Consider the following 72089-nt stretch of genomic DNA (forward strand, 5'->3'; position numbering starts at 1 on the left):
CTGGGCCCGTGAGCCATGGCCGCTGGGCCTGCGCGTCTGGAGCCTGTGCTCCGCAATGGGAGAGACCACAGCAGTGAGAGGCCCGCGTACCGCAAAAAATAAAAAAATAATAATAATAAATAAATAAATAAATAATGTGGGAATTAGGATGCACTTTGTGTGTCTCCATATAATAATATGCATATATAATTTCCTAAATTGAAGCCATCAAGTGTCTTTAAAAAAATTAATGAGAAATATTTACCTATCACCTTTGGGCCACATACATAACAGCAACAGATAAGGGGAATTCAGTTCTACACACTGTTATATTCCCAGCTATAGTATTCAGAGCTGGTTTTATTGCTGCACTTTCTCCCAAACTCTTAGTCAGTTCTGAGCTGTTTAAAGCAGGGCATGTCACTTAGCCAATCTGAATCCCAATTTTTTCCATAAAACATGGATAATCATGTATAACTCGTGTTATTGCTAAATTTGATAAAGTAACATAGAGCTCTGGCATATAAGCACATGTACACATACATACATAGTCATCTCCAAACCCTAAAGAATTCAGGAAGAATGTTTGTAATAGGAGGGGGGTTTATATAAGCTTTGTAGTGGATGTCAGCTCTATTAGAGACTTGCATCAAATGTGCTGTGGAGCAAAAAGGAGAAATGGTCTTTTCCACGGACCGTTGTTTAGGGTTAAGCCCTCATTCTTTTGCCCTTACACCTTGGGAGCGAGAAAGGCAGTAGCACTCGCTATTCTAGGACTCTGGAGGGTGACACGCCTGAGTTGGAATCATAGCTCAGTCACTTCTAATTCCTTAAAGTGAGGCCAATATGTATCATACTTCTGCTCTAGGGTGGCTGTTAGGAGAATAAAAGAAGTTAATGAAATGTAAAATGCTGACACGAATATACCAAACATAGACAGTGTCTGACACACTGTAAATTCTCTATTAATGATAGTCACTTGTGTTTGAAATGCAACTAGGAATGACATTGGACAAAGTGCATTAATGCGGGAAAACGGAAATGAAACTTTAACGGCGTCTAAGAGGATGGAGGTAATTGATTACATATTGTTCCAGGGCTATGATTTATCATTTGGAAGATGTGATCTTACAGGACAACTCTTGGTGGCATGACAGATTTACGTGGCTCTAGAAGTGCTTAGAAAATGTAATTTGGTGAACCTGTTGTTGAACTGCCGTCCCTATGTTAAGTGTAGACTTAAGCTCGTAGCCACCACAAGATACCGCTACTGCCTGTCTCCTTGAGAGATGCAAAAAGGAAAAGATTTCTTTTAATTGTAAGAAAATACCAAAGCCTTCTTTGCTATGCTTTCAGCATAGTTTCTCAGGAAGCAGGTGCCTATCAGTAAGTAAAAGAGGTGTCTGTGTTGGGCTTCCCTGGTAGCGCAGTGGTTGAGAGTCCGCCTGCCAATGTAGGGGACACAGGTTTGTGCCCCAGTCCAGGAAGATCCCATATGCTGCGGAGCGGCTGGGCCCGTGAGCCATGGCCGCTGAGCCTGTGCGTCCGGAGCCTGTGTGCTCCGCAATGGACGAGGCCACAAAAAATAAAAAGAGGTTGTGTGTGTGTGTGTGTGTGTGTGTGTGTGTGTGTGTGTACATGAACACAAGCCCACATTTACTGTTGCAGGAGTGGCTTGAAAAGGCCAGGGATCACTGAGTGCATTGACTTCACAACATAAAAACAAAAATAGTGGAGACTGATTTTGGAAAGGAGGAAGAGTATCTCAAATGTCTAGTGAAGATTCAAATTCCATAGTTCATTGAGTTTTGAGAATTTGGCATTAGAATGTTGTGTTTTTATTGTTCCTCCCTGCCAAGATCACTTCATTTTTGTCTGTAATCACATACACTTCCCCCCACCTCAAATTTCGGAAGAGGTTTCTCCTCTTCTTTGCAAAGTTGTGCATTCCAAGTCAGTTCTCCCAACCCCCATCAAGGGGGGGACCCTGGTCCTGTACAGTTTCCTCTGTCATCTATATTTGTAACTTCTTTAGATGTTCTGACTCTGACATTGCAACTCGTATAATGCTCAAGCATCTCATATTTTTAAAAAACTTCTCGTGTCTTTCTTTACCTACCTACCTGTCTCTTACCTTTTCTTCCCCACCAAATTCATCCAAAACTCATGTGTGCTTATCTCAACATCCTCAACTCCCATTCACTTTTTTTAAAATTTAGTTTACATTTTTACCAAAATGTAAAATTTGATTAAAATTTCAGCTTAAGAGGTCAAATAGTTTTCCAAAACTTGTAACAAAACCCCTAGCTTTGCCTCTCTGGCAGCCCATAGGCAATACACTTTTATTTCCTTTATGTTTTACTCTTTATATCTCTGCGTAACTTACTACTCCTTGATTTTTCCATTGTAGGCAATATCTATTGACCACTTCTATTCTATGAAAGATGAGGATTCTTCTATTGCCAACACCATCCTTCACACATACGTTTCCCAGAACTCCCTTTCCTATATAGTTAAATACTAATTTTGTTGTCACGTGACTATGACTTTTAAATGTTATTCATAGGTGAATCACATGATTATGTTTCCTTTCCTGCACACCTCTTTGTATTTCCTAGAGTTAACAATTCTTCTTTCCCTCATTTGCTTAGTTTTTTCTGTGAACTGATTTAATCCCTCGATTGTCTAAATTTGCTCTCATGTTCAAACACACCAGGGATTCTATCAAATTCACCTTTTGCAGACTTCTCTTTTTTTTTTTTTTTTTTTGGTTTGTGGGCTTATTCCTTTATTAGGTTTTTTAATTAAACTTTTTCTTTTGAGATAATTATAGATTCACATGTAGTTGTTAGAAATAATACAGAGATCCCATATACACTTCACACAGTTTCTCCAATGGTAACATATTACAGAAGTATAGTACAATATCACAACCAGGATATTGACATTGATACAGTCAAGATACAGAATTGTTCCACCACAAGAAGGATCCCTCATTACAGACTTCTTTGCTGGACCTTCTGATCTGCTTCAGTTTGGGCTGGTTGTTACCAATGCCTGTCCTTTTGTAATCTTTCTTCATCACTCAGGATTTCCTCTGCCTCACCCTTGAGGTGGATTCCGTTTCCATACCCTCATTTTGGTAGGGTATTCGTGATAACTTCTGCAGAAAGGGTACATAGGGGAAGTGTGTAAATATTTTGGTTTCCTGAATGTCTAAAAATGTGTGTAGTCTTATCACAATTAGTAGTGTGTTTCTATGTAGAATTCAGAGCCAGAAATCACTTTCCATCAGAATTTTGAAAACATTCTGCCATTGTTCCTGTGTTGCTAAGAAATCCAAAGCCATTCTAATTCCTGATCTCTTGTATGTGACTTAATTTTGCTTATTTATTTAGTTTTACTAAAGAATAGTTGATTTACAATACTAGTTTCAGGTATACAGCACAGCGTTTCAATATTTTTATAGATTATACTCCATTTAAAGTTATTATAAAATATTGGCTATACTCCCTGTGCTGTACATTATATCCTGTATCTTATTTATTTTATATATAGTAGTTTGTACCTCTTAATCCCCTAACCCTATATTGCCCCTCTCCACTTCCCTCTCCCCACTGGTAGCCACTAGTTTTTCTCTATATCTGTGAGTCTGTTTCTGTTTTGTTATATTCATTTGTTTGTTTTATTTTTTAGATTCTACATATAAGTGAAAACATATAGTATTTGTCTTTCTCTGTCTGTTATTTTACTAAGCATAATACCCTCCAGGTCCATCCATGTTGTTGTAAATGGCAAAATTTTGTTCTTTTTTATGGCTGAGTAATATTTCATTATATACATTTTATATACATATGTATTTTTAGTATATATATATATATATATATATATATGTATATCTCACATCTTCTTTATCTGTTCATCTGTTGATGGACACTTAGGTTGCTACCATATCTTGGATGTTGCAAATAATGCTGCTATGAACATTGGGGTGCATATATCTTTTCAAATTAGTGTTTTTGTTTTCTTTAGATATACTAAGGAGTGGAATTGCTGGATCATGGTTCTATTTCTAGTTTTTTGAGTGTGACAGGACTCAAGTGCTGGACTCCAGGGCTGGGGTGCCTAATATGTGGCTTGAACTTCTCACTCCCCAGGGAGGATACCTGAGCCCATTATATTTCTTTCTTTTTCTGTGTCCCCTGTTAGGAGTGTGGGTCCTGACCAGATTGCTTCTCCATGCTTCCCACCAGACTCTGTGTGGATCTTTCCTTATAGCCTTTGTTGTAGAAGAGTCTTTCTGCCAGTCTCCAGGTTGTTTTCAGGAGAGTTGCTCCACATGTGGTCATATTTTTGATGTGTTCTCAGGGAGAGATGAGCTCAGTGTCCTACTCTGCCATCTTCATCTTCCCTGCCTATATTTTCATTTTATTTTTTCTCCATGGTTACTTTTTAGGACCACCTATTTGTGCAGAGTGTCCTGAAATTTCTCAGGTTGTGCCTTGATATGGATATATTTTATCTGTTGTATTTTGGGGGAATGCTCTGTGGATGCTTTCAATGTAGGAAGTGTTCTTGAATTTGTTACTTTATGATTTCCTTTCCTCCATTTTCTCTAATCATTCTTTCTGAAGCTTCTACTATTTGAATGTTGGACTTCTTTGGTTGATTTTCCAATTTATTTTCTCGTTATGTTTTGCTCTACTTTTTAGATTTCCTCACTATCTTCTAACCCCCTTTTTAGTTTTTCATTTCTGCAAACATATTTTTATTTTTCCAAGCATTCTTTCTTATTCTTTGATTGTTCCCTTATCAATAACATTCTGTTCATGTTTCAAGGGTAACACTCTTATTTCTCTGGCTATGTAAATGTCAGTGTTTTGAGGTTTTCACCTCCCTGCACAGGTGATTATTTGCTGCTTGTTTTGTTTTCTGTCTTTCTTTTTAGAGGTTTCCTTTAGTTGTTTGGGGATCCTTGACTTTATGTTCATGTTTAAGATTGAAGAAGTAAAAAGCTGATGGAAATTTCTGACGGGGTAGTGTGCATTCTGCATTGTGGACTGTGAGCTTGATGGTGGAGAAGAAGTTGGCTGTTTCCTCAGAGAACCCCTGATGTCAGTATTTTAGGTCTTTTCCCTCATGCTGGTTAGAGTCTGTGAAGAAGACTCTTTTAGTCTTCTGCCTGGAAGGTATAATTCCAGCTGCCAGTTTTATGGGGGCAGAGTTAGGGAGGAGGGCTGAAGATTTCAATATTTGGTATTAAAGTGTCCTTTAAATTTCAACCTCCACTGTCCCGGAATTCAATATGGCACACTTCAATGACTTGGTGTCTTCTCGTGCAAGAACTTTTTCACTCTCTGCAGACTATTCATTTCTAGTCTTCCATAAGAGGTGAAGTCTACCTGCCAGAGAGGGCTGCCATCTTGGAGTCTGTTCTGTACAAATTCTCAAATGATTCTTCTCTTTTTAACCCCACTTTCTTTCAAACTTCCAGCAGCATCACAATCTGGTGCCACTACTTCCAGAATATTTGGATAAGGGATTTGTGGTACGAATTGGTTGGCTTCTTAACTTTCCTCACTATTGATTTAGGATTCTGCTTTCCTGATGTCATGAAATCATCTACCACTCATCTGTCAGTTTTCCAGATTCCAAAATTTTTTTGTTGCCTCCTTGCTTGTTGGCTTTCTCTTCACAGGTTAATGGATTTCAAAAGCTCTTTACTCTTATCTTGGTGGATTCCAAAAAGAACAAGAGTACATGAATATTTTCAATCTGCTACCTTTAACCAGGTATTCCTACACACCTTTCAAGTAACTTTTCCAACCACACTTTTCACTACTGAAACCTCTCCGGCAAGGAAACTGATGACCCAGGCCTCAGCAGGACTTGTCTTATAAGTAGCGTTTTATCATCTTTGAAACCATTCCTTTCCCTAGGATTTGCAACTGTCTCACTCTTGAATCCCCTACTTCTCCTCATTACTAGTCCCTTCACGGGGTCCTCCTTCTTAGTCCACACTTTTAATGTTAGAGTGTCCCAACATTCTTATCTCTGTCTCTTCTTTTTTGACTTTTCTGCCTACCTGGGGTCATTTACTTCCCTCTCATGGTTTCACCTACCTCCTTACGATGAGAGATTCATGAATCTCTATCACTGCTTAGACTTTTCTCCTGAGCTCTAGTCCTTGGTATACAACTTTCTTCTGGATGTTTTTAACCTCAACTTCAAAATATTCATAACTAAGCTCATCTTTCCTCCAAACCTGTCTTCTCTTACCTTCCTTCTACCTCAGTGGATGATTTAACATCTCCCCAGTAACTTAAAATAGAAACTTTGTTATAAGTTACCTTAAAATCATTGGTCTCTAATAGCCCTATATCTAAGTTATATCAACTCTATTTCCTTTACATTGTGTGTGTGTGTGTGTGTGCACATTCCTCCTTTACTTCTCCAATATTACTGCCTTAGTTTAGGTCTTTATCATCTTTTGCTTGCTCTATTCCCATAGTTTCTTAATGATTATCCCAGTCTCGAATCCATTTTCCATATTGCCATCAAAAGAATAAAGAGCATAGTTCTTTCTAAAAAGCATAACGGATCATGACTTCCCCAGCTTTAAACTCTTTGTCAGTTCTCCATTCACCATAGGTAAAGTTAAACAGGTTTAGTTTGGCCTAAGAGGCTCTTCATGATCTGATCTCTTCCTAGCAATACATATCTCGGTATGTTGGTTCATGTGGCTCTTTTTCTGTCTGGAAAGGCCCTGTCCAAATCTATAGATGCACCCCGTCATCTTTCAAAATTCAGCTCAGCTGTCTCTCCAGTGTTCTACCTGTATCCCTTACCCAAGGTAGAATTAAGTGCTCTGATCTTTGTGGATTGTGTAGAATAGAGATTGGAGTGTGGGCTCTGGAACCCTGCTTAGGTCTATATTCTGATTCTACCACTTGTGATCTGTCACATTTTGGATACATGTCTTTTATTCCTCTGTGCCTCAGTTTCTTCATCTGTAAAATGGGGATAGTAATTGTATCTACCACATGACACTTGAAAGGAAACACTAATGTAAAAGCACTTAGAACAATTCCAGGCACTTACTGAAGTTTACTCATTATTTCTGTCCCCATAGTGTTCTGTATAAACCTTTATTATAAACCCTGTGGTACTTTTTTGCCCTCAGTTGTTTACACATATGTCTCTCCCTGTGATATTTGAAGGTATTTGAGGACAAGGACTATGTATAATTCACCTCTGGGTCCACAGAGATTAGCACTCTGTCTGGCATATAGGAATATTTCCATATACATTTGGGGTTGAATGAATATAGGAATGACAGACAGTGGAAAGCATATGTACCATTTACACTGTAGGGAAAATTTTGTGCTTCAGTGGAAACTCTGCTTTGTTTAGAACATTTCTTTCTGGGTTATCCAATTCTGATTTTATGAAAGCACTGGGCCTTTTATTGCCTTTGAGTTATTTTACAATTCTGTAAATTATAAATAATTGATAGCAATGAATAATAGTTCTTGTTTTAGGCATGCAAATAAATTCAGCACAGTAGGGACTCAGTTGATTCCTGTCCCTCACTATGAAAGCAGCTAACTTTTCCTCCATTTGCACATTCATTTCAATATTCTTGACCTACATATTGTCTTTGGAGTCTTCTTTAAGCTGATTGTAACCTCTTATCAACTACTTCATTAATGACTAATTAAATACAATCTTCAACACATGCTTATTTGATATCTACATGCGCATCATGACTTTATCTTTTTTTAAAAAAATGCTTTAACAGTACCCAAAAGTTGTCTTGGATGATTGTCTTCTCTAATGATTATCTTGGATATTTTAAAATGTTTTATGAGATGGTTTGAATAAAACACACTCTAGAGGTGATCTGAAACCATCCTTCCTATAGGACATCAAGATTATCATTCAACACATTAGTCATTTAGGGCCAAGTTTAAAACTTTTTGTCTAATGAGAGACCTGACTTCAGGATCTTGGTGCTAAAACTTGCAAAACTTTTCTAACAATTCATCTCCTCCCATGAGGCTGAGAAAAAAGACAATTTTTTAAGAAGTATGTAGAGTATCATATGGGACCCTTATGAGGCTCTGGACATATGGAATTAGAGATGTGGGAATAGTCTTGAGGATTATAGAAAGGAATATTTGGCAGAATAATAAAGGAAGGAAAATTACATCTTGAACACCCTTTCAATCTTTATCAAATTATAATTATTATAAAAATCATTTAACCATAAAAGAGTACACCTTAATTGGATCCATTAAATTATGGAAAATGACAAAGTATGAATTATAAAAATGTACTAAAGGAAAGCAGGTCAATTTAGGACTGGTCACACAGAGAACTCTAATTTGGACTAACTGAAGAAAAGAATCTGTCTCAGCGGTATACCTTATTTATGGCAAACTTTGACAAGAAATATAAGTTTATGAAGGTCAAGTGTTACAGAGTAAGAACTTAACATGTTTTGCTTTCATGAAAAAAATCCATCATTTGTAATCAACACATTAATTGTACGCAAATGTATGTGGTTAAAAATGTTCGGAAACAACAGGTTTCCTTAATTAAATGAAACATTCTGCCTCCTTCCATTTTGATTACATTATTCATTTGCTTCACAGAACAAATGTAAAATCCCTAATTATCAGCATGTGAATTAGTGAGGTTTTGTCATAATACAGAAAGCCAGAGAATGACTAATCAAGGAAAGAAGAGAGAAAGGATACTGAATTTCTCATGAGATTTTTCTCTGTTTTGTAAAATTTTCTATATATTTCCCTCTTATCTAAATATGTAACTGCTGATGCTTATTATTTGAGTGTCCATTAGGGTTTAGAAGATCACTCAGTGTTCTGTAGGCTTTTATAGACTGGCTACCAAGAATATAAGGTCAACAGTCATAGCAATTACAAGAATGAACACTTGCTGAGAATTTACAAAAAGTAGTCTTGTGCCAAACACTTTATATGTAACCATCTTGTGAAAGAAGTAAAACACCTTTCCTTTTCCTGAATAATTTTTCCCCTGCACTCTTAGTATGACTGGCTCCTTATTTTTCACATCAACTAAAATATTACCTCCCAAGATGAACCTTCAAAGTATCAATAGGTTCTTACTATCATTGACATTCTTGACACCTTGTCCTTTTCCTTCATGGCACTCATCATAATTTTTAAGTTAAAATTGATTTGTTTATTTGCATTGTAACTATGCCCTGCTAGATTGTAAACTCTACCAGGGCTGAGACTATATTTGCTCTACTGACTATCATATACCCAGAATCTAGCACTTTATAGGCACTTAGAGTATTTGTTGAATAGACAAAAGAACAAAGTTCTCTGAGTTGGTAAGAAGCAGATTCTTACTTTCCACACTCAGGACTCCGTGAAGGCAAAGCCCATGCTTTTGCCAACAGCAAGTGGTTTGCACCTCCTTCTCTTCGGATCGCTGTGGTCTCCCTCTTTTTGCCCCTTTACCTCACAGTCTCTCTGATGGAGCCTTCTTATCGTCCCTGCAAGCTGGGCTGCCTTGGACATTCCTGTTTCTGGGAAAAAAAGTTGTGAACTTTTCATTCTTGAAAACATTGTGTTATTCTGATGTCAATGGACACTGTTTTCAACCTGCTGTCTGTTAGCCTAATTGGAACCTGCCTTCCTCTTGGGAGGGCTGTGTTGTGCAAGTTGACTTCATGATGAGCAGTGCCAGCATGAAAGCAAAATGCAGTTTTTGATTTTGCTGTGTAACTCTCACATTAGGTTAAAGTATTGGGTTGGCCAGAAAACCCGAACAAAATTTTTGGCCAACCCAAATATTACAGCAGATTGAATAAAAAGAAGCAGTGGGTTTTGTGACAAAATCACCAGGAAGTCTAAAAAGTATCTCTAATTATGGTGATGGTGAGAAAAAGTTGGTGACTTGGGAAACAGTTGTTTCATTGACAAAAGGTGATAATTTTTCAAAATCATATCCTCTTACAGAAATTACTTAGGGAGAAACAATAATCACAATATTTATTTATTCATTCATACATTCAATATTCACTAGATATGGGTCATAGTATGAGAGACACAAAGTTGAAGAATATAGACCCTGTTGCTTGCACTCTAGTAGAAAGAAAATACAAATAGATGACTAACTTTTTTTTTTGTTGTTGTTGTTGCGGTACGCGGGCCTCTCACTGTTGTGGCCTCTCCCGTTGCGGAGCACAGGCTCCGGGCGCGCAGGCTCAGCGGCCATGGCTCATGGGCCCAGCCGCTCCGCGGCGTGTGGGATCTTCCTGGACTGGGGCACGAACCCGTGGCCCCTGCATCGGCAGGCGGACTCTCAACCACTGCACCACCAGGGAAGCCCAAATAGATGACTAACTTTAATAGAGTTATGGGGAAATGCTGCTGTAAGAGATGAGAAGGAAGAGATCTATTTAAAAAACATGTCGTGATAGGTATCTTTTGAGTTAAGAGTTGAACAGATCTGATTGTATCAGTGATTGTTGTTATGGGGAGAACATTTGAGACAGAAAGAATGGAAAGAATAAAAGGGTAGATAGAGCTGGTAAAAGCAAAAAAGTCAATATTGCTTGGCATGGATGGTACACATTGCCAAGTTTTAGGAACTAATATTAAAAGGGGAGATTGGGAGACTGGTGTTGAAGGGCCTTGAATGCTCTGCTAAGGAATTTATATTTTGTTTCGGAAATGGAGAACTATTAAAGGTATTTTTGTTACACATAAGGAGTTTTTAATTGAATCCTTATTCTGACTGTCCACCGTGAACTGGAGAGATGGAAGACTATCCGGGGGAAAATTCTCCATGGGTCACTCACACTTCTGCATATCTTCTGAGCAGACATTGAAAGCTTTCATTTCAGATAACTTTTCAAGAATATCCTTGGAAGCTACTGTATTTCCCTTGTGGCAGAGGGAAGGTTTTTAAAGGGGAAGGAAGCCCTGTAACAAATCAGAGCTTCCTAACCTCAGAGTTTCTCAGTGTGATACAAACTTACTGTGTGTTCACCATCTACCTGGGCTGCTGGGCATCTCTCCTTTGGCACTTGGGGAACAAGAAGAAACAATACAAATGAGGTTCATAGAGCTTGCTGTGCTGTGGGTTATAAAGATGCTCATCTCTGACCCAGGAGTTTCATGTCTTCCAACAACAGCCATTGAACTGCAGCAGGCTAACTTGTTAGTTTGGAAGTAGGGTAAAATCTCAGAGCTTTCCCAGCTCTTGACAGGCTGAAATCTTGAAGTCCTAGGAGACTGTTAATGTAGTAATGTAATAACGTATGATAAGGTATTGGCAGTGGACATGAGGCTGGAAATTTTCAGAGATGGAATTAACAAAATGTGTCTGTAAACTGGAAAAAGAATTAGTAAAGAATAATGGATTTCGGGTCTCAGTTTCCTGTGGAATGATGCTTGTCTCATTAGAAAACAAACGGGATTAAGAGAATGAAAAGACAAGCCACAGAATGGGAGAAAATATTTGCAAAACACATTATCTGATAAAAGACTGTTTCCAAAAAGTTAGCAATAAGAAAACAAACAACCCAATTAAGAATTGGGCAAAAGATCTGAAAAACACCTCACAGAAGAAGATATACAGATGGTAAATAAGAGTATGAAAAAAGACTCAAATCATATGTTATTAAAGAATTGCACGTTAGGGCTTCCCTGGTGGCGCAGTGGTTGGGAGTCCGCCTGCCAATGCAGGGGACACGGGTTTGTGCCCCGGTCTGGGAAGATCCCACATGCCGCAGAGCGGCTGGGCCCGTGAGCCATGGCCACTGAGCCTGCGCGTCCGGAGCCTGTGCTCCGCAACGGGAGAGGCCACAACAGTGAGAGGCCAGCGTACTGCAAAAAAAAAAAAAAAAAAAAAAAAAAAAGCACGTTAAAACAGTGAGGTACCACTACACCCTTATTAGAATGGCCAAAATCCAGAATACTGACAACATCAAATGCTGCCAAGGATGTGGAGAATCAGCAACTCTCAGTCATTGCTGGTGAGAACATAAAATGGTAGAGCCACTTTGGAGGACAGTTGGCAGTTTCTTACAAAACTGAACATACTCTTACCATATGATCCAGCAATCGTGCTCCCTGGTATTTAACTAACTGAGTTGAAAACTTCTGTCGATATAAAAACTTGTACATGCACGTTTATAGCAGCTCTATTCATGCTGCCAAAATTTGGAAGCAATCAAAATGTCCTTCAGTAGGTGAATGGGTAGATAAACTGGTACATCCATAAATGGAATATTATTTAGCATTAAAAAGAAATGAGTTATTGAGCCATGAAAAGTCATGGAGGAAATTTAAATGCACATTCATAAGTGAAAGAGGCCATTCTGAAAAGGGTGCTTTGAACTGCTTTTACTCACAACACTTCAGATCCCAAATATGTGTTTTTCCCCCCCATATCCACCAGTTCTCCCACTTTCCAGACACCAACTAGATGTCCTACAATTCAGTTCAGTCCTGACCCTAACTACTCGCAGTTTGCACACACCCCAGGGGTTAAGGGCTCAGTCCCACAATGTTTCCCCCTCCCCACTTCAAATGCTGGTCACTTCTGAGGGACTGGCTCTAAACTCGGGGGTTCCCACACTCCCCCTTCAGGTTCTGTAATTTGTTAGAGTGACTCACAGAACCTAGAAAAGCACTTAACTTAAAATTACTGCTTTGTTATAAAGGATACAACTCAAGAACAGCCAAATGGAAGCGATACATAGGAGAAGGTATGGGGGGTTGCTGTGCACAGAGCTTCCATGCCCGCTCTGGCCGTGCCACCCTCCCAGCACCTCGCTGTGTTCACCAACTCAGAAGCTCTCTGAATATCATCATTTAGGGGTTTTTATGGAGGTCTCATAAGATAGGCATGATCGATTAAACCCTTAGCTATTGATGATTAATTCAACGTCCAGCCTCTCTTCCCTCCCAGAGGTAGAGGGGTGCTGCTGAAAGTTGCAATCATGCCTTGGTCTTCCTGGCAACCAGCTACCATCCTGAAGTTACTTAGGGCTCCCCAGCCGCCAGTCTTTTCATTAGCACACAAAAGACACTGTTATCCTCTGGAAGTTCTAAGGGTTTTAGAAGTCTGCTGGGAACTGGGGACAAAGACTAAATATATATTTCTTATTATGCCACAGATACAAACTGTATAGTTCCAACTCTGCAGCACTTTAAACAAGGCAAAACTGAAGATACTGTAAAAAAAAAAAATCAGTGGTTGTCAGCAGTTAAAGGAGGTGAAGGAAAGGGATGGGTCAGTGGAGCACAGGAGATTTTCGGGCAATGAAACTATTCTGCATGATACTTTAATGGTAGATATATGTCATATACATTGGCCAATACCCATCAAATGTACAACACAAAGAGTGGACCTTAATGTGAACTATGGACTTTAGTTATTAATAATGTATTAATAGTAACACATCAATTGTAATAAATGTACCACACTAAAGCAAGATGCTGTTAATAGGGGAAACTGTCACGGGGTCAGGGGTTTTCTCCATTTTCTCCATCTTGGTGACATCACTATCCACCAAGTTGTTCACATTAAGATCTGAGTGGCATCCATGATCCTCTCTTTCTCTCACTCTCAACATTGATTTCACCTCTAGAGCGTACCTTGAATCCAGTTGCTTCTCTTCCTCTATACTCTCATCCTAGACCAGCCACCATCATCTTCTGCCTGGATCACTGCATCGTGTCACTTTAACTGCTTAAAACCTGCTATATTAATTTGCTAGGGTTACCATACCAAAGTACCACAACTGCGTGACTTAACAGAAATTAATCTTCTTACAATTCTGGAGGTTAGAAGTCTAAGCTCAAGGTGTCGGTGGGGTTGGTTTCTTCTGAGCCCTCTCTTCTTGGCTTGTAGGTGGTATTCTCTTTGTCTTCACATGGTCTTTCCTCTGTGTGTCTGTATCCTAATTTTCTCTTCCTGTTAGGACAGTAATCATATTGGATTAGGGCCACCTTAATGACCTCATTTCACCTTAACTACCTCTTTAAAGAGGTATGACCAAATATAGCCACATTCTTCTTTTTTTCCCTTCTTTCTTTCCCTTCCTTCCTTCCTTCCTCCCTCCCTCCCTCCCTCCCTCTCTCTCTCTCTCTCTCTTTCTTTCTTTCTTTTTCTTTCTTTCAGTTTTATTGTGGTAAGGACACTTAACCTGAGATCTATTCTCTTAATGAAATTTAAGTGTACAATACCTTATTATTGAATGAATGTACAATATTGTAAAGCAGATCTCTATAGCTTATTTATCTTTACTGAAACTTTATGCCTGTTAATATATAACTCCCCCTCCCCTCCTCCCCCCCGCCCCCAGTTCCTGGTTTTGATTTTATGAATGTGACTATTTTAGATACCTCATGTAAGTGGAATCATGCAGTACTTGTCTTCCTTTGTCTAGCTTACTTCACTTAGCAAAATGTCCTCAAAGTTCATCCATGTTGTCCCATATTGCACAATTTCTCTATTTTTTTAAGACTAACTAGTATTTCATTTTATGTTTATACCACATTTTATTTACTCATCTGGTGATCAAAATTTAGGTTGTTTGTACATCCTAGCTATTGTGAATAGTGCTCCAATGAGCATAGGAGTGAAGATATCTCAGTGAAATCCTGATTTCAGTTCATTTGGATATGCACCCAGAAGTGGGGTTGCTGGTTATATGGTAGTTCTATCTTTAATTTTTTGAGGAACCCAATACCATTTTCCATAGTGGCTATACCATTCTCCATACCTATTTACAGTGTGCAAGGGTTCCAATTTCTCCACATCCTCACCAACACCTGTTGTTTTTGTTTTTTTGATAATAGCCATCGGTACAAGTGTAAGATGATATCTCATTGTGGTTTTGATTTGCATTTCCCTATCTTAGTGACCATAAGCATTTTTTTGTATGCTTGTTGGCAATTTGTATGTCTTCTTTGGAAAAATGTCTATTCATACCTTAGCCCATCTTTAAATTAGGTTATTAGTTTTTTTGTTATTAAGTTGTATAACTCCAAGTCAGGCAGGGCAGAGGTCAGTCCCCGGGGGAGCCCCCTCAGAAAAGTAGGGGTGCTGTACACATGGCTCTACTCTTTCCCTCCCTGGTGGAAGCTGAGGGCTGGGCTCTTTCATCCACACACTCTGTGCTGAGCAGGAGGTAGGGCTATGATGTGTCTGTGATCCCGCGCTGCTGTTTCCATTTTCCTTCAGGCTGTTAGGCTATGGTGGACCCATCTAGCCTCCAAGACTGACAGGACTGAGGTCAAGCTTCTGGGGAGGAGCACTGGATAGGCAGACCAACCCCTCCCTCCCCTGGTAGAAGGGGAGAAGTCAGGAGCCAGGAGCTCTCTTTCTGACCATATGACACTGCACCAAGGGAAGGGACTCCAGGAAGAGGATATCCTGAATCCCTTTACTGGTTTCAATAAATCTGTTTTCATGGTCACTCAGTGTTTAGGAGCCTTTCACTTAGTTTCTAGATGCCTCATAAAGGGAATTTGTGAACTAGTGCTTATTTGGTGTGTTTGTGGGCAGAAGGATGGTCCAGGGACCCCTACTCTGACATCTTGCTGATGTCACTAACATAGTCACATTCTGAGGCAATGAGGGTAAGGGTTTTACCATATGCATTTGGGGGGGGGTACAATTCAGCCCATAAAACTTGCCTACACTTCCAATAACATGCAAATACGTGACATTCTTTTTCTCCTGGCTTACAACTCTCTGCAGCGTCTGACCTGAAGAACTGCCTCTGATCTCATCTCAAACCCTGCTCCCCATAACTTTTGATGTTACCTACACACCAGACTTTTTTCTCCAACATGCCAAGTTTGTGCTCACCTTAGGGCCTTTGTACGCTCTGTTACCCTAGCTCCTAGAATGGCTTGTGTCTTCTTATCATTCAGGACTCAGATTATTTGTTTGTTTACTGTATATTAATTTTTAATAGTAATAGATATTGCTTGAGAGCTTACTTTGCATGAGACATTATGCTAATATACTCTATTTTATAGAAGCAACATGGTTGAAGACACCTAGTTGAGAGCTAGACTGCCTGGGTTCACATCCAGGCTTTACCACATATTATGGGACCTTGGGAAAGTTATTTAACTTTTCTGTGCCTCAATTTTTCCCCCCACAGAGGCCGTTTATTTTTATTCTAAATAATTTCAAACCTGCAGAGAAGTTACAAGAACAATATCAAGAATCTCTATATATCCTTGCTCAGAGACCCCATTCACATTCACTAATTTGGTAAGTACCATCTTTTATATAGCAAAGGATCCGATTCAGGGTCATGCATTTCACCAAGTTGCCATGTCTCTCTCTAGCCTCTCTCTCTCTCTTTTTTTTTTTTTTTTGCGGTATGCGGGCCTCTCACCGTTGTGGCCTCTCTCGTTGCGGATCATATGCTCCGGACGTTCAGGCTCAGCGGCCATGGCTCACGGGCCTAGCTGCTCTGCGGCATGTAGGATCTTCCTGGACCCGGGCACGAACCCGCGTCCCCTGCATTGGCAGGTGGACTCTCAACCACTGCGCCACCACCAGGGAAGCCCTAGCCTCTCTTGAATAGGGGTTAATTCCTTAGTCTTTCCCTAACTTTCATGATCTTAACATTTTAATTGATTTAGGCCAGTTATTTTGTAGAATGCCCTTGATTTGGGCTTTTTCAGTGTTTCTTCACGATTTGACCCAGGTGCAGGACCCAGTTTAAGTGTCACCTCCTTAAGCATTCCATCTCATATGACATAAGTAGTTCCCTTGGTCACTCTGTAGCACAGGATCCTGCCATTTTTCTCTCCCTGGTGTTTTCTTGCATGTTTATTTGTGTATTTGTTGGTTTGGTGGAATATAAGGTCCATACAAGCAGCCTCATTTTTCTTTTGCAGTGCTGTATCGCAGCACATATGGAGATTATAATTGGCCAGTCACTGTGTTAGGCAGTGAGAATGTAATGGTGAACACAACAGATGCTCTTTGTTATTATTAAAAAATAAATTAGTGTATTCAGATAACTTGCTGTTTAGTCATTCATTCAATAAATGTTTACTGAACACCTACTATATTCTGAGCCCCAGGGATAAGTAATGAACAATACAGAAATTTTTCCTGATCTCCTGAAGATTACACTCCAAAAGGAAACTGACAGTAAGACAAACAGACAAATGAACATGTAATACAGTGAGCGGAGAGGATGAGCCATCTCCTCTGTGGATGAAGCCATCTGCAGATGAAGAGAATTCCACAGGGGAGAGAGGAGATGGAAAGGCCCCTGAGCTGGGAGTATACTTGGCAAGTCCAAGGACCAGCATGGAGCCCACTGTGGCTGGAGCAGCATGAGTGAGGGAGAAAGTAGTTGGAAATGAGGTCAGTGAGGCAGCCAAGGGCCCATCTTGTGTGGCTTTGGATTTCATTTTAATTGTGATGGGAATCCATTAGAGGGTTCAAAGCCTGGGAAATCTCTTAAATATCTATTAAAGAGATATCTATTAAAGAGAGATTAAAGTGATATCTATTACTATTATTTAAATTTAAAGTAAATCTCTAACTGCATGGAGAATTGCTTTATGAACTATTTCCTTCTCAGAAAGCTCTTCAGGGGATTGGCTGAGACTCACTGATTCTCGAGAAACTCGATATTTCTGGCTGGTACTTCTTATACTTCAGGCCCTGTACTGGTAGCTAGAAATCCTGGAATGTGTTCCCAGATTTGCACATTCCTTTTTGGGGGACTTGGCTAGGCCAATATTTTTGGCTTAACAATACCTCTTCACACTCATGTATTCAAGAGAGCATGAAGAGTGAAGAGGAAACAGAGCAGAGCACTTACAGGAATTCTCCAGCTCAATGGAGCTTCAAGTATGAACTTGTATAAATATATTAGCATGGGGCTTCCCTGGTGGTGCAGTGGTTGAGAATCTGCCTGCCAATGCAGGGGACATGGGTTCGAGCCCTGGTCTGGGAAGATCCCACATGCCGCGGAGCAGCTAGCCCCGTGAGCCACAATTACTGAGCCTGCGCGTCTGGAGCCTGTGCTCCGCAACAAGAGAGGCTGCGATAATGAGAGGCCCGCGCACCGTGATGAAGAGTGGCCCCCACTTGCCGCAACTAGAGGAAGCCCTCGCACAGAAACGAAGACCCAACACAGCCATAAATAAATAAATAAAATTTAAAAAAAACCAAATTGTTAAATATATATATATTAGCATGCAGAAAACGTTTGGGTTCTTTCCACAATTAAAAAAAATCAGTATGTTTTCCCTTGGAATATTTCCTGAAGGTTTAATGATTAGTGTAGGCAAAATTAGAGGTCAATATGACTCCATGTAAAGAAAAACAATCCCTTGGTTTTGTTTTACCCATAGGCACTTGATGACCCCAAGAGTAGCTTACTTAAAAATGTTCTGACCTCCTCACATGGTTGGTCTATGGCTGAAGCATTTTCTGAATCAAGCACATTGTTAATAAACAAGGGAATGACTTGGAAGTTCAGGGAAGGATACATTAATGCCTGAGTATAAATGAAGAAAGGAGCTAGAGGAGATTTCTAGGAGAAATGGTATAGTCCATGCCCGGTTTCTAGAAAAATTTCATTTGGATATTGTATCTTTAAAGATTGCATTTGGAGAGTGTACTTTCATTTCATATGGATTGAAATTAGGGTGATCCATTCATATGGGTTGACAGTGAGGAAAATGCAGCCAGACCCTCTTGTTGCAGGAATGATGGTCTAAGTGTTGATCACCGGCTTCCTGGGATATCTGTTTCTTTTGCCTTCTCACATTAAGAGAGGCCTTCCAAGTGCTTAAAGAAAATCTAAATAGGATTCTCTCTACTTAAAAAAAATTCAAACCAGAGTCTGAGTTCTTTTCTACCTGAGCTTATTTGGGATACATTTTGTCGCTTCTTATAAAGGTATAAAATGGAAGTTTGGGATTTCCTGATAAATGACCTTTTATAGTGACTTCCTGTTATTTTATTTTCTCCTGGGAACCAGAATAGCCATGCAATTCATTCCCACTCTGTGAGGTTGAATAAACCTTTATAATTTGGAATTAATCACTTGTGAGATCCTAATTAGCATTATGAGTAAAACATCTATGTTTTTCCTGACCAGTCATGGGAGAAGCCTGTGTTAAATTCTGTGTCACATTTTCTTGGCTCCTTTAGTATGAGAATCTGGTGTCTGATACAAGCATTAAATATCCCCACCGTATTCTATTTTTTTTTCTTTTTAAATTCTGTGTTGGTGGCCTCCACTTACTTCCCTACCTCTTAATCACTGTTACCCCAGAGCCTAATCACGCTGGCAGCCAATGTGTACCTTGTGAGCTGACCAAACAAAGTCTGATTCAGAAAGAACTCACGGGAAAGCAGGTTGGCATTTAAACTTTACATTTAAAAGCAAACAACCAGGCAAATATTCAGCACAAAAATGGAGAATCCAGTGATTCTGGGCTGGTGATTACAAACCTCTGTTTTGTATCCTTCATTCTCTTGTTGAATATCATTGTCTGTACAAGGGCACACATCCCAATTTGGAGAGAAGGACAATAAGATTGACCTCAGAGAAATCAACTAGTAAAATCTATAGGAATGGATCAAGAAAGCAGTCATGTTTAAGTGAAGTATTTTGGAAATATTTAAAATGCAATGAAAAGGCAATCTTGGAAGCAGGACTGAACTGTAATTACAGTTTGGTAAATGAATACCTAGTGAATTTTGATGTCCTCTTATCTAGGGTTAGATTGTGATCGCAAGAGGGGGCATGGACTGAAGAGAGTACAGGGAAAGCAACCTGGGGGAGAAAGAATAAGGTGGTGTGTCACAGCCATATTGAGAGAGAATAACATCTTTTGGAGGGTTTGGCTTTTGGATTCCTGGGATGGTTCTAGACTCACCAACAGCCTATCAACTCTTGGCAATGTATCTACTACCTCCTTTGCTGAATTTACGATCCACTCCCTCCACCAAGAAACTATCTCTGTATGCTCTGCTTCTGTGCTGTTTTCTTATAGGAAGAGGATTTTCTTTCTTTTTAGTATTATTTTTTAAACTTTTTAAATTGAGGTATAGTTGATGTACAATATAATATGTTTCAGGTGATTCACAATTTTTAAAAACCATATTCCATTTATAGTTATTATAAACTATTGGCTATATTCCCTGTGCTGTACAATATATCCTTGTAGCTTATTTATTTTATGTACAGTAGTTTGTACTTCTTCATCCCTTACCCCTCTACTGCCTCTCCCCCTTCCCTCTACCCACTGATAAGCACTAGTTTGTTCTCTATATCTATGAGTCTGTTTCTTTATGGTAGAGGATTTTCTGATCTGCTTTTATATTATGATGTGTGCATTTCTCATGATAAACTAAGAAATTGACATTCTGGCTCCTGTGAGATACTTGAGGAAAGGCTGGCAAAGCTGAGCTTAGAAGGCTGCCAAGCCAAGGACCAGACCCTGGACCCCACCTAGAAGCTGGCCACTTTTTCATTTTGCTGTAATTGTTGCAAATATAAAAGGAGTATAAACATGGCAGTGAGGCTAATAAGAATTCATGAGCATCTCTAATCCATCATGGTCAGAATACACATTTTTAATTACTGCACCATTTTGCCTCAATCTTTACTTATAAACACTTAATAGATTTTGGTGATCCAGAGTCTATTTTCTTATACATACTTTCATGTTTTTCTTTATATGACCTTTATTGGTTATTAACTTTATGTCCAGGTAAAAATCGTGAATATTTTAGAATAAAAATATCTATAAAAAGAGGAAGAGTATCGGTACCCATTCTTTTTTTTTGTTTTTGTTTTTTGTGGTTACGCGGGCCTCTCACTGTTGTGGCCTCTCCCGTTGCAGAGCACAGCCTCCGGACACGCAGGCTCAGCGGCCATGGCTCACGGGCCCAGCTGCTCCGCGGCATGTGGGATCTTCCTGGACCGGGGCACGAACCCGTGTCCCCTGCACCAGCAGGCGGACTCTCAACCACTGCGCCACCAGGGAAGCCCGGTACCCATTCTTTATAAATACCATATTGCTACTTCACAATGACAATTCCAAGCACATTCTTTTCTGAGCTGGAATTAATACTGCAAGTAGATATGGTGGTTTCAAAATGTCCTGCAAAGCAGGAGATGGATCATTCTCATACCAGATGCTTCCCATCCCCAGTGGGAATATGCAGAAGGTTTTTATGAGCCAGGATCCGTAAGCACACAGGATAAGAAGCATAGAGCATTGTGTTCAAATGAAAGCATAAGAGGAATGTTGGTCTCAGGAATGCTGGAATCAGACTGGAGGACAAACGCCAAGCTTCTGCTCCTATAAAAGGGATCATAAAATCCATAAATGAGCAACCTCAATTTTCCTAAAATAAGAAAAAAGATTTTTGAAAATGAGAAATGCTAAAGAGTACCGTAACTTTCTCTTCACTCTGCTTAGAATGCATGATGTCATGACCTCATGCACCCACACGCTCACACCTAAGCACAGTCATAGGGAAGAGAAACTTCAGCATCATTTTTCTTGCTCCTGCTACCAGCCTTTGAGAAAATGAATTGAATATTCACAATGCCATAAAAAAGCCCCTTTAGTATAGAGTGATGGTGATAATGGGAGAATATATAAGATGAAAGAGAATGTAATCTTTTCTCTAAAACACATTGTTTGGTTTTCCAGTACACACTCCACTGGCAAATATATCGGGTAACTAGATTTTCGAAGCAAAAATACAAGAGGAAGTTATCTTCCTTTCTGGAATGTAAACTTCAAGAGATCAGGAGTATTTCTGTGTTGCTGTTTACTGCCATATCCCCAGGGCTCAGAATATAATAGGTAATCAATAAATATTTGTTGAAGGAATGACTAAATAGCAAGTTATCTGAATATGCTAATTTATTTTTTAATAATAACAAAGAACATCTGTTTTTGTTCACATTATGATGAGAAGATAACTTCCTTTTTATACTTTTGTTTCCAAAATCTAGTTACCTAATATATGTGTGTGTGTGTATATATATATATATATATATATATATATATATATAAATCCTCCGTGAAGGCAGGGGTTTTTATCTTATTTTGTTAACTGCAGTATTACCCATTCCTAGTATCATGCACGGGACATAGAAGGCATTCAAAACAGTTGTTGAATGAATTATTGGGCATATCTTGTAGAGGGAAACATGATATAGTGATAAAAATATGAACCTCCTATCAATGCCTGTTTTCTGGTTCAAGCCCCAAATGTGGGCCTGATTTGCTTGATGACCTAGAGAAAATGCCATAATTTACATAGGGTATCTGATGGTTCTATTCATGCCCTTTCCTCTACTCTGAGCACAGAGAATCTCTGTCTTTTTTCTGTGCCAGCGTCCCCCGTACTGCTCTCAAAGCCTAGTTTGATATGACTGCCTCGTGGAGAGTCTTCATGATTAATCAGATTTGAATCCTCATCCTGCTCTGCCCTGTGCGTTCACTGTGTGTGATAATAATTGACATGATGGCAGCATTAGGAAAACTATCTAAAATTATTGAGACTTACCTTCTGCTCTTTCCTTCAGTTATTGTTTCTTGTGATATCCCACTCTTCATTGCCTCTCCTCCCAGACGTGGCCTTTTTCACTGGGCCTAAGAGTTATTGATTACACTCTCTAGCCCTGCCCTACCCCCTTCCCTTCACTGTTAACTATGTTGTATGACAATTTCTCATGATCTAAGGTGGTAACTGACTCATCTTACAATCACACTACGTAACCCAGGAGATAGTTGATGCAAGTGGACAGGATACTGATCTGATCATCATGAGACCTCATTTTTAGAAAGAGCTCTGCCACTAACCAGCTTTGTGAGCTTGGGCTACTCAGTCTGTCTGGGATACCCTTTTCTCATGTATCAAATGTGTGGGCTTGTCTAGATCAGTGTTTCTATAAGTAAGTGCTATAGCACTGATCCATGTAGATGTCTTTCAAAAATATGTTCTCGGGTCACATGCATTTGGGAATTGCTATGTACTTTGTCACCTTCTTAAACATTTGCAAGTTAAGCTGCTGACAAGTCCCAAAATAAAGGAAATCTTTTTCTTTACCCAATAACTGACTTTTATTGTGAGGAGAGGAAACACGTTGGTAGTTGCTTGGAAATCCATGAGGGAATCTCAGTTGAACTTCCTAGAAATCTTGGCTGTAATCACGCATCCCTTTATCTTCAATGCCAGCCGCTGTGGGTATAGAGATAAGTAAGTCAGGATCTTGGCCTTTCATGTATTAAAAAATCAGAGGGTGGACACAAAAATCAGTGTTGTAAAGGATGGCAATTTTAGACTAAAGCTTTGTTCAAATTGTAATGGGCATAAGGATTGAGAAGCAAGGAGGTCTGCCCAGAGTAGGGGCAGTGGATATAGAAGGGGACGCTTCCACAGATGAGATGCCATTTGAGCTGAGCACCAACGGGTGGTTGCAATAATTCACTAAGTAGAGAAGGTGGGAAAGGATAGTCCAGGAAGAAGGAACAACATGCACAGAGGCATAAAAGACCCAGGTATATTCTAGGCCTGTGAAATAATTTTGTGGTTATGGAATCTAAGAGTGGAAGCTATCTTGGGAGAGAGGAACAGGAGAAAGTTCTGGGAGATGAGTAGAGGCCTGTTTGCCATGTGCTTTAAGTGCCATTCTATGGAGTCTGAATTTATCCTTTAGGTAGTAGGAAACCATCCTTAGATTGGTTTTTAATCAGAGGAATTACATTATCAATAAGTATTTTATAAAGGGAATTATGGAAAGAAAAAGAGAAAATTCTGGAGTTCTAAGACGGATAGGAGGGGGAAAATGTTGGCAAGAAAACTAATTATGATTCTATTGAAATGGCTCAAGTAAGAGATGATAAAAAGCTGAAAAGCAAAAGGATGAGATGGAAGAAACAGGTTTGAAGGAAATGTAGGAGCTCAACACACTCTGGGAAGTGATTGGACATAAGGCAACAAAGAGAGAGGATACAAAATGACTCTGCAGCATTTAGCTTGGGCAAATGTGTGATTATAAAATTTACTGAGATAGGAACTTAGAGGAGTGAACTGTTTCATATAGATTTGAATTGGACTGGGTGTTCTATTACACAGAGTAATTTTGCTGTAAAAGCACAACCATCGATTTTTACGTTTTAGGGTTCAATAATGATTTAGCTAAAGACTATATTCTTCTTAAGGAGATTCAGCATCTACAAAAAATCTATTCCAAACTGGAACTTGGTAGGTACTCAATATATTCTTGTCAACAAAACAGCATTGTAATCTATATATTTCTTTTGATTTTATCTCTAAACTATAAATAATCATTTCTAGGTCTATAAATCCATTTGTTTTTTTCATTTAAGCAAAAACTCTCTTCTTTCAGCCATGGATAATCCTATATACATTAATGTCTCAGTAGAAGTTCGTGAAATTATTTCCATTTTCTAGGAGGAGACAGCATAGAGCACCAACAATTTTAGTGATTATTTAAATATTAAGCCATTATTTTTGAACTAGTCCTAAATTTGGTCTTAACACTAGATATTATTGTCACTATTACATTAAAAATATATTATGTTTAATAGTCAGGTAATGGGATTGTTTCAAAGACACCTTTGTCAGTGAAAATTAGGAAAATATTCTTTTAACTAATCAAATTTTTAAGAAGTCCATGCTTGCTTATTGTATAGAACTTCACAAAGATTTTAAAGAATTTTTTTTCCCAACAATTTTTGAAGTATACGTTTCTTTTATTTGGGGGAAAAGAGCTCCCTTTTAGAGGCAGGATGTGAAAACTAGCATGACCCAAACTGTTTACAGAAAAGCAGTCTACACCTCCCTGATTAGGTCAGGGAATTTTGCCTTTACCTGTGCCAGCTGCCTTCTATTAGCACGAAAAACAAATTGTACAATCTATGGTCACTGAACTATGACCACCTTCTCATTCTGAATTTTTTGTCCAAGACGACCAGGGAATCCAGAAACTGAGTTAGTGGAGAGGAGTGTTGTTAGATACAATTTGTCAGAGGAAGAGTAGAGGGCCCACCTTAAAAATAAACAGCTCTCAGAATGGCTACATGTTAGAAAATGAACACAATAGGGACAGTCAGAGAGTAACTCCTGAGAATTTTTTTCCTTTTACATCGTAAAGAAATAAAGATAAAAACTAAATGGTCTTGTGATAGAGAGGGCAGCCTCTCCCTCCCCATTTCCCCCAGCTGCACTGAAGGCAGCTCCATGGAATTGTTTTGAAATACATTTAGAAGCTTTGGAAGGCAGGTCCATGTAATGGTTGTTCCCACCATTCTGGGGTTAAGGATGAAAGGTTGCTGTGTCTTAAGCCTTCAGACTTTGCAGATTTCTAAATGCATTTTTGTTGTATCTAGAAGAAATTTTGCACTCTTGAGAAAAGACAGTGCAAAAATGAGTTGAGACACAATGTCCCTTTATCTCAGGGCAAAACAATCTTATTTCCCTGTAGTTGAAATAGAGGCAGGGGAAGTCGGGTTGTGGTATCTGAAATCAACAACCTGTATCGCTGTGCCATCCTCTCCCTGCTTTAGCACCACTCCCTTAACTTGGTATCTGTTTACTTTACAGAAGGCAGTTTTGGAGAAAGGATCATAAATATTCTGGCCCAGTACCCTAGGGGCCACGACAAGCAAAAGAACACACCTGCATAGAGATAGACCTTGTGATATTTAACTGTGTGTGTTACTTTTTTAATCTACTTTAATAACTGGATTATCCACCCTCCACCCCCCCAGCCCCAACTTCTTTGCTTTCTATTTCTGCTGTGAGGCCGTGAACAGAGAAATCTCTGCAGGCAAATTACTCCAGAGCCATTTCAGAACAATCCTAGAAGGAACGGTTAAACTCACAGCATCTGGATTCCTGATCCTTTTCCGACATGGCAGGTGTGAGTGTCTGTATAAAATATTCTATGTTTATCTTCAACTTCGTGTCCTGGGTGAGTGTTTTTCTTGTAATTATCAATTTTATGCAAGAAAGGGGATCTTGATATAAATATCATAAATGAGAACAGACTCTGCCCTAGAGAAACAGAAGAGGAGGAGAGTGTATTTTCCATTTACTTGTTTGGATATGTTTGTTCTTTCTTTGGTTATTTCAGTAATTGAAAATGAGCCAATGACTCAAAAAAGTGCACTTTGGGTTCTGTGGGGGTAAACATTTCATAAATGTTTTGATATTGTTACAAAACAATCACAGAGGGAAAAAATACCCCTAACTAAAAGACAATTCTTAGTTGTATATCATTCAGGCCTCCCTAGTTTAAGGACCCTGTGGGAAAAATCTGATTTGATTCCATTTGGAGCCTAACTCCTAAATTCTAACCTTTACATCTGGGTTTGAAACAGGTGAATGGTGGGGTGTGATGAGAAAGACATGAGAAGAGGATCATTTTCAGAGATCCAAAGAAGAAACGATGGTCATGCTAAACTTTAAAGAGAAACAGTAAAATTACTTAATCATGGAAAGATTAAACTAAGGCACTAGTTTTGTATCAGAAATTTAAAGTTAGTATTTTGATGTGTCATTGCCCCATCTTTTAATCAACAGGGTTTGTGTTTTAGCCAGCTCTTATGTTTCTCTTGAAAGTCTGCAGACATAAGAAATAACAAATAAATTGATAAGCAAAATCTAACATTGGAAAGTTGAAAAATGAAATATGGAAAGGCAAAATGGTTAAGGGATGTTGGATGTTGGGATGTTGGAAAATTGATGTTATCATTTGTAATATAAATGATGCCATTAAAGATTGTTCAAAAGTAAGTCAATAGAAATAGCCCAAAATACTTAAATGAAAAAATTATTTTGTGTACTGGATTAAAAAATGGCTTATGCAGTATAAGCAGGAGAAAGTTCTGGTTTTGTTTTTTACCTGGTTATCTTTAGTAAACAAGCAGCTGGTATCTACATGTTGGTAAATATCTGTCCTGTTAAAATAATGATGTACCTAGCTAAACTTAAATAGATGAATATAGTCTTATTGTCTAGAATGACTTTCCATTCAATGTCAGTAGCCTAATGAGTACAAGTGATATATATTGGTAAAGTAAGTAAGTGAGACTATAAATAAATAAAATAAAATAAGAAAGGTTTGTTCTTTGTACTTCCTCTTTTCCTTAGAAAAATGGGCTGCTTTTGCAAATACTAAATGAAGCTCATGAATATATGCCAGATTTTAAAAGTTTGTTCTGATAAATTTCTTCCCTTGAAATATTTTAAATTGGTTAAACATTGAGATTAGAATATAAACAAAGAAATCCCTATGTACTTTGGCTGGTTTTGCTTTTAACTTTTTATTGTGGAGAACCTCAAACATTCACAAAATAGAAAAGGATAATCAACCCCATCATCCAGCCCCAAAAGCCATGAAACCATGGCCAATCTTTCCTGGTCCATATTCTCATCCACTTTCCCCACCCCATATTATTTTGAAGCAAATCCTGGATATACTATTTCATCTGTAAATACTTTAGTGTATATTTCTAAAAGACAAATAATTCTTTTTTTGAAAAAATGTACCCACAATGTCATCACACTAAAAACTTAATAAGAATTTTAAAATTGATTATCAAGTGTCTATCCAGGGTTCAAATTTCCAATTGCCTCACAAGTGTTCCTCTTTGAATCCGAATACAAACAAGGTCCACGATTGTGATTGATTGGTTGATATATCTTTTATGTCAACTCTCATCTTTAGGTTCTCCATCCATCTTCATCCTTCCTCCACCGTGGAAGTTTTATGTACTTGTGTGTTTGGTTTGTCCTATTGCATTTTCTGTGATCTGGATTTTGCTATTTGCATACCCATGGTATAGTTTAACATGTTCCCTTGTCTTCTGTGTTATCTCTAACTTAGTAGTTGCACTTGGCAGTTTGATAAGATTCAGGATATTATTTCAGGGGATTGGGTGCAACTAGCTTATAAGTGATATTTTGTTCTTTCATCAGGAGGTGTATACTGTCTGACCATCTCACTTTTTGTGATGTTAGTAGCTACTGATGCTTAAGAACCTCAACCCATCAGTTCACTGAGTTTCAAACTGGTGACATACTATTTCTATCATTTTCTTCATTTACTAGCTGGAATACTTTCAATAAGGAGAGATTTAGCATTTACTAATTGGTTACCATTAGTGCCCAGTTTTTATTTTTTAAGAAAGGCAGCATAAATGTTTCTTACTCTTTACTCAACAGATTTCAAAATGATGAGTTTATTTTCTGGTATCATACAACAGTGATAAGCAAGTATTTCTTTAAATATCCTTATGAAATAATAGATTTAAATACCATCACAGTTCTTATCCTCATTGATGTGCAATTTATTCCATTTTTGGCCAGTGGGAGAGTCTTCAAGTTGGCTCCTGAGTCCTTTTGATGTGACCCTAATAACTTTGATAACTTCTTCACTATTTGGGATGATAAGATGTTCCAGGCTCACTTCCCTATTTCCTGCCCCAGACCTGGAATCAGGATTTCTCCAAGATATCTGTTTCTAAAAAGCTGCAACCATTGTCTCTTTATGATGCAGAATATATATGGGCCATTTAAAAAAAATGAAATATAAATATGCTAATAAATGCATGGCTTCTACTTTAATAACATCTCAAAGTCTTCAAACTAGTAGCAGTCCTCAAATTATGAAATAGTCAAAATATATCCATGTTGTATAAAAACAGCATACAAAGTGTTGATGGCTGTTTTAAATACATCAGAGGTCAGTATTTCATTAAACAGCTAATGAATAACTATTCAGTAGCTAATAAGAATTTGAAACAGATCTGAATTTTAAACTGAAATGAAAAAGACAGTCTAGGAAAGGGGTATGTTATAGGTTCAGGATTATAAATTTGATATAAGAGTACAAGGTGAGTTGTGGACATCTGTACAATACTGTACCCAGACATTGTTACTGCTTTCCTGGAGAGCTCTGATTATTTTATGATTACCGTTATCTCTGTTTTTCTGATAATGAAGTCTTTCTGATGCTATGGATTTCAGTTAGATATTTCTGACTTCCCTTAAAAGGCCTTGTTCTTCCCATCAGCATAGTGATGGGACCTATAATCTTTATATGAGACATCTTGAGTAAGAGCAACAGTTGTAAAGACCAATGATAATTTCTCAGCCAACAGGTGACATCAATATTTTCATTCAAAAGTTAGAGCAGGAGTCTGTGAGGTTAGGGAACCATTCCTATTTCTACTCTCCCCTCTACTCCCAGCCCAGAGTTCTCAGCTGGAATTTTATAATCCTTCATAGGAAATTAGCAATTTGTCACATTTCTAATGTTTACCTAAGCAAATATTTTACGGTCCCACTGATGTGGTTTTCTTGTAGACATCCATGGCCTTATGTTTTCAAATGAATTCTTTCTGGTGTAACTTTAGAGAAACTAAGCCTTTGCAAAGTAGGGCCAGATGTTGGAATATCTCTAAAATATGCATATGTTCATTTAAGCTAAACATACCAGTTTCTTTTGTGAGAGAACTTGAGATATGCCACATAAATATGCAGTGATTTCTATTTGTTAGAATTAGTAATTGAAGAAAAATGTGAGAAAGTAAAAATCATTCCTAATCACTCATGCTAGAGTTTGATGCAAATTAGAGTGAATTAGAGGTGCGGTAGATAATAGGTAAGTCATAGGTGCAAAGCCTATTTCTCTGAGTCTTGTGTCAAAACAGATAAACTGCCCACATTTTCTTATGCTCCTCTTAGATAAGTCAGGCATGGGAGTGTGTGGATGCTTGGAGTGTCTTAGGGGTCTGGGTAAGCATGGAACACAGGGCCTTTAGCCCACAGATTCAGTGGAACCATTGCCAGAGGTAGAGAGCTGTGGAAAGGCTGGCTCTTTATGAAGGAAAGCAGAGTGACGTAACATTACCAAACCCAAGTGGGGGAACATAGAAGGAGCCAAGCTGTAAAGCCAAAGGTGTTAGCAACTGAAGGAAGCCAACCATGAAGAGTTTTGAAGAGAGCAGAAGGAAGTCAGGAATTGAGAGAGTTCAGGAACCAGCATTTCAATGTCATCGTTGTACTTTATATGGTACCTGGGACACTAGATTGGTTGTGCCGAGCGCAATGAACAGAGTTGAAGCAGAGCAGACATAACTATGAGACGGGATAACTGAAAAATAGGGTGCAATTATATTTCATTCTGATTGATGAAATCCCCCAAGATAGACTTGACTATGGCTGAAATGTGTGAACTTTGTAAATACAGTGGTTGCCTGCCACTGTGCAGTCAGCTTGGAACTTAAACAGTGATGAAGACACTGGAGCCCAGAGGCTAAGAGCTGAACCTCAGCTCCTTCACCACCAGCTGTGTGGCCCTGGGGAAATTGGTTAACCTCTCTGTGCTTTATAGTTCCTTATCTGTAAAATCGGGATAGTAGTAATATCTAATTCATGGGTTGTTGTGAAGTTTAGATGGGTTAATACATATAAAGAACTCAGAATAATGCTAAATAAATGTTTAAGAAACAGACATTTCAGCCATCATCGTACAGGCTTTTGTATGAGTCAGGAGCATGAAACCACTCTGCAGTGATGAATAAATTCCAATTTGGATTTTGAAACAGAGGAAGAAATAAAATGGCAAGAATTATGATAAGACAGAATTTCTTCTATCATAAATTAGAAGAATGGAAAGTTGATTTTGAAGAAACAGGCAGACTGAGATTCAAATCCTGAAACTACATTGCTCTGTGGCCTGGAACATGTTCCTTGATTTTTCTTTGCCTCAGTCTCTGCACTTGTTAAACGAGGATGGTAATTTTACGCAGCAGGAACAATGGTGAAGATTAACTAAGATACTTTATGAAAGCCTATGTCTAAGGACTGACACACAATAATAATTCAATTAATGCTGTTTTCCCAATTCCAACAATCATATTGATTTTTAATTTAAAAATATTGGAATCCGGTGTGATAGTATTTTAAAAGTCCTACTCTTATCCTCCTCTGGCCTTGTGGGGCAAGGAATCTGTGGGGCTGGAGGGAGATGCTCACCCTGAGTCTGGCCTCCACTTTGGGTACTTATCTCAAGATACAGTCACATTGGGGATTAGGGTTTCAACATATGAATTTAGGGGCACATAATTCAGTCCATAGCATATTCATAAGCAAACATCAATTATGTAATTTCTTAGAATGCTGGCTCAGACCAACTGCATCTTAATTTCATAAAAAGAAGGATGTCCCATGAGAGCTGAGTGGCAACAACAGTGACTTTCTTCAGAAAGAAACCAGAAAGGGGTAGTGGGGAGTAGGCCTAGTAAGTTCTGCAGTGTCCACTGATGGCTAACCTGGTGGTATAACATAGCAGCTAATTTCCTTTTACAACCTTATCAACAGAAAGAAGGACATACTTAGATGCTTATTTCTTAATTCATACTCCAAATTATTTAAAACATTATAAAAAGATCAGGGGCAAACCCTTAAAGCCAAACTGGAGAAGGGACTCAAAGAACAATTATGATGATCAATCTTATAACAATTGGGATAAAACAGGTTGGTATCAATCATGGCTCTAGACTGATTGTTCTTGATAGAAAACCAATTACTTTTGATAAATTTAATTAGCAAATTATGATACATTTCTTAAAATATTCTCATTGATAGTTTTATAAAAACATCAGATTAAGATGATAATCATAATAGCTATTCAGATAATGTTATTTTCATTTAAAGCTGAAAGCCAGAGTGACTATTAAGACAAACAATGTAAATCTACCTGTGAAAGGAGAAAAAAGAGAAAGAAAAATATCAGTGAACAAATTGGAAAAACAAAAAATCCAACTGTTATAAAATTACTGAAAATCACAGAGGGTCTCATTATCATTCGATATAAATTCTTGCAGGTTTATTTATTAACAAAGAACCACTAAAATGAGCATTTATCTCCATCTGCAAATGAAATTAGGATTTAGTGGAAAAGAGGAAAAGAAATAAGGAGAGTTTTCAGGCTCTAAAGCTGTTTATTCAAAGATTTGCAGTTAAAAAAAAAAGATTTGCAGTTTATAGTGTGTGCGTGTGCACACCTATAAGATAATTAAGTTGTATAGGTGATTTGGTGATTTGGCAAAGAGCTCTTTGGTAAAAAGCTTTGCTTTTCCATTGCATTTGTTGTTTTGCAGGAGTTGAAGCATGTAGTAAGGGTGGGGCTAGATTAGGAGTGCTGCTGGATTTTCACCATGTGACCGTTGTTATCTCTTGGGATCCCAGTTTCTTTGATCTGAAATGAAGGGCTTGAACATAGATGAATTCTGAGATCTTTTAGGGAGCACAGGTTCAGCTGCTCTTTGCACTCCCTATTGCTTTCACAAAGCCCCAACTCTACTCCCAAAGCAAACGTAATGAGAAGCCGGTAAGTGAAACTGCTGTTTGGGGGTTTTGGGCATGTGGCCCAACCATGCATGAAAGCAATGATACTACAAAGCCATGAGGTTTGGAGGACTCAGGCATTTCTCTGTCAGAGAACCCTAAGGCCAGAATAGTCTAGAAACTCCTCCAAAGTCTACTGCTGTGTCTGGTATGTTACCGAGCTTGTTCTCAACATCTCTATCTAATAATAGATCTTTGATTTTTTTTTGAGGCCACAACACCTATACCTTAAAAAACAAAATAAAACAAAAAGCTGAAAGACAAGGTTTTTTTCTTACATTAAAGTAAAATGTGTTTCACATTTTATGTGTTGGTCTTGGTCCAAATTAAATAATCTGGTAAAGTCATTAAAGGAATTTAAGACTTTAAATACTGTTCCTCATTGTTCCTCTTTTCTGGGTAAGCTTTACTACCTAAAAGAGCTTATTTTGGGCTTCCCTGGTGGCGCAGAGGTTGAGAGTCCACTTGCCGATGCAGGGGACATGGGTTTGTGCCCGGATCCGGGAAGATCCCACATGCCGCAGAGCAGCTGGGCCCGTGAACCATGGCCGCTGAGCCTGCGCGTCCGGAGCCTGTGCTCCGCAGCGGGAGGGGCCACAACAGTGAGAGGCCCACATACCGCAAAAAAAAAAAAAAAAAGAAAAAAAGCCTATTTTTAAAAGAGCTTATTTGGGTACAAAAAGTGTCGTAAACCCTTGTTGCTTAACTGCAAATTTTGTCAAATGTTCTGCTGTTCCCTGTACATCCCGAATTCTTGAATCTTGAAGGAACGTTTGGTGATTAATCAGTTATTCCCTTCCTTTATGGTCTAAGACGGCTTCTCAAAGACAAACCTAGAGGCCCAATAAGGATATTTTGTCTTTAAACTGTTATTACTTATCTTTTATATGTTAAAATCTAGCAGAAACGCAGTTAAGAGTTGAAACATGGAAAACCATCTTTCCCCTCCCCTGTAGTGGATGGAAAACAGATTATTCTTATCAAACTTTCCAATTACAACAGAACATTTTAGCAATTATCTACACATAAATATGCCTCATTTATGTCTTTTAGGTTGTAATGGTAGAATTAATGATAAACCATCGTTACCACATGGCTAGAGGTGTGCGGAATTAGAGTTGTAGTTTATCTTGGGTGTACTCTAACATTTTTTTCTTTTTTCTGCAGCTATGTGGTGCCTCAATCCTGGCAGTAGCAATTTGGCTACGAGTTGGCAAAGATGGTCCAGAGGTAAATAAATACAAGTTTCTCCGCTGCCAAAGTAGTTTATCTCTCTTATAATGATGAAAGTAATGACAGTAATAATAATAAAATATTTCTATAGCATTTCCTTAACTGCCTCATGTAATCATCTGTGCTGATCTGTGATTTTATAATTTAATTAAATTTAATTAATCAAAATTACCCACTATGTGCCTGGCACTGTGCTAGGCATTGATCAATCCTTCTAGAGAATGGAGAAGATGTTATTCCCCTAATAGGAAGATGGCAATGAAAGAGGAGGTGGGAAGGGGCCAAAGCAGAAATTAGCCTCCTTTGTTATTTGCTGAAGTGCAGCCTGAAGTTATCTAGAGGATATAGACTACCTTGCCTCCCCACCAAGAGCAATTTTTGTACAAGGTATTGACAATAATTTGGCTGATTCCCAAGGTGGGGTAGTGATCCAAAAGAAAAGAAGGTGAGAAGTTCTCTTGGAGAAGAAGAATTTGAATCTGTGTTTTAAAGGCAGCAAAGTACAAAGATAGTTGGTAATTACTTGGGGCACTTGGTATTGAGGGTAACCCCTTGTAACAGCAAGAGGCTGGTCACCGGTGTAACTCAGCAGTTGACTGGCGATCAAGCCTCCTGACATCAAGATAAGATTAGCATGATCCTCTGTGCCCCACCACACACCATTCCATGGGTGTCAAAGGTCTTACCAAGATTTCTGCGGGTCTGGAGGAAGTTTAGTTCCTACAATTAATTCTGGCTCTGGTCTTTGGATTCCACACACACTGTCTCTGTTCTGTACCACAGTGTCACAAGTGTGGAAAGAGTGTGTTTCGGGGGGTGGGAGAAGAGTGAGCATGTGGGAGGGTTGGTCTGTCAGTTTCACTTAACACGGTGCCTGGCACCATTTCCTGGCTCCCCTGCTTCCATTCTCCCAGCTCGCTTCTTCCCAGGGGTGTTCCGCCCCGCAAGTTACGATTCTTTTTTTTTTTTTTCTCTTTTTTTTTATTAGTTTCTGCTTTATAACAAAGTGAATCAGTCATACATATACATCTGTTCCCACATCCCTTCCCTCATGCATCTCCCTCCCTCCCACCCTCCCCATTCCACCCCTCCAGGCGGTCACAAAGCACCGAGCTGATCTCCCTGTGCTCTGCGGCTGCTTCCCACTATCTATCTACCTTACGTTTGGTAGTGTATATATGTCCATGCCTCTCTTTCACTTTGTCACAGTTACGATTCTTATCTCACGCAGGGCAGTTACCTTGTTCTTTGTTATCTGGGCTCTTGCCACTATTCAGGCTCACTCTCCTAGGGCCCTTTCGAAGTATTTGCCTAAATAAAGTTTCCCTCTCTAAGAGGAATGTTGATTCCTATTTAATAATTATTAAGATATTATTAAAACAGAAATTAAGGTAATGCATTTCCTATTAAAACTTAAACCACGGTGCAGTTACATGCCATTGGACGACCTAGCCTAGTTGAAAGAAATATTAAAAGCAAAAGCAAATTGACATCTGTTCTGATTCCCTTTTTAAAAGGATTTTTTTTTTTGGACTTTTTTCCTTGCTCTCTCACTCTGTTTCTCTCCTTTTCCTTCTTTCTTTCCTTCCTTCCTGCCTTTTTCCCCTTCCTTCTCTCCTTCCCTCTCTCTTTCTTTTCCCTTTCCTTTCCTTTTTCCCTTTCCCTTTCTTTTATTTTCTCTTCTTTTCTTTCTTTTATTTCCTCTTCTCTCTTTCCTTTTCTTTTCTTTTCCTTAAAATTTGCTTTCTACCATTAGAGAACCCAGAGAATCACAGTGGCAATTCGCTGCCTCTTCATTCTATGCCTCACCATGGTGAAGAAATTGAATGGGGGATAGGTGTGGCAATAGTTGGTAACATTCTAGTCCATCAGGATTTCATTTGTTGTTTTATAGTGATATAAATATATCTGTGACTTCTTGATGCCCTTGGACTCTGGGATTTGAGTCCTAGAAGAGTATTTGAAGATTCTTAGAATCATTTAGAAGCTGATGTTTGACTTTGGGACTCAGAGCACAGAGATTAAAAGCTATTGATTTAGAGGGTGCTTTGGGCTTTTTAAGATGTGTATGCAACCTGTATTTTATTTTTAAATTTTATTTTATTTCTGTTTGATATGGGAACATTTTACTTCCCCCCAGTGCTTCTGGTAAACAAACTTGGTGTTTAGTCTAAGAAATCACACACATTGAATGTATTAAAGAACTGTTGTCCTTGAGAGGGTGTTACTATGAATCTGGGGATAAGAATGACTTAATAGAGCTAGGCAGCATCTTTAATTACATTTTGACTCTTGTGCTCTGTCAGCCTCTAAACAAAAGTCAGTATCTTCCAGGACGATTTTAACCAGCTTGACTTACGTGAAATTGGCTTGATTTATTTTTATTCAAAGTCAGTGACAAAGGATCAAGACTGTGCAGAAAACTGAATTTTACTAGTGGAAAAACAGAGGAAGAAGTTTTAGAAGGAGAAACCTGAGTGCAAACACAGAAAACAAGGATGTCAGGATGTCTTTATGAACATCTTTTAGCAAAGTTTTTGGTGCTAAAGTGTCTCTTAGGGATGCCTTGTTCTCCATCAGGATGAACTCAGCCCTGCATGAGGCAAAATGTATGCACAGCCATCCTTGTCCCAGGAGATCCTTTATAATCCAAAGAAGACCCTCAGCCCTCTTCTTCAAAGTTCAGCCATGTCCCTTGCTGTAGAAATTCTCCCCTGGTTCTAAGACACACACAGACAGTGTTCATCCAAGGCAGCTTTTAAAACTCTGCTGTCTCTCCCCTGGAACAAATACCTGAACTCAGATTTCTGTTTCTTTTCTGAATAAGAATAGCCACTTGTTGGGCTGGACTTGAAGCAGTGATCCTCAGGTAGCCAACACATAGCTTTCTGGCCACTCTGGCAGTGGATCACTCTGCCCAGATCAGTCTCAGAGAAGTGCCTCATTAGCTGCCAAATAAGTGCTGGCTGCACTATCCAGGTCTCACTGGTAGGTATTTGACCTACTGTTTCTATATCTGGACTTACTAACCAAGTCTTCATAACTCAGCCATTGAGGCTTGAACTGTCTTAGATACCTTAGGGTTTTCCTGCATTGGCCACAATGTACTAGTGAAGCAGTCTTTGATGGTGAGTAGATAGAACGGGGTTACTAATGCTGCTTTTTTGGGATTTTTTTGTCATTACCTATTTTGACTCAGTTACCATGCCTGTTTATTAATGAAACTGATTTCTTAGCTCCAGTCTTAACAAGCAAACCACCAACAACAAAAAAAAAACCCCAGAAAACCTGAAAAAGAGACAAAAAGAAAATCTTTAGGACATAACCCAGCTTTCTAAATATGTAAATCGAAACATTGTCTGTAAGCATAGACTCTTAGAGACAAAGGAAGCCTTAGGTATCACAGAGGCTGATACCTTTATAAGTGAGAAACTGGAGCCCAGTAGGGTTAGTTGACTGTTCTATGGTTAGAAACTTAGTTATTTATAAAGACTCTGACTGGAATATAGATTTTGGTTTTTAGTGCTCTTACAACTTTAGCATATTCCTTCCTCCTGATTATCAAATAAAGGTTTTGTCTAGGCTATGAGTTGATATAAAAAGTCTTTAAAAATGTAAAGATCATGAATAGTAGTGTGTGTTTGTTTGCTTGTTTTGTTTTTTATTTTGGTATTTCCTGTTAAAGGAGCTGGTCTACATGCTGTGCAGCAGATTCCAAGAGGCAGTCTCTGAGCTAGTGTAAGACCTAGTGGTCTACCTAGAAATAGCCCAGTAGATAGAGGACATAAGAGGTAGATGGACTACACATAGCACTCAAATATAACAGAGGCACAAGGTTTCACTTTTTAATTGTGATTTACTTCTGGACATATCTGTAGAGCAAGAGATAGATTGAGGCTAGGTGTTATGAAAGTGATAAAGAGTATACATGTGGGGGAGAGAAGAACCAAATTATGCAGAATGGGTAGCCCAACCATCATAATGGGCCCTAGGATATTTTCCTCAATATCCCATTACTAAATAGTCAGTCAAAATAAAGAGTTTCTGGAAGACTCTATAGACTATGCTTCCTGGGAAGAAGGAGATAGACTTGATATGGAATATTAGAAACTAGACTTATTTTATTTTCTTAGTTTAAATTTTTGTTTGTTTTGGCAAATTTATAGACCTATGTAATCACTATTACAATCAAAATGCAAAGTGTTTGTATTAACTCATAAAAGTTCCTTCATATCCCATTGCAGTCAGTTCCTTCTTTCCTTTATACTCTGCTCAAAGGCCACACTGCTCTGATTTCTATCATCATAGCTTAGATTTACCTATTCTTTTTTATTTATTCCCCAAATGAATACTTTTTAACATTGAAATATAGTTGATTTACAATGTTGTGTTAATTTCTGCTGTACAGCAAAGTGACTCAGTCATGCATATATATTCCTTTTCATATTCTTTTCCATTCTGGTTTATCACAGAATATTGAATATAGTTCCCTGTGCTATACAGTAGGACCTAGTTGTTTATCCATTCTATAGATAATAGTTTACATCTGCTAATACCACATTCCCAGTCCTTCCGTTCTCCACTCCCCTCCCCCTTGGCAACCACAAGTCTGTTCTCTACGAGTCTGTTTCTGTTTCATAAAAGTTCACTTGTGTCATATTTTAGATTCCACATACATTATGTCATATGGTATTTGTCTTTCTCTTTCTGACTTACTTCACTTAATATGATAATCTCTAGGTCCATGCATGTTGCTGCACATAGCATTATTTCATTCTTTTTGATGGCTGAGTAATATTCCATAGTGTGTATATATATATATATATATATATATATATATATGTATATATATATATATATATATACACACACACACACATATACATATATACACATACACTACATCGTCTTTATCCATTCATCTGTTTATGGACATTTAGGTTGTTTCCATGTTTGTCTATTATAAATAGTGCTGCTATGAACATAGGGGTGCATATATCTTTTTGAATTGTAGTTTTGTCCGGATATATGCCCAGGAGTGGGATTGCTGGATCATATGACAACTCTATTTTTAGTTTTTTGAGGAACCTCCATACTGTTTACCATAGTAACTGCACCAACTTACATTCCCACCAACAGTGTAGGAGGGTTCCCTTTTCTCCATACCCTCTCCGGAATTTGTTTTTTTGTAAACTTTCTAATGATGACCATTCTGACCTGTGTGAGATGGTACCTCATTGTAGTTTTGATTCACATTTCTCTAATAATTAGCAATGTTGAACATCCTTTCATGTGCCTGTTAGGCATCTGTATGTCTTCTTTGAAGAAATGTCTATTTAGCTCTTCTGCCCATTTTTTGATTGGGTTGTTTGTTTTTTTTTGTTGTTGAGTTGCATGAGCTGTTTGTATATTTTGGAAATTCATCCCTTGTGAGTCGCATTGTCTGCAATATTTTCTTCCATTCCATAGGTTGTCTTTTCATTTTGTTTATGGTTTCCTTTGTTATGCAAAAGCTTGTAAGCTTGATTAGGACCAATTTGTTTATTTTTGCATAGATTTACCTATTCTTGAATGCCATATGAATGGAATCATACAGCAATCACTCTTTTGAATATGGTTTATTTAGCTCAATGTAATGTTTTTGAGAGTCACTCATATTGTTGAGTCTATCTGTTTGAGGAACTTAGGCTTTATAATTTAAATAATTAAACTGCCATAAAAACATACTTTATGATGCTACTGTCAGGTATAAAACACAAAATATGCAAATCAAAGATCACATCATGGGTGAAACTACCGGTCTTTCTAAGCTTTTTAGAATAATTGATGTTTTAAAAGCCTATTTCATTTCTTCCATCCAACGTCCAATATATCATCTTCAAAAATATAAAATTGGAAACATTATCTGGACAAGTAATACCTCAATAGAATAGAATGTAAGTGCCTCGAAGGCAGGAATTTTTGCTTGTTTACATCCTTGAGGTATCTCAAGATCCTAGAACAGGGCCTGGCACAACAGTGGTTACCCAGTGGATATTTGTTGAATAAAAAACATCAAGAAAAGGGATTTCTGTCATTGATCTTTTTCATTTTCAGATTCTCAGTCCTGGGGATGCTACCATTAACCCCTATATTGCTGTGAATATCTTGATTGTTGTGGGTGCTATCATCATGATTCTGGGTTTCCTGGGATGTTTTGGTGCCATGAAAGAAAACCAGTTCATGCTTGTTTTGGTGAGTTTTCCCGACAAATCCCAATACCCAACCTTCAGACTTTAAGGATTATCTCCCATCCCCATTGTCTGTCAAAAGGACTTGCCAAGATTGATGAAACTCTCTCACTTTTGTTTAGAGGGTTTGGTTGTGGAAGCTAATATATTTATCTTAGATTAGAGGATACTGTGAGAGAAGACAAATTTTAGTTACTCATTCAGTCATTCATTCAATTACTAAGTACCTGCTATGTGCCAGATACTGTGCTAAAAGATACATAGGTATGAAAACAATTAGAACCCATTAGGGAAGATTGACAAGTAAACAATTAGCAACAGTGAAGGTGGCCCAAGAAGAGAAGGGCAAGGATAGAGAAGGGAACTTTCAAGCCAGAAGCAGAAGTGAATAAGGTGTTTGTATGGGTGAGTGTGTGATGAGCTTTCCAGGGAGAGGACCTGGCAGTACAATGCTAGCATGTTTGGGGAACTGCAAAGCCTTGGGTATGGCTAGAGAGTGCAAGGGCTATTTTCAGTAAATAATGGAAGATGGGTCTGGGTGTGGGCTACAGTCAAATCATAGTCCATGCTAAGAAAATTGTAAGGGTGTGAGATAATCAAATTTGTCCCTTAGAAAGCTTCAGGGATAGATTGGGTTGGGATAACCCACAGATATTCACTTTTAACACATATACAGTAGAAAATAATAAATGGGTATAGAAAAAAATGTTAGAAAAATTCATCAAGTATTTACTAGATAGAAATCTGACATGAGTTTATCAGAGCTCATCTAAACTTGTTTCTCTGATAAAAGTAGTATTGTGTTAGTCCCTGAACAAATAATTTTTAACTGATGGTTGATTATGAGGGAAGGTAAAGATAGAGTTTTAATGGGACTCTAATAGCATCCCTGGTGGTTGCTTTTTGATTAATAAGGCCTCATTTGCAATTTGGGGAATTTAATTACTTGAGGAGCTTGTTTTAACAAAAAAACTAATTTGTGGGATCCTCCAAAAGTAGGATTCAGTAGATCTGAGGCAGATTTCAGGACTCTATATTTATAACAAGACCCCAGGTGATTCTAATAGTGGTAGAGATGTTTTGTATTCAGTTCTGAAGTTTGTCTTGAAGTTTGAGTTTGTGTTTGATGAAGGACGAGAAAGATCATATTCAAATAACTTCATCTAAGTTTTCAAACTTCCCTCCATTCAACATCATACCGATGCATACAGTCCTATCAATCGATTTTAGTTTTAACCATTTTCCTTAGTCAGTCTTTGGAGAAAATGTTTCTGAGTATTAATGACCCCAATTTTGATTCTTGAGGCAAAGGATGGAATAAATGAAGAGTTAATACTCCAACTGTAATATGATCCCAACTGCAGAAAGAAGCATGGTGCCAAAATGTCCCTAGATGTTACTGAATGTACTGGGTTTAATATATATTCCTTTTCTTTTCTCTCAGTTTTTCGTAGGATTGATTCTGATCCAACTTCTGCAAGTGGTGGCAGGTATCCTAGGAGCTACTAACAAATCTAAGGTGTGTACACGTATGATACTTAATAATCTTGGAAAAGTCTGAAAAATTGACATGCTACCTCTGGCATGAATAATTTAACAATACTTTTCAATTTTCAGACTGAACGTGCTCTGAATGAGACTCTCCAGACTAATGTACATCTTTTGAGTGCAACAAATGAAAATGGAAAACTATTCCAGAAAGCCTTTTCTGAAATTCAAGAAAAGGTAATTAGAATTTGTAAGTTATCTGGAGAGTTGGACATAGTTCTCTGTTTACTTAATTTTTAACAGGTGTATTCTTTAAAGATTGAAAAATGTCTCTCCCTTCTGCAGATTTTGACTGATTATTCTGTCACTATGCCGTAAGAAAAATCCAGGGATATTTCTAATTTTTTTCCCACCTTCTTACGAAGTTCTGAGGCAGCTTAGGACAGAGATTAAGAAGATATGTTTATGAAAGATTAAGCCTTGATTGAGCCAGATCAATAAGGATCTTAATGTTTACCATTTAGAAGGATAGTGTGTTTGGGATGCTTGGAGTTTCTCTCTCTCCTCTGCCTCCATGCCCACACTTCTCTCATAAAATTAATTATAGCTATCATTTATTGCTACTTAGTATGTACCAGATTTACATTCAGTAGCTCATTTAATTCTCACAACAACTCTATGAGATGGATAATATCGTTATCCTTATTATCTTTATTATACAGATAAGGGGATTATGACAGATGAGGTCTGACAGCTAACAAGTGATGGGGTTGGAATTTGAATACAGATCTGTCTGACTCACTAATTCTTTTTAATCAGTACAGTAGCCCTTCCAGTATATATGTATGTATGTATTTACTTTGGCTACTTCACTGTCTTCAGGGTGAAGTCAAAATTTGGGCAGGTATTGAAGGTATTCTACTATCTGGATCCTACCTAATATTTTAACTTTACTAAATACTACTCCATGAAGAAAACACTCTAGTCCAACCAGGTTTGTTTTCTCAGGATCTCTTAAACAAATCTGCCTTCCTGACTTTGCATCATTCCTCATCCTTGGAATGTACTTATTACTTTTCTTTCTTTACAAATACTACATGTACTTTGAGGTTTGACTAAAGTATTGCTCTGTGAAACTCCTCCCAACCACATCTTCTTTACTCAGAATTTCCATCATATTAACTACATGTAGCATTTATTTCACATATGTCATAGAAATCCTCCTAATCTTAGAGGGAAGCTAGATTTTACAGGACATTTAACCTGACTTCTCATTAATTGAAGCATTTTATGTTTATGTTCATACACCCTCTAATTAAATATTGAAGAGCTGAAAGTTTGCCCATTTTTACCCATTCCATCCCATTCCCTTTACATCTAAGTCTGATGATTAATGTGTTCTTTCTTAATTTGAAACAAAATCTTCCTCCCTAGAATTTATATCATTTAGTCTTAGTTCTTCCTTCTGGAATTTCAGAGGAAAAAAAATCTACTCCTACATATTGCAATTTTTTCTTTGAAAATGGCTTCTTGTATGACTTCTAAAAGCTTTGATTTCGAACTTGTTTCTTGAACTATTTATCAGATGACATTTTTCAAAGAGCATTCCCCAGTTCCTATTTGGATAGACCCCAGCTTGTAAAAATTCTGCTTAAAGCATCATTTCCAGGAGCTGAAACCTGATATGATTTAGTCTCTGTTTAACTTCCTCTGTGTTGTGTTTTTCCTAGCTCCCCCAGAGCTGTATTCCTTGATTCTCTCTCCTCCAGGATTATTCCCACTTTAGAGTCCAGATTAATCCAGGTTTAAAAGCAGGAAGAATTTAGGCAACTCAGTTTCTCCACTGGGTGGGACCAAGCATCCTTAATCTTCCCTGCTTGCTGATCTAGGACAAAATGTACTACAGGTAACCACTGGGTCTCTAGGTTGGGTCCTGCATCATACTTGTTGCACGTTGTCCCTGGTATCCAAGGTCTTAGTGCCAACCATAGGGTTTTAAATGTTCTGTTTGATGTAGCACAATTCTGAATTACTTCTGCTCTTGTACACAAATTCTGTGCCTGAAGCTCCTTGGGTTCCCAGGACTATGGTTCTCTTTTATTGTCTATTCTGTCTTTTTTTTTTTTTTTTTTTTGCGGTACGCGGGCCTCTCACTGTTGTGGCCTCTCCCGTTGCAGAGCACAGGCTCCGGACGCGCAGGCTCAGTGGCCATGGCTCACGGGCCCATCCGCTCCACAGCATGTGGGATCTTCCCGGACCGGGGCGCGAACCCACGTCCCCTGCATCGGCAGGTAGACTCTCAACCACTGTGCCACCAGGGAAGCCCAGAAATTTCACTTTTTAAACCTCTCATCTTTTTTGAGTAAAAGTTCTTTAAAGAGACCTTGACTCTCTCATGAACTCTCTGGAAGCTTCTTTTCTAAGACCTAAGAAGCATAAATCTGATTCTGCCCCTCTCTTTTTCCATTAAAAACTAGAAGGTGAATTTTTTATATTCTCTCTAAGTTCTTCAGACTTTTTCATTTGAAACTCTATTTTTTCCTTCATTAACATGAAGGCCAAAATGGGAGATTCCTTCATTTTTGTTTCTTCATTCAGGGAGTTAGGTGAGGTGACTTATACGATATTCTAGTATAAGAAACATCTTAATAGTGGTTTCAGAAGAATGTGATTCAATGTATTGACAACGTTTTTGTCTTCTCTCGTGACTGTTTTTCATATCTACTTTTCATCAAACAGTTAAAATGTTGTGGTTTGATCAGTGGAGCTTCTGACTGGGGAAATAATTTTCAATACTATTACAAGTCATGTGAATGTCCAAGTGCATCAGATTCTTCTTGTATAAAGTATGATGGAAAAACTATTTACAAACAGGTGAGAACAAATCAAATTTGGCACAGTAAGTGCTTCTGTTGTTTTTTTTTTTCCACAATGAAAGTCTCTACAAAATATTAAATTGCAGCAATTACAATGGGAATCATGATATAAAAGTCCCAGGAATTTCCCAAATAAAAAAGAAATCCTTATTTAAAGATAAAAGTGGATATAAAAAATGAAAGTATTTTATTTCTTCTATGAGTCTGGCATCATTTAAATTCAACTTTAGTAGATCAAAGAAACATTCTACTGCACGGGGAGGCAAAGTACAAGCTAACAGATAAAAGTTTATTTTGTCCTCTCTTTGGCGACTTTAATCATTATTCTCCTCTATTTTTCTATTTTAACATAGGTCTTAGAAATCTATAGTTTCACTTTAATTTTCAAAGTAAAGCTTTCTTTTTCTAATCAAAGTTTCTCTTTCTCAAGTAATTGTATTGGGTGTAAAGAAATAACTTGGGCTTTAGAGGTTTCCGCTCTGGTTGTTAAGTGTACCTACCAATTTGCCTAATTATTGCTCCAATTGAGAATTTGCCACATGCCTTTAAAGTCAATTGAAAAACTTGGGGGGCTTCCCTGGTGGTCCAGTGGTTACAACTCTGTGCTTCCACTGCAGGGGGCACATCCCTGGTCTGGAAACTAAGATCCCGCTTGCCACTTGGCACAGCCAAAAAAAAAAGAAAAACTTAGGTTTGTCTTTCATGTGTTGTAGATGACATATTTATGTCACTTGCGAATATTAATATGTGGATGTTACATTTCTTATTATTGCTTAATTCATCAAATATTTATTGACCACTTCCTCTGTACTGGCCTTTTACCAGTTGCTGGTAAATAAACCTAAATAGGGCGCAATGTCTGCACTCACAGAGTGAATGCTTTAATAGGGGAGAGAGAGAGATAATTAGGCAACTTCAATCCAGTGAACTATTGGTATTTCTTGGATAGGACCAGGCACAAGATATGATGGGACCCATTTAACTCAGTCTTTGGGGTTCAAGATACAGCTTCCTGCAGGACATGATATGTCTCTTACCATAGGGCTTTACATAATTTGTTCCTTCTGCCTGGAAGGAAAGTGTACAGAAATGACAGTTGATATTAATGTTTCATTTATTTGCTGTTATTCTTCACTGCTTACTAGGTGTCAGACAGACCTTTGCTGGAATCAGACATACTTGTGGACCCTCTAGGAGATTATAGTCTAGATGAGAGAGAGATACATGAAAGCTATTATAGTTCAGTGAGTTAATTTCTGTAATCCCTAAAGAATATTTTCAATCTAGCATTGGTTTAGTAATGGCTACTGAGGTTAATTATATATTAGGAAATAGAAAGTATCTCAGGGGAAACGTCTCACCTGTTGACTATCACATCCCTTTTACTAATTTTATCAAAATAAAGGAGACTGTTCTGAAGGGAAATTGCTGTTACTAGTATTGAAAGTAACACATGGGGGAGAAGTTATCTATCAGATTACAGAGCTACCATGTCTTTTCATCATCAAAGTAATATCACTAAAATTTTTCATTATTAATTTTTATATTCCTCCCTTCTCTCCTCCTCTCTATGTAATTTTAGTGACACAATATCCATAAGAAGGAGGGGAAATAACTATGGTGTAAGAAAATGTAGTTTCCACTTAGGATAATGAGGAAATTAGTAAATTAAATTGTAGATTGCTATCTGTGTCCTGTTAAAGATTCAACTCAAAGATGTGTTTCCTCAGGATAGATTTTGAAATGCCCTAGCATTATCCTGAAAAATAATAGATATTCCCTCCAAATTCACACATAATTCAGCTGAAGATAGACTTATGGCTGCACCCGTTTCCCAAAAGGAAGATCATAAATTCATGAAAGACTTCCATCTGCCTTGTGTCACTTGCAAGAAGTCTGGAAAAATAAGAAATCTGGAATGGCCATAATTCACATTCTCTTTTCCCCTCCCTTTTGCCAAGATAACCTGGTTATCTAGAGGGGGAGGGGGGAGAAAACCCCTAAAATATAATGAATGTGACTCAGTAGATACCATTAATCTCATAGTTAATCTTAGATGAGGTAATAATTTCCTCTAATGTTTACCACTTTGGATCAGATGAGAATGGAGAAACCCATTACATTCAGGAATGAAGGGGAAGAGACTGTCTTAACCTCACAGAGAACTTTTATTTTATTTAACAAATAGCAATATTTTGTTAGCCCTTTGCACATATAAGACCATCATAGGGATGATATATTTTCTGGCAATACAGACAATAACACTATTAGATTGTATATTATTTTTCCATTTTTAAAATTATTCATATAATTTACAATTGTTGAAATTTTTAGGTCTTGTCTAAAATATGTTAAGCTTGAAATTTCATGCTGGTTTGAATAAATGTTTAAAAATGTGGCAGAGAGGCAAATTTCTAAATTCTCTCTTTTGTCTAAAGTAAGAGCATAACAGTGGACATAATGATTTTTTTTCCTTTTTAAGGTAAAAATAACCCGGACACATATTAAGGGATTTTTGAAAAAAAACTTGTTTTAAAAATGAAAATGTAGGGACTTCCCTGGTGGCTCAGTGGTTAAGAATCCACCTGCCAATGTAGGGAACATGGGTTCGATCCCTGGTCCAGGAAGATGCCACATGCCACGGAGCAACTAAGCCTGTGCACCACAACTACTGAGCCTGCACTCTAGAGTCCGTGAGCCACAACTGCTGAGCCTGTGTGCCACAACTACTGAGCCTGCACTCTAGAGTCCATGAGCCACAACTACTGAGCCCGTGTGCCACAACTACTGAAGCCCGCGTGCCTAGAGCCTGTGCTCTGCAACAAGAGAAGCCACTGCAATGAGAAGCCTGCGTACCACAAAGAACAGTAGCCCCTGCTCGTTGCAACTAGAGAAAACCCGCAAACAGCAACGAAGACCCAACATGCCAAAAAATAAATTAAAAAAAAATTTTAAATCATTAAAAAAAATGAAAATCTGCACTATAATTAGCTGAAACCTCAACAAGGGAACACTCTACTGCAAGTTACAAACCTAAAAAATACATGGTCAAGGTGATAACAGCTCTAAAATGAACAATCAGAAGTTAGGATAAAATGAGTATTTATAACTAAATAGCCCTAGATTCAGTAATTAGGTAGTTGAAGCAAAACTTTGTTCCTCAAATGCTTCCTAATGTATGAACAAACCACAACAGTTATAACCTTTCAGAGGGGGGAAGGAGCTTGGAGTGGCGGGAATAATCCAATTCCTTTCTGTTGAGTATGTTCCTTGATAGCAATGTAAAAAGTTAAACCAATAAATAAAAATTTGTACTGTACTAAAATAAGGTCAAAATTTGACTAAAAGTAATTTTTTAATGTTAACAGTCATGCTTTTCTTTGATAAGAGGCTTATTTTCAAGACGTCTTTCCATAGTTATTGGACTAGCGTTTGGACTGGCAGCTGTTGAGGTATAGTATTATCTTGTATTATTAATTCTTTGTTTATTCCCTTGTTTGCTCATTAATTTTTCTAACAAATACTTATGAAGAGCCAAATAAAAACCAGGTTCTTCAGAAAAGCACTGGGTACCAAGTGCCCAAGGCCCAGCATCTGCCTCTACTGGCCTTGGGTCTGGGGAGGGGATTATAGTCTTAGGAAATTGGCAGGACAGAAGCTATTATTTCTGAATGATCTGTCTCCTGGGGGAAGAAGTTGAATTAATTTCCACACAGTTCTTAGTCCCAGATATCCTTTTCCCATTGAAAACTAGCACACGTGTTAATGTTTCCTGAAGTTAGAAGAAGCACCAAACAAAATGAAAACACAAGCTTTACAAGTTTTTAATCCCTCTTTCTGATTTTGAAACAGAAAATAAAAACTGAGCTCAAGAGTGTGGAGAACTGTTTTCCTGCTATTCTAGTCTAGAGAAATCTAACAAGTTCTAAAAGCTTGTTGACTTTGATTTTCTCATTGTAAGGACTATGGACTCACTTGGAGAAGTTTTTAAGGACGCTCTGCTTGAGGTTTCTGCATTTACTCTCATCAATTTGATTATTGACTTTGAAAAAAAAATCCTGTGTAGGATTTTTATCTTGCTAGACTCTGCGGGCATGGTGTTTTCAGAACCTGAAGGATTTTTTTTTTTTAACGTGGCCTGAAATTCTTTGCAAAAAGATGAAATAAAACTATTTCAGGGAAGTGTTTTTGTAATCATCCCAGATCTTGCTAATTTAGATATCAAGTGAGTCAAATTCACTCACCAGTCCACGTCAGGGCATTGGCAAGAATCCTAACGTTGTGAGGGGTCTCCCTAGTTAACGCCTCTGCGGGCTGGTTTGCTCAGCTAAGTGACTTCTACTTCACTCTCATGAAATATTGTGCAATGTTCTCCTTGGGTTTTCTGGTAGCTTTTACCTCTTACTTGTGCCACATCACTGTCAGAGAGTAATTTTAGCTGAGATTGAAGCAATTTAGTGTCCTAAGTGGTCTTTTAGGTTACCGGTGGAATTTCTCAGCCAACCGTAAGAGAAAGGGCTGGAACTATGAGAAGCAAGTTGGGCTATAAGCATGACCTCCTTGTAGCCCAAACGAATAGGTCCAAATATGAAGCATTTTCTGTTGGTAGATGCAGCTGTCTTCCTTTATGTCCGATATATGACCAAAGTCAAATGGTGCTGTGCGTTAGGTCTGTTTCTCTCAATTCTACCCACTGTAAAATGTCCTTTGTTTCTCTGCTTTGTATTTTGGGTTTATGCTAATTTAGAAATATGAGTTAATGGCTGTGGATGTAAGTGAGCAATCACACATATGTACTAACACATCCATAAACTAAAACACACACATGTGTTGGTAAAGTAGACTTTAAATGAGCCAGCTTTAAATGAAGTATTCGGGACTTCCCTGGTGGCACAGTGTTTAGGAATCTGCCTGCCAATGCAGGGGACAGGGGTTCGAGCCCTGGTCTGGGAAGATCCCACATGCTGTGGAGCAACTAAGCCCGTGCACCACAACTACTGAGCCTGCGCTCTAGAGCCTGTGAGCTACAATTACTGAGCCCATGTGCCACAACTAATGAAACCTTTGTGTCTAGATAGAGTCCATGCTCCGCAACAAGAGAAGCCACTGCAATGAGAAGCCCATGCACCGCAACTAAGAGTAGCCCCTGCTCACCGCAACTAGATAAAGCCCACATGCAGCAACGATGACCCAACACAGCCAAAAATAAAATAAATTTATTAAAAAAAATAATTGAGGTGTTCAATGTAAGTGTCAAATTCCATCTTAGACTCAAATTCAGACAATTGACTTTGGCCACAACCCACAGATGCTTTTAAGAAGCTTCTCAAAAGCAAAGCCGGGGAAAAAAGGACATAATCAGCTGGGAAGATTGATGTCTCTCATATCATAGCCAAAGACATTGCCAAGAATCTAAAGACATCTGATGGAAAATAAGGTTACAAGAGGAATAGCATTTCAGTATTTTATGAAATTGGTATACTCCATGTGTTTGTTATATATTTAGATATTCTATTGGTTGTTCTAAATATATATATATATATATATATAGATAGATAGATAGATAGATAGATAGATATAGATATATATATGAAAATACCTTACTGAAAACCTTTCATAGAGGAATTTTTAGGTATAGAATTTACATGGTAATATCACAAAATATAACCATTTCAAGTTATGCCAGTTAAGTGTGATTTCTAGACTTTATGTAGATATGATAAATAGTTGGTTCAAAGAACTGTTTGAAATTTTTTTTTGTTCACTCTCTCAATAGAAAATCTGCCCTCCGTCTGGGATTTGAAGAGAAAGAAAAATCATTTTGTATTCCCTCTCATTTTTACTTAAAAAATAGTTTTGAAAATAGTCTATAGCTAAGATAGCTATTCTATAAAAACGTATCCAAAAAATGTCCATCAGTCTGTCTTACAGTCTTTTTTTTTTAATTTCCACGTCTCAGTCTGTCAATAGTCAGTTTTTTTTTTCTTTTTAAGATGTTAGGAGTAGGAGTTTATTAATTTATTTATTTATTTTGGCTGTGTTGGGTCTTCGTTTCTGTGCGAGGGTTTTCTCTAGTTGTGGCAAGCGGGGGCCACTCTTCATCACGGTGCGCGGGCCTCTCACTATCGCGGCCTCTCTTGTTGTGGAGCACAGGCTCCAGACACGCAGGCTCAGTAGTTGTGGCTCACGGGCCCAGTTGCTCCGCGGCATGTAGGATCCTCCCAGACCAGGGCTTGAACCTGTGTCCCCTGCATTGGCAGGCAGATTCTCAACCACTGCGCCACCAGCAAAGCCCTGTCTTACAGTCTTAATACTAGTTGCCTAACACTTAGGCCCGTCTACATTCTCTTTTCCCCAACTTCAAATTCAAGAAAACATAAAGATATATAGACAGAAAAATACTTCTAATAAATATTTTTAAGAAGCAAATATCTCCCTGCAGAAAATACATTTAAACTATCTCCATAGAAAAATATCATATGAAAAAAACACACTCTGACGTTTACACCTTTGGCGTTAGTCTGTTTAGGCATAGTCTCTGATGGAATGGCCAATAGTTATTGTGAAGGCTCTGTTAAGAACATATACCTGAGGTATTCTTGTCAGGTAGGATGCTAGAAATCTATGCAAAATGCTTTATTTTGTAAGAAAATGTTATCTATAGACACTGGAATTCTCATTATTCTGCATTAACCAGACTATCATATCTCTCCTTATTTGACTGCAGCAACTTACAAGCACAAAAAATGATCAGCACTTTCTCTCCTCACTTTAATTAAGAAGAAGAAGAAAAAAAAAGCCATTGACACTGATAGTCACCACTTTGTAGGATAAAAGTTATCCTGACAGGAGGTCCCAGGAATGGACCCAGGAATGGTCCCAGGAATGGAGCAGTTAAAAGAGAGAAAAAATAATTTTACATTTTTTAGATGGCTTCAGAATATGGGGAGCGTGTGTACATTACTTAGCAAGTTTATCCTGAGTCTTAGCATACATTACTATAGGATGAATCTCTTAATTATTACCTATTTTTACGAACAATGATACATTTTCTTTTCAGAGGCAGTGAAATGCAAGGAAGTATGGTATTAACTGTCTAGTCTGCTGATGCAAGCTGGGCTTCTATTTCACGGATGTAACAGTGAAAGATGATAGCTGCCTTATCCCACTGTTTTGCCCATTTTCGTTTTTCTTTCCTGATACTCATCTCCCAGACTTAAGGCTTGGGACCAAAGCAAAAGACTAACTTGTAACATTTTCTCCAGTCATTCAAAAAGAATGACTTCTAGAACATTCTGAATGAAAGTCATTATTTTTGCAAAGAATTGGTGTCAATATTTTTTAAGATTTTTTGACTTGCACTATTTTTATTTTTATTTATTTTTCCTGACTTCATTTTTATTTTATTTTTTTTATTAGTTTCTGCTTTATAACAAAGTGAATCAGTCATACATATACATCTGCTCCCACATCCCTTCCCTCTTGCGTCTCCCTCCCTATCCCACCCCTCCAGGCGGTCACCAAGCACCAAGCTGATCTCCTTAACTATGCGGCCGCTTCCCACTATCTATCTACCTTACGTTTGGTACTGTATATATGTCCATGCCTCTCTCTCGCCTCGTCACAGCTTACCCTTCCCGCTCCCCATATCCTCAAGTCCATTCTCAAGTAGTTCTGTGTCTTTATTCCCGTTTTACCCCTAGGTTCTTCATGACATTTTTTTTTTAATTCCAGATATATGTGTTAGCATACGTTATTTGTCTTTCTCTTTCTGACTTACTTCACTCTGTATGACAGACTCTAGGTCTATCCACCTCATTACAAATAGCTCAGTTTCGTTTCTTTTTATGGCTGAGTAATATTCCATTGTATATATGTGCCACATCTTCTTTATCCATTCATCCGACGATGGACACTTAGGTTGTTTCCAGCTCCGGGCTATTGTGAATAGAGCTGCAGTGAACATTTTGGTACATGTCTCTTTTTGAATTATGGTTTTCTCAGGGTATATGCCTAGTAGTGGGATTGCTGGGTCATATGGTAGTTCTATTTTTAGTTTTTTAAGGAACCTCCATACTGTTCTCCATAGTGGCTGTACCAATTCACATTCCCACCAGCAGGACTTGCACTATTTTTAGTCTTTACTGAATTTGTTACAATATTGCTTCTGTTTTCTTTTTGGTTTTTTGGCCATGAGGCATGTGGGATCTTAGCTCCTGACCAGGGATCGAGCCCGCACCCCCTGCATTGGAAGGTGAAGTCTTAACCACTGGATGGCCAGGGAAGTCCCTCAATATTTTTTTTTTGAAGGAAAAAATATTGGGCAGCAGTTCTCATTTGAAAGGCATTTCCAGGAAAGAATTAGTAAGCAGGACATCTCCGTACAGTAGGAGCACTGGAGATGACTCAACATAAATGGCATCTCATCCTCTCCCTGACTCCCCTCAGAGGAGGCTGGTGGAGAGGAAACGTTCTATCTGCAATACACACAGGTTCTGTCATTTCTACATCAAAGCCACAGCATGCCACTCACCAACTTCAGAGCCAATTAGGGCAAGTGCTGGGGTCCCTCATTCTTGGGAGAGCCACTTAGTGAGATGGAAATTATGCCCCAGATTTTCAGCTGTACATTTTCACTTCAAAGGAAATTCCTGAATGATGCTATTCCCCTTCAATTTAGAAGCTTTTTAAGAAAAGGGTTACTTTTTCTTTCATTCCTCTTGGCGATGCCTAAAAATATGGCAAGAGAAATTCTAGACTCCTTGATTTTTATGTGGATGATCTAAACCAGATGTTTATAAGCTTTTCATAGAAGGAGTAGGCATCTTTAGACCCAGAGGCCTGAGTTCCCCAGAGTTCCATGGCCATGCCCTACAGAAGGGTGTGTGTATTCCAAAAGGGTGGGTTGCTTCAGTGACAGCTGCTACTGCACAATCAAATAGGGCCAGTTAGAGGCAGACTGCTAACTGAAAACCCTGATTGAAACACAAAAATACTGAGTGCTTTCTCAATGTTAGAGTCTCTAATTTCCCAGGAAGAGAGATGACTTAGATAAATAACATTCGAATTGTCAGTAGCCAGAATCTTTTCATATACAATGTTCTTTTTATTTATAATACATCTAGTGTTTTACTTTAAATTCCATGTTAATCCTCTTATTTTATTTTCTAGGTACTTGGTCTGATATTTTCTATTGTCCTGTACTGCCAGATCAGGAAGAAATAAGTCTGTGGATGTGTCAAGTCATCATCAGTCAAACCCCTTTAAAATTTTGCTTCGGATTTGTAACTTTAAATATATGAGTGCTGTGTTAAGAGCAGCTGTCCTATTAAAATGTGTCATTTAGCTAGATCACAGAGATCTTCCAGTCATATTGAACATATTTAAGATCTCAGGGACACAAGGAAATTAGATGAATGTGCATTTTTCCTCAAAATAAAAGTAACATTGTTTACATTGATGCTTCTTCCTGTCTGATCTTTGTGTTCAGGTGGTACTGTGCTTAAAGCATTCATCTGGAGCCACCCAGTGGAATAATAATCTCTAAGTAACAGGACCATAGTTAGTTAAGGCAGCGCGTCTAGGCTTTTCAGAAGCAACACTCTGTCTTGCGTGATGTATCAACCATGGGTGGTAAGATCGAATTAAGCCTCATGTTGGAAGGTTGAGAGTGGCCCAGCTAAAAGAGTCACCGTCTCTTGTCTGTTTATGCCAGTGTCTACTAATGGTGTTTCTTTTTCTCTCTGTTGTGAGGACAAGAAGATCTGAATGCTGCCTTTCCAGCCATTGAATCTCTGGTACGTCTCTGAATCTTCCTCTGGGAAATAGTTATAAGTGCTTTTCTCTTTGTAGCTCTCGCAGGCATTTTTACATTTTACTTTATATCAAGGTATAGTATACACACAATAAAGTGAACAAATCTTAAGTATTCACTACCTGGATAGCAAGCACTGTCCAGATCAAGATATAGAGCATTTCCAGCACACCAGAACACCCCTTCATGTTACCCGCCCGGGGCGGCTGGAGTTGGAGCTCACCGACTTGCCAGAGCAGACTATATACATATACATCTCTTCCCAACTTAGTGCTCAGTGACATCAAGTTGGTAAGTTGAAATCCACCACACTGGGGGTATTTAAGTATTTAAGTATTTACATCATAGAAATAGGCAAATTCTATAAAATTTTTTTCGGAGTGCTGGTTGTGAACCATTTACCAGTACACCACTGCCCTTCTCAGCAAATACCTCCCCAAAGGTAACCATTCTTCTGATTTCTATGACCATAGATTTGTTTTACTCCTTCTTGAACTTTCTATAAATAGAAAGTAAAGTCTGCACTCTAGCTTCTTTCACTCAACATGTTGTCTGTGAGATTCATCTGTATTGTTTTGTGTCACTTAAGTTTATTCTCATTGCTATGTAGTATCCCATGCTATATGAATATATCACAGTGTATTTATCCATCCTCTTGTTGATGGGCATTGGGTTTGCTTCCAGTTTGGTGCTATTGTGAGCAAAGCTGCTATAAACATTCTTTTACGTCTTTCGGTACACATATGTACTCATTTCTAGAGACATGCAGGAGTGGAACTGCTTTGTATACATATACTGTAATTAGATTTCATAGAGTCTGTAGAGAAATTTTATAAGTGGCTATATTAATCTATACTCATAGTAGAAAAGTGTGATAGACTCAGCCACCTCTTCTGAGGAGGAAGAGGAAGTAGATGAAATAGATCAGAGGAGCCAGTGAGGAGCAAGGACTTGGGGGAGCCCTGGGCTAGGTTAGGCAACCCAATTCTCCACTCCCTATTCATGACAAATATAACTATCCTTTTCTGAGCATGCCATCTTCCAGGAACTATACCAGAAACTACTTGTATTATCTGTTTCTTCTCACCACATCCATATGCCGTAGATACTACTACTAACCTCGTTTTGTAGGTGAGAAAATAGAGGCTTAGAGGAGTTAGGTAATTTGCCCAGAGCCAAACCATAAGTAATTGGCAGAACTGAGATTCAAACATTGACAGTTGCCTCTCAAACCCTGTCTGTGGATCGTGCTCTATTTGGCTTTCCCAGAATATGTCTGTTAATAAACGTGCCATATTTTATTATGATTACCTGTTTATGTGTTTGCCTCTGTGAGTATACTGCAACTCCTTGAAGACATCGATTGTTTCTTATTTGTCTTTATGTCCCTAGTACCTATCCCAGGCCTTGGCACATAACAGGCACTCAATAAATTGTAGCTAAAAATAATATTTAGATTTATTGAGAGCTTACTGTATGCCTAAAAATGTTGTAAGTACATTGCATAGAGTAACTCATTTAATCCAGAACAACCCTCTTAGGTTAGTACTATTATTAGACCCATTTAATAGAGAAGGCTACGAGGGTCTAATGAGATTAACTACCTTTCCTTGGGTCATGCGGCTGGTAAGTAGAGGAGTTGTGACTGAGTCAAGTGACTCAAAACTTGTGCTCCTTATGTTGTATCATTTTGCCCTACCTTACAGAGTTTTTGGAAGAAATAGATTAGGAAATGAATATGAACATGGCTTTTGCATAGTCAGGCATATATTAAGATAGTTCATGGTAAATATTTTATGGTATCAATGATGTAAAGAACTGTGTCAGTCAGGGTTGTCAGAGAAACAAAACCTCTCTAGCCATTACAAGTAATGGAAATATAACACAGGGAACTGCTGTTTCAGTTAGCTCAGGCTGCTGTAATAAAATATGACAGACTGGTGGCTTGAACAACAGAAATGAATCTTCTCACAGTTCTGGAGGCTGGGAGTCCAAGATCGGGGTCCTGGCAGATTCAGTTCCTGGTGAGAGCTCTCTTCCTAGCTCGCAGACAGCCACCTGCTTGCTTCGTTCTCACATGACAGGGAGAGAGAGTGAGCTCTCTAGTGTCTCATCTTAAAAGTACAGCAATCCTGTCAGATCTGGGCTTCACCCTTTGACCTCATTTAACCTTAATTACTTCCTTAGTCCAAATACAGCCACACTGAAGGTTAGGGCCCAAACATATGAATTTGGGGTACAGGGGGGACACAGTTTAGTTTGTAGCAACTGCTTGCACAGGTAGGTGATGGAAGAAGTAAGAAGTCAAATGCGATGGCAAGGTAAACCAGAGATTAGCAACAGTAGGAAGTTGCTACCACTTGTAGGCCTGGAGGGACAGAGAAAATGTTACCAGATCCCAGGATCTAAGGCCACCTGGTGGAAGATGAAACCATGGCAGGGACACAGAAGAAGGACTGTCTAGCAGGAATAGAAGCCATGAAGGTGACTCAGTGGCTACTGTCAGAACAGAGAAAGGGAGATGTGCCATGGTTTCTTCCTTCTTCCCCTCTCCAATCTTCTGACAGTGCCTTCCACTGGCTGACCTCACCTGGACTCCAGAAAGCAAGGGAGCCTGGGAAAGGCAGTTTCCTCTGATGTGGAGCAAAGCTGAGATAGGCAAGGATTGGACTAAGCAGACCGGGAAGACTGACATAACAATTGGCAGGTGTTGAACTTTTTGATTAAAGGGTATGAAAATTGTGGAAAGTATAACTAAGATTTAAAATTTTCATGTGAAATTCTATGAAGTTTCCTGGATTCTTTCTGCTTTGATGAATATTCAAAGCAATTTAGAGATAGAGAGGACTTTAGAGCAGTTGTTCTTACCTGAGGCCATTTGCCCCTCAAGGGATATTTGACAATGTCTGAAGGGTGGTCACAGCTGGGGTAGAGGGGAAGTGGTACTGGTATCTAGTGGGCGGAAGCCAGGGATGCTGCTAAACATCCTACAGTACATCTCTTTATCTACCATGTCTAGTTTGTCACTCTGCCTTGTTGATACTTCTATTGTATCTTCTTTCCTCCTCTTCCCTTAGCCATGGCCCTGGTTCAGGTCATCATCACTTCTCTCTAAGCTCATTGCAACAATCTCTTGATGAGTTTTTCTACTTTATACTGTCTTCAAATCCATTGCCTGTTGTGCCAGAGGAATGATATTTCTAAAATGCAGATGTTATCATTTTATATTACTCGCTCACAAGTTTGGAATTGACTACAAGGCTCTTAGTAAGAACTAATCCCCCTCTTCCGGCTCAACTCCAGACACTGCTCCAGTAGCACCTCCTGAGCCTTCAACTTTCTTTTCTTCTGTTATCTCTTCATATCTTTTCCATGCTGCTCCCTATGCCACGAATGACCTTGGTAATCATTTGGTTGGATTCCTTCAAGGTCTGGCTCAAAAGTCAGTGAAGCTTTTCTGGATCCATCAGGACTGAATTAATTTTTCCCATTCATCTGCATTTTCCCATAGCACTTTATATTCAAATATCACTTATTCTAATGTATTTTGCCTAGTTTTTTTGTTGCCTCCATTTTATTATAAGCTTCTTGAGTATTCCTGAGCCCCTAAATTGAATTTGTTCCCCAGACCCTGGCAAGGTACCTAGAATATATTAGAGGCTCATTAATAATACCTGGTCCATTTGAAGAAAGTTATCCATTCTTAGTTTATAAAGATTTTTCATAGATTACCAATATTTTTATTTATAGTAAAAATATTTAATACCTATAGTAGTATATGTGTTATATGTCAGGTAATGCTCTAAGGAATTCACATGTATTAACTCATTCAATTCTCACAACAATTCCATTATTAAAATTATTATCCTCATTTTATAGATAAGGAAACTGAGCCACAGGGAGGTTTAGTAAGTTGCCCAAAATTCATGGAACCAGGATTCAAATTCAACTACCCTGACTCCACAGCTTACATTCTTAAAACACAACACTGTAGTATATCTCTTGGAAAAAAGCTGATTTGTTAAAGAAACAGTTTTAGATTCTTTCCAGAGTAGCTAAATAGCTGAGGGTAATACCTGAACATCAGAGTATGTTGACATATTGCCATAAACCCAAATTGAGTGGTCTCCTTTCCTTCAGCCTTATGCTTTATGCAAACCCCCATCATAATATGTATCACTCTGTATTTCAAGCCTTTGTTTTCATGCCTGCTGCTTTTGTCTTTTTGGGAACAATTGAGGCAAGAAATGTGTCTTTTTTAACTTTATGTACTACCCACACATAGTATGGTAACTTCTGACAGATGCTTATCCAACCAATGTTTATTAAATGAAAGAATAAGAAATAGTGCTTGCATTTTTAAAGACATTAAAATTGCCATATCCATAAATGAAAGTTGACAGGTCCTATGACTTACAACCAATTAACTTGACTCCAAAAGATACCTGAAGATGAAAATATCCTGTCCTTTTTCCTGAGAAGAGTTTGTTTAGTACCACTTTGATCTCCTCTTTCTATTACACTAGGTGGTGGTTAAGAGCTATAGAATCTGGAATCAGATTTGTTCAAGTTCCAATCATGGCTTCACTATCTAGTCATTGAGTGATCTTGGACCTATTACTTACTTTCTCTGTACCTCATCTGAAAACCAAGGATGAAAAGAAATCTCTATAGGGCTGTTGTGAGATTAAATGAGGCAATCAATGCATGCAAAATATTTAGAACATATACTACAATTAGTACATAATAAATGTTAGTAGCTGTAATATCACCATCATTATAAGAATAAGTAGACCTAGCATTAGCATTTCAATACTCACTTATCGAGTTTTGGTTTTGATTATGCAGCTTCTTTATACTTCAAAGAAAGTTTGGGGCCATCAAGGAATTCATCTTCAAAGATCTGAATTTTTGAAATGGATTTTGACACCAGCTCCTCCACAGAATGATAAATCTGCTCAGACTCTCTTTCCAAGACTGCTATCCAGCGATCATGTTAAGTTATGGAACAAAAAGACAGAGAAGGAATAATGAGCCAGGAAGTGAGCCGCATGGAATGACAGACAGTAAATGAAAAGGGATGTAATCCAGGAATCACCGTGATGTTAAACAGCACACATCAAGTGGAGAGAAAGCTCAGTCAGCTTTGCCAGTAAGGTGAGACCCGAATAAGTCATGTCTATTTAATACAATCTGAGCATCAGTTGCGGCAAAGCCAAGAGCAATAACTAAACGAGGCAAACATGACATTGCACCTGGCTCACGATATCTCCAAGAGTAATTTGTGACATTATTTCAAGTGATTCCAACAAAACATGTTGTTCTCTGCAGAAATTGTGATTTTGGAAAACAGGTTAAGGGTCATGGCAAAATTTGAAATGGAAATGGTCAGGAATGTTATAGACATGCAAGAAATCATTAATAAGTTCATAACTGGAAGCCATCATAACTGGCAATCGGGCCTCTTTTTTCTAATAACCAAAAAAAAAAAATCTTAACCTTGAGACAGTTAAGTCAAGAAAACTAAGCCCAATAAGTACTCAGAAATAAAATGAATATCAAATGTGTATAATGAGCATTAGGATGCGGTGAATCCTTGTTGACCTGGGAAAAGCAAAGTCTCATGGGTCTGGCAGCTGGAGCTGTCAGGCTGTGGGCCTGGCTTTGTGCGATGCTGGCTAAACCCCCAATACCTTTTTTATCCTCATTAATTATCCCTCAGTGGTTTAAAATTCTGGACTTTGGAAAGTACTTTCCAAAGATCTGAAAATCCTTAGATAGAGCAAATTTCTGATGGAAGAACCAACTTTCCTGGGAAGAATCCAGCCATAAAAAGTCTAAAAATATCTTGGAAACAGCATATATTTGAAACATATAAAGCAGAAATTCTATTTCCCTACTGCTCAGATTACTCTTATATGTAATTATCCTATATCTTTATGGTTGGTAGTAATGTGTGTCCTGGTTAGAGAACTGAGAAACTTGTATTTTTTAGTTCAAGGAAGAGGAAAAAGAAGGAACAATGTTGGGATTATGAGACTACTAAGTCTCCAAAGAAAAATAACTGTTCAAATAAGCTTTTCTGAGATGGCTGGATTTAAACTGCAGTGTTGGATTACCTGTTGTGAAAAAAATGTTGGTAAGACCATTTAAATTCTTTGGGTAATTTACCCAGTCATCCTAGGAAAAGGAAAGACCACATTGTGTAGAGGAGGAAATTGGGGCAGGCACCAATATCTATTTAGAAGATGCCAGCTATTTGCCAGGTTCAAGGCTAGGCACTTTACATACTTTATTCCAAGTTGATATCTCAATACCAATGCCTGGTTCCTATCCCTAGAGATTTTGAATTAATTGATGATTATATGTGCTGTGCAGTTGAGAACCATGTGCTTAGAGGAGTCCAGTGAGAACCAGTTTCTGCTCCATAGTACCTATTTTTGGTGTGTTGAACTTCATAAATTTTCTCAAACATGTTCCCTCAGAGCACCTGCATGCCACCTACAATAACGGGATCATCTTGAAACACACCCAAAAATTCTTAAATATTTTCTACTTTTGAGCCTATGGACAAACTTCATAAATTCAATATTAGGCCTTCCATAGATTCCATCTCATCCTTATTTCAGAGTGAATTTGGGGCAGCTGATCAAGTTCTGCCTTCGTAAAGACTGGCTCTGAGAATTCATAGCTATTATCTCCCCAGTGTTCTGGAGCATGGAAGGGACTCAAGAGTCTTGCATTGAAAGCAGCAAACATTATTCTTTCTTCTACTGTCTAATGTGGAATGACTGTCTTTTAGACTTGAGTCTCTGCCTCAGGTGTGCCTGTGGAGTAAAATGCAACAGCCTGTGTTATAAACCCTCCAGCATTTGGCTTAGGGTGGGCTAATGGCACACATTTTTCCTGAGATTAGAACTGCACCTCTTCAACCCACCCCAGGTCTCCCACCCCCATGCCTTTGCTGTGGCCTACATGGTCCAAAGACTTGCATGAATCCACCCATGTGCACAGTTCTGCCTCTATGAAACAGCCACTAGCCTGTGGACAAAATTGCCAAAAGTAGGAATCACCTGCCAAGGTCAGGTTGCAGCAGTTAAATTCCAATCACACCAAGCAGTTAAATTCCAATCACACCATGGTAAACCCCCTCTTGGCACAGTGTAAGCCAGGCTTTATGATCTGCCAAAGGGTCATTCCCTCCCCACACATTCAAGTCGATTGTCCATGAATCCAAGCCCTGCAAGAATACTCAACGTGTTATTTGGGTTTATAAATTCTACTCTCAGTTTTATTTCTGTGTCAAAGCACATACACCAAAAGTTGGGCTTGAGATAACACTTCACAAACTATAAAATTCGGCCATGAAGTGAGCTATCTGAGACACTTGCTGGCTTCCAAAGGGGAAAAGGAGGAATTAAGCCCAGTTTATTCATCTCCAATTTACCATCAGATGAATCCCTCTACCTCCCCTGGGGAGGGGAGGCCCCTAGGACAGTTTGGTGTTGAAGAGGGGCTGAGAAGGGCATGAAGAGAGCCTTCCAGAGTTAAACTAACAGAGCTCCCTGAATATGGAAGAAATATCAGATATGGGGAAGAAGAGCTCCCTAACAATGCCCATTTGAAAGAATATTAATTTTTAATTTTTATTTTTTTAGGCTTAGATTCTTTATTTCCAGTTTTATTAAAGATATAATTGACATACAGCACTGTATAAGTTGAAAGAATATTTATTTTAAATTTGCATTATTTGATAGGGGGACCTTCAAGATGGCGGAAGAGTAAGACCTGGATATCACCTTCCTCTGCACAAATACATCAGAAATACGTCTACATGTGGAACAACTCCTACAGAACACCTACTGAATGCTGGCAGAAGACCTCAGACCTCCCAAAAGGTAAGACACTCCCCACGTACCTGGGTAGGGCAAAAGAAAAAACAAAAAACAGAGACAAAATGATAGGGACGGGACCTGCACCAGTGGGAGGGATCCGTGAAGAAGGCAAGGGTCCCACACACTAGGAAGCCCCTTCACGGGCGGAGACTGCGGGTGGTGGAGGGGGAAAGCTTCGGAGCCGTGGAGGAGAGCACAGCAACGGGGGTGTGGAGGGCAAGCAGGGAGATTCCCGCACAGAGGATCGGTGCCGACCAGCACTCACCAGCCCCAGAGGCTTGTCTGCTCACCCGCCGGGGTGGGCCGGGGCTGGGAGCTGAGGCTCGGGCCTCGGAGGTCGGATACCAGGGAGAGGACTGGGGTTGGTGGCGTGAACACAGCCTGAAGGGGTTAGTGCACCACGGCTGGCCGGGAGGGAGTCCGGGAAAATGTCTGGAGCTGCCGAAGAGGCAAGAGACTTTTTCTTACCTCTTTGTTTCCTGGTGTGCGAGGAGAGGGGATTAAAAGCGCCGCTTAAAGGAGCTCCAGAGATGGGAGTGAGCCGCGGCTATCAGCGCAGACCCCAGAGGCAGGCATGAGATGCTAAGGCTGCTGCTTCCGCCACCAAGAAGCCTGTGTGCGAGCACAGGTCACTATCCACACCTCCTCTCCCGGGAGCCTGTGCAGCCCGCCACTGCCAGGGCCCCGTAATCCAGGGACAACTTCCCTGGGAGAACACGCGGCACGCCTCAGGCTGTTGCAATGTCACGTGGGCCTCTGCCACCGCAGGCTCGCTCCGCATTCCAGTTATGACTATCATACCCTCCCCCCACAGCACCACGCCTGAGCAAGCAAGAGCACCCTAATCAGCCGTAGCTTTAACCCCATCCTGTCTGGGCGGGAACAGATGCCTGAAGGTGACCTATACTCAGAGGTGAGGCCAAAACCAAAGCTGAACCCCAGGAACTGTGCGAACAAAGAAAAGAAAGGGAAATTTCTCTGTGCAGCCACAGGAGCAGCGGATTAAATCCCCACAATCAACTTGATGTACCTGCATCTGTGAAATACCTGAATAGACAACGAGTCATTCCAAATTGAGGAGGTGGACTTTGGGAGGAACTGTAGACTTGGGGTTTGCTGTCTGTGACTGATTAGTTTCTGAATTTTTTTGTTTTAAGTCTTTACTGAATTTGTTACAATATTGCTTCTGTTTTATGTTTTGTTCTTTTGGCCATGAGGCATGTGGGATCTTAGCTCCCTTACCAGGGATATAACCCACACCCCCTGCATTGGAAGGCGAACTCTCAACCACTGGACCGCCAGGGAAGTCCCTCTGATTTTTATGCTTATCTTAGTTTAGGTTTTAGTGCTTGTTATCATTGGTGGATTTGTTCATTGGTTTGGTTACTCTCTTCTTTATTATTATTATTATTTTAAATTTTTTTTAAATTTTATTTATATATTAAAAATTTTTTTTTATCTTTCTTTCTCTTTATTTCTTTCTCCCTTTTCTTCTGAGCCATGTGGCTGACAGGGTCTTGGTGCTCTGGCTTGGTGTTAGGCCTGAGCCTCTGACGTGGGAGAGCTGAGTTCAAGACATTGGACCACCAGAGACCTCCCAGGCCCTCATAATATCAGTCAGCAAGAGCTCTCCCAGAGGTCTCCATCTCAGCACTAAGACCCAGCTCCACCCAAAGGCCAGCAAGCTCCAGTGCTGGATGCCTCATGCCAAACACAACCCCACTTATTAGCAGCGAGGCTGCCTAAAATCATACTAAGTTTACAGACACCCCAAAACACACCATCAGACATGGCCCTGCCCACCAGAAAGACAAGATCCAGCCCCACCTACCAGAACACAAGCACCAGTCCCCTCCACCAGGAAGCCTACACAAGCCACTGAACCAACCTCACCCACTGGGGGAAGACACCAAAAACAATGGGAACTACAAATGTGCAGCCTGCAAAAAGGAGACCCCAAACCCAGTAACTAAAACAAAATGAGAAGACAGAGAAATATGCAGCAGATGAAGGAGCAAGGTAAAAACCCCTCACACCAAACAAATGAAGAGGAAATAGGCAGTCTACCTAAAAAAGAATTCAGAGTAACGATAGTAAAGGATCCAAAATCTTGGAAATAGAATGGAGAAAATACAAGAAACATTTAACAAAGACCTAGAAGAACTAAAGAGCAAACAAACAATGATGAACAACACAACCAATGAAATTAAAAGTTCTCTAGAAGGAATCAATAGCAGAATAACTGGGGCAGAAGAGCAGATAAGTGACCTGGAAGATAAAATAGTGGAAATAACTACTGCAGAGAAGAATAAAGAAAAAAGAATGACGAGAATTGAGGACAGTCTCAGAGACCTCTGGGGTAACATTAAACACACCAACATTTGAATTATAGGGGTCCCAGAAGAGGAAGAGAAAAAGAAAGGGTCTGAGAAAATATTTGAGATTATAGTTGAAAACTTCCCTAATATGGGAAAGGAAATAATCAGATCCAGGAAGTGCAGAGAGTCCTATACAGGGTAAATCCAAGGAGAAACATGCCAAGACGCATATTAATCAAACTATCAAAAATTAAATACAAAGAAAAAAATATTAAAAGCAGCAAGGGAAAAGCAACAAATAACATACAAGGGAATCCCCATCAGGTTAACATCTGATCTTTCAGCAGAAACTCTGCAAGCCAGAAGGGAGTGGCAAGACATATTTAAAGTGAGGAAAGGGAAAAAACCTACAACCAAGATTACTCTACCCAGCAAGGATCTCATTCAGATTTGACAGAGAAATTAAAACCTTTACAGACAAGCAAAAGCCAAGAGAATTCAGCACCACCAAACCAGCTTTACAACAAATGCTAAAGGAACTTCTCTAGGCAGGACACACAAGAGAAGGAAAGACCTACAATAATAAGTCCAAAACCATTAAGAAAACGATAATAGGAACCTACATATTGCTAATTACCTTAAATGTAAATGGATTAAATGCTCCAACCAAAAGACATAAACTGGCTGAATGGATACAAAAACAAGACCCATATATATGCTGTCTACAAGAGACCCACTTCAGACCTAGGGACACATACAGACTGAAAGTGAGGGGATGGAAAAAGATATTCTATGCAAATGAAAATCAAAAGAAAGCTGGAGTAGCAATTCTCATATCAGACAAAATAGACTTTAAAATAAAGACTATTGCAAGAGAAAAGAAGGACACTACATAATGATCAAGGGATCAATCCAAGAAGAAGATATAACAATTGTAAATATTTATGCACCTAACATAGGAGCACCTTAATACATAAGGCAAATGCTACCAGCCATAAAAGGGGAAATTGAGGGACTTCCCTGGTCGTGCAGTGCTTAAGAATCCACCTGCCAATGCAGGGGACGTGGGTTCGATCCCTGCTCTGGGAAGATCCCACATGCCGCGGAGGAGCTAAGCCGGTGTGCCACAACTACTGAGCCTGTGCTCTAGAGCCCTTGTGCCACAACTACTGAAGCCCGCATGCCTAGAGCACACGCTCTGCAACAAGAGAAGCCACTGCAATGAGAAGCCCGTGCACTGCAACGAAGAGTAGCCCCTGCTCGCTGCAACTAGAGAAAGCCTGCATGCTGCAATGAAGACCCAATGCAGCCAAAAAAAAAAGAATTTTAATTAATTAATTATTTTAAGAAAGGGGAAATCAACAGTAACACAATAATAGTAGGGAAATTTAACACCTCACTTTCACAAATGAACAGATCATACAAAATGAAAATAAATAAGGAAACACAAGCTTTAAATGACACATTAAACAAGATGGACTTAATTGATATTTAAGGACATTCCATCCAAAAACAACAGAATAAACTTTCTTCTCAAGTGCTCATAGAACATTCTCCAGGATAGACCATATCTTGGGTCACAAATCAAGCCTTGGTAAATTTAAGAAAATTGAAATAGTATCAAGTATCATTTCCGACCACAACACTTTGAGATTACATATCAATTACAGAAAAAAATCTGTAAAAATACAAACACATGGAGGCTAAACAATACACTACTAAATAACCAAGAGATCACTGAAGAAATCAAAGAGGAAATCAAAACCTACCTAGAAAAAAATGACAGTGAAAACACGATGATCCAAAATCTATGGGATGGGGCTTCCCTGGTGGCGCAGTGGTTGAGAGTCCACCTGCCAATGCAGGGGACACAGGTTCATGCCCCGGTCTGGGAGGGTCCCACATGTCGCGGAGCGGCTGGGTGTGTGAGCCATGGCCGCTAAGCCTGTGCGTCCAGAGCCTGTGCTCCACAACGGGAGAGGCCACAATGGTGAGAGGCCTGCATACCCCCCCAAAAAAAACAACTATGGGATGCAGCAAAAGCAGTTTGAAAAGGGAAGTTTATAGCAATACAATCCTACCTCAAGAAACAAGAAACATCTCAAACAACCTAACCATACACCTAAAGCAATTAGAGACAGAAGAACAAAGAAAACCCAAAGTTAGCAGAAGGAAAGATATCATAAAGATCAGATCAGAAATAAATGAAAAAGAACTGAAGGAAACAATAGCAAAGATCAGTACAACTAAAAGCTGGTTCTTTGAGAAGATAAACAAAATTGATAAACCACTAGCCAGACTCATCAAGAAAAAAAGCGAGAAGACTCAAATCAATAGAATTAGAAATGAAAAAGGAAAAGTAACAACTGACACTGCAGAAATACAAAGGATCATGAGAGATTACTACAAGGAACTCTATGCCAGTAAAATGGACAACCTGGAAGAAATGGACAAATTCTTAGGAAAGTACAGCCTTCCTAGACTCAACCAGGAAGAAATAGAAAACATAAACAGACCAATCACAAGCACTGAAATTGAAACTGTGATTAAAAATCTTCCAACAAACAAAAGTCCAGGACAAGAGGGCTTCACAGGCGAATTCTATCAAACATTTAGAGACGAGTTAACCCCTATCCTTCTCAAACTCTTCCAAAATATAGCAGAGGGAGTAACACTCCCAAACACATTTTACGAGGCCACCATCACCCTGATAAAAACCAGACAAAGATGTCACAAAAAAACTATAGGTCAATATCACTTATGAACATAGATGCAGAAATCCTCAACAACATACTCGCAAACAGAATCCAACAGCACATTAAAAGGATCATACACCATTGTCAACTGGGGTTTATCCCAGGAATATAAGGATTCTTCAATATACACAAATCAATCAATGGATACACCATATTAGCAAATTGAAGGAGAAAAACCATATGATCATCTCAATAGATGCAGAAAAACTTTTGACAGAATTCAACAGCCATTTATGATAAGAACTCTCCAGAAAGTAGGCATAGAGGGAGACTACCTCAACATAATAAAGGCTATATATGACAAACCCACAGCCAACATCATTCTCAATGGTGAAAAGCTGAAACCATTTCCTCTAAGATCAGGAAAGAGACAAGGTTGCCCACTCTCACCACTCTTATTCAACATAGTTTTGGAAGTTTTAGCCATGGCAAGCAGAGAAGAAAAAGAAATAAAAGTAATCCAAATCAGAAAAGAAGAAGTAAAACTGTCACTGTTTGCAGGTGCATGATATTATACATAGAGAATCCTAAAGATGCTACCAGAAAACTACTAGAGCTAATCAACGAATTTGGAAAAGTAGCAGGATACAAAATTAATGCACAGAAATCTCTTGCATTCCTACACAGTGATGATGAAAAATCTGAAAGAGAAATTAAGGAAACACTCCCATTTACCACTGCAACAAAAAGAATAAAACACCTAGGAATAAACCTACCTAAGGAGACAAAAGACCTGCATGCAGAAAATTGTAAGACACTGATGAAAGAAATTAAAGATGATACAAACAGATGGAGAGATATACCATGTTCTTGGATTGGAAGAATCAACATTGGGAAAATGACTGTACTACCCAAAGCAATCTACAGATTCAGGCTATCCCTATCAAACAACCAATGGCATTTTTTTTTTTTTTTTTTTTTTTGTGGTACGCAGGCCTCTCACTGTTGTGGCCTCTCCCGTTGCGAAGCACAGGCTCTGGATGCGCAGGCTCAGCGGCCATGGCTCACGGGCCTAGCCGCTCCACGGCATGTGGGATCTTCCCGGACCAGGGCACGAACCCGTGTCCCCTGCATCAGCAGGCGGACTCTCAACCACTGCGCCACCAGAGAAGCCCACCAATGGCATTTTTTACAGAACTAGAACAAAAAATTTAACAATTTGTCTGGAAACACAAAAGACCCTGAATAGCCAAAGCAATCTTGAGGAAGAAAAATGGAGCAGGAGGAATCAGGCTCCTGGACTTCAGACGATACTACAGAGCTACAGTAATCAAGACAGTATGGTACTGTCACAAAAACAGGAAAATAGATCAGTGGAACAGGATAAAAAGCCCAGAAATAAACCCACACACATGTGGTCACCTTATCTTTGATAAAGAGGCAAGAATATACAATGGAGAAAAGACAGCCTCTTCAACTCTTGTTCTTTGACTAGAAGACTCAATATCATAATTATGTCAATTATCTCATTTATATACACATTTAATGTAACCTGAATATGAATATCAAAAAGCATTTTCTTCTGGAGCTAGATAGTCTAAAATATATGCAAAAATAGCTATGCAGGAAAATGAAGAGTAATAATTAAAGCACTTGATATTATGATATAAATAGAATAGGAATTCCATAAATAAACCAGAGTGCATCTGGCTATTTAGTTTATGGTAAAGGTGGCATCTCAAATCACTATGGGGAAATATGAGTTTTAGTAAATTATGTTGGAGCAACTGGACAGCATTTGATAAAAGATAAAACTGTATCCTGGGCTTCCCTGGTGGCGCAGTGGTTGAGAGTCCACCTGCCAATGCAGGCGACACGGGTTCGTGCCCTGGTTCGGGAAGATCCCACATGCCGCGGAGTGGCTGGACCCGTGAGCCATGGCCGCTGAGCCTGCGTGTCCGGAGCCTGTGTTCTGCAATGGGAGAGGCCACAACGGTAAGAGGCCCGCGTACTGCAAAAGAAGAAGAAAAAAAAAATCCTGGAACAGTAAAGTATTTTTTCCTCTTCCTTTAAAATATGTAAAATGTATACTTTCTAAAAATAAAGTTATATAATTATCAAAGTACAAAAACAATAGCTAGAAAACATAATTTTAAATGAGAGTCTTTTTTTGGATATTATATTCTTTTTTAAAAAATTAATTAATTTTTGTTTGTGTTGGGTCTTTGTTGCTGCACGCAGGCTTTCTCTAGTTGCGGCGAGCGGAGGCTACTCTTCGCTGCGGTGAGCAGGCTTCTCACTGCGGTGGCTTCTCTTGTTGCAGAGCACAGGCTCTAGGCGCACAGGCTTCAGTAGTTGTGGCTTGTGGGCTCTAGAGCGCAGGCTCAGTAGTTGTGGTGCACGGGCTTAGTTGCTCCGCAGCATGTGGGATCTTCCCGCACCAGGGCTTGAACCCGTATCCCCTGCCTTGGCAGGCGGATTCTTAACCACTGCACCACCAGGGAAGTCCTGGATATTATATTCTTGCTGAATTGCATGGAGAGAGTTTTTCTGCTACCTCAACGAGCAATTATCTTTCAAGCATAGTCATTTTATGGCTGTTTAGAATTATTTATAAAGCTAAGTTACAGGTCAAGTAAAAATTTCCACAAACTGCTCTATCATGGTTCATTTATTACCATCCTCTAGGAACTTGACCCTTTGAGAGGGGATAAAGAGCTCAGGAAATAAGAATAATTCCATTTATTCCCTTAGTAATCTTATCAATGGGTGGCGTCAGATGAAAAGAAAAGCTAATATTTTTAAGAATTGAAACATTATGCTCTGACTCACAACGGAAATCTAGGACTATAGGGATCATCTTGGACATAACTGTGAAGTCAGAAATATCATTCTTTTGTACTGTTCTACATTCTCTTTCAGAAAGCTTTCTCCAATGCCCTTTTTTCCATTGCTCCTCCTACCCTTAGAGCCTTTTTTCCATTGCTCCTCCTACACTTAGAGCCTATGACTGATGTTTCAGCCTCATGTGCATTTTTTGCTTTTAATTGCCTGCTATTCTTTATCTTTTAAGGTGTTAGAAAATAAAGCTGAGGGCTCTACAAAATGAAATGAATACTTGACTGAGACCCGAACAAATGAATGTCTCGTATATTTGGCACCATGCTTAAAAGGAGGTATTTTGGGGCTGGAGGACATGCCCACATTGCTTAAGTAACATACTGGCTTTCTACTTACTTATTCATAAGTTAAATCATAAGTTAATGACTAATAAACATAGTAGATAAATGTAAGTAAATGTATCCTCACTGGGCAGCCAACTAAAATTAGTTTGCCTAGATATCTTATTTAATTATCATTCTAAAGTGTAATTAGGATAAAAATAGAATCAAGCTAGGCTGGAGGCTTACTCTTCTTATAATCACAATAATACATGTCTTAAACATTTTTTAAAAAATAATTAAAGTTTAAAGTGCTTTTAAGGATATAATGGAGTAAATATTTAATTCCATTTTGCAAAGGTTAGAAAGATGATGCTGTCCGTGACATCATTTAAGGAACATATAATCTGAACAATATTTGGCAAAGAGAAGATGTTAGGTTATGAGCATATAAAGCCTCAGCTGGGAAGAGTCATCACTTAGATTCTTTTTATCCTCCTATTACTGAGAGAATGCCTCGGCTGGGAAGCGGTCAGTCATGCACAATCAAGATGAGAAATGTGTGCTGTGCTCGGAAGGTGAGTTCTATCTAGTAGCTGAGGAAGTCATATGCAGTCTCCTCTGAACACTGGAAGCTCACTAAGTGCACTGGTGCTGGAGTAATTTATCCAAACGTGGCCCAGAGGAATGATGACTATAAAACAGCAGGCATACCACTCAGTTGGTCTAAGACAAAACCAGTAATAAAAGCAGGTGTCCAATAGTTTCTATTGTTTTGTTCCCCAAACTGATGGTTTGTTCTATCCTTGGACTTGATTTCATTTTAATGATATTCTCCAAGGAGACAGTCAAAATAATCTTTTAAAAATATAACTCAGATCATGTCACTCCTCTGCTTAACCCTCTCCCTTCCCACTCCATGGCTTTTCATTGTACCTAGAATAAAATCCAGAGTCCTTCAAGGTTCTGCAAGACCCAGCTCCTGCACTCTGTCCAACATCAGTTGTGACCTTTGATGACCATCCTCCAGCCATTCTGAACATTTTTTTTCTGAATCTCCAGTGTTTAGAGTAGTCCCAGGACATAATTGGTAGTCAATACATACTTGTTGAATAATTGAATGAATGAATGAATATCAGAGTAACTGTTACCAAAATCAGCTACGCATTTGAATTGCCAAGAAAACCGTAAAAACTAAAGACTCTGAAACCCACCTCTAGAGTTTGTGGTTTAATTTCTGCTGTGGATTGAGACATTAGTATTTTTTAAAGAGTTTCTTGGGTGATACTGATATACAGGTAGAGACAAGAAACAGTGATCTGGAGGAGAGGATAATTGTTAGTAAATTACTAACATGGCTTGTTCAGAACCTAAAACTCTTGCCACCTCTCACTGTCATATAACCCTATGTATTCTCAAAAAATAAATACTTCCCTATTTATTGTTACAAGAGTCTGCTAGATCTCAAGTTACCAGTAGACACTGGCTGTTATGATACAATAAACCTTGGTTGAATTTTGTTTGCTCTGTGCTAGAATCCCTAGGTTATGTTCCTGGAAATTTCTGACATGGAAAAGGAAGGGCCATTTGAATCTGTTTCATACACTACAGCTTTGCTGATTAAAAATATCTGGGTCTCAGCCAAAGGTGTCGTCATGTTGGCTACATGAATATTGCAAACAAACCCCAGCACCCAGGCAGATCTGAAGTTCAAAGCTTATTTAGACTGGGAACACTTATTAAAGGAAATGTCATTTGCATTCAGAATAATGGCTTGTAAGTCTTCCAGCATTATTTTTCACCTAATCGGATTTGTCTTCTACAGAACAAACTCAAAGGAGGAAATCTGGAAATTTTGGCCTGGTATATACACAGAGACCAGATGGCCGACAGGTACCGAGCTGGTTTTTGTAGTGGGGTA

General features: G+C 38.8%; 1 protein-coding gene across 1 annotated transcript; it reads left to right on the forward strand.

The window, feature by feature from the left end:
• Positions 1 to 25951: 25951 nt before the first annotated feature.
• Positions 25952 to 53509, forward strand: TSPAN8 (tetraspanin 8; the record flags this gene model as incomplete). Its single annotated transcript, XM_081250214.1, has 8 exons — positions 25952 to 26011; positions 33625 to 33687; positions 39787 to 39924; positions 41365 to 41439; positions 41538 to 41645; positions 44148 to 44282; positions 47653 to 47736; positions 53456 to 53509. 8 exons carry the CDS (start codon positions 25952 to 25954, stop codon positions 53507 to 53509), a joined length of 717 nt encoding a protein of 238 aa, XP_081106340.1.
• Between the last annotated feature and the right edge of the window lie 18580 nt (positions 53510 to 72089).

The sequence above is a fragment of the Mesoplodon bidens genome (genome assembly GCF_964165515.1).
Source record: "Mesoplodon bidens genome assembly, chromosome: 11".
NCBI lineage: Eukaryota > Metazoa > Chordata > Mammalia > Artiodactyla > Ziphiidae > Mesoplodon > Mesoplodon bidens.